Genomic DNA, 71,507 nt, shown 5'->3' with positions numbered 1-71,507 from the left:
GAACGTAACATTTTATATATTATATTAGTTTGGCAGGATATACATCAATAATATAATATCATCCTTCTAAATATAGTAACTGTACAATAAAAATTTTAATATTATCAGCAACATAAAATTTGATCGGAATGGAAATGATTTAAGTAGGTGTGGTGATTAGGTATAATCCTAAAATATAGTGTTGAAGACGATGCCATGATACCGTTTTCAATCATTCATAAACTTTATAAACGCCATTCTAAATTCATTCTAAGCCAAACGAGAGACCCAGAAAACATGCCAACAACGGGAGAGCTTTAGGCGTATTTACATATTTACTATATTATATACAATATACATGCTGTCCAGTATATTATTAAGATCGTGAAAGGCGAAAGGCTTTCTACCTAATTTCAAATTTGCTAGTAATTTAATGTTTTCATTCTGTGCAAATGTATTTATCACATTTTAAACCATAAGCCTACTCTTAATAGCTAAGTACTTAATGCGTCAAAATATTATGTCAGCTTACTTTTACTCAGTCTGAGTTCGATGACCTCCACTATTCGATCATAGCCTGAACTTATCGCAATTTACTTTAACAGCCTAGGCTTAAGGCCCATTTTATTGCTCCAGCCATCTGTTCCATACGAGTATAACTTCCAATATTCGTCTTCGATGTTTCTAGTTATATTGTTTATTCTTTGTAATATTTTAAGTTCGGGCAGACAGAATGTCGGGGACGATGCCAAATTAAATGGCAATATATCGAGAAGAACAAATCGTATATTTGTAGGCTAATAAAGAATCTTTAACGTGGGAGAGCCATGTTTCGGCACGAATGGGCCGGCTCGATCGGAGAAATACCACGTTCTCACAGAAAACCAGCGTGAAGCAGCACTTGCGCTGTGTTTCGCCGAGTGAGTGAGCTTACCGGAGGCCCAATCCCCTACCCTATTCCCTTCCCTACCCTCCCCTATTCCCTTCCCTTCCCTTCCAATCCCTACCCTCCCCTATTACCCTATTCCCTCTTAAAAGGCCGGCAACGCACCTGCAGCTCTTCTGATGCTGCGAGTGTCCATGGGCGACGGAAGTTGCTTTCCATCAGGTGACCCGCTTGCTCGTTTGCCCCCTTACTTCAAAAAAAAAAAAGATTAGACGGGGTTTTTTAAAGCTAGTTTTGTGGCTATTTTCGAGCGTGCCCTGGCTTTCTCGTGATAAAAAGTGATAACTATTCAAATACACTGTTACTATACAACTATAACCCTATAAAATCGTAATCATTGCATGGAATAACGGTTATAGCAGTTAAGATGAACATATATCACGCTAAACTCTATTATTTTTGATAAAAATATGTGTTATTTAAATTTATATTTGGGAACAAACGACTCGATGTAAATAAAGTGGGCGTAGCAAAAGATATTTAATGAGGATCATAGATCACTACAACACAGTACCTGGGTGGGATGTATCATGTAACTGAGTCCGTAGGTAATCGCTGTTCACCTGGCTATCTACCATGAAAACTTAAACCCTACGGAGATGCTGTAATTTACCGTTTTTTAGAGTCTTATAAGTTACAAGTCATAATTTGAAAGCTACAAAAGTATAATAAAAATACAGCAATAATCTTCAGTAAGTATAAAAATAAAAAATGTTTTATTTCTGAGTAGTATCAAATTTTTTCAGAATGTCTAGTGTCTACCTACCACCGGTTCGGGAACTACCCCGGCGAGAAGAACCGGCGTAAGAAACTCGCGCAGAGCCCACTTTTTACCATTACAATATGAACATTCCTTTCCACGTTATTAATTTCCTATTTTTGTTTATTATACTTATGATATTATCAGCTTCCAAAGTAATATCAATTTATTAAAATTCAAGCATCTCCCTAGTATTTACAAATTACTTTTATTTGAAACACCTAAAAGTTAAGTACAGAAAATTGATTTACTTGCCTATATAAATAAGAATAGGGGAATACAAAATTTACTACGTTTCTCTTACAAAAAAGCAAAGTAATAATTCCTATTATTGATATAGTTGCCTCCTTGTAACCTAATAGATATTTCTATTCTTTATAAATAAACATGGTTAACCGGTTTGCCATAATGTATTGTATTATAATTTAATACAACACCCGTTACACATAGGTTTTTCCATCTAGATTCTAGAATTGACACATAATCAACACAAAAGGAACTAAAGGAACCGATATTATAACAAGTAAATAAAATGATTTATTTGGTCATACTCAAGTTAATAAAACATTTACAATATTTGTGATTACTTATAGCCATAAATATAATTTATAATTAATATTAGATTATTATCTTTTATCCTAATTTACATTATGTCAAGTTAAATTAGAATAAAAGTGGATGAAATATTTGTTTACTTTATTGTAAATATTTTATTAATATTTTTGCCATATAAACTACATATTTTCTTTATGTTATGAATTATGATCTTAATATTTGAATAATTTAATTATCATTAAGGAATGCAAATTTGCGTGTGTGTTAATTTGTTGATTCTTATGTTCTCGTAAATGAAATTCGTAATATTATTTAGTATACTCGTTTTATATAATTGCTTAAAAATCTGGGGCGAGATCTTCAATAACTATTTTATAACCAGAAAATAACTTGCGCTAATCCAAAATTGAAATCAAATTACTGATCAATTGATTAAATTAATATAATAATCATTAATACTTAATTGAGGTAACTGACGAGACAATAGCAAACATATTTTCTTATATTTTCTATTTAATAATTCGTGAAAATTGTCCTCCTGTATGACTACTTACGCTTTAGTTTTGTTTAGTAATTTTATTTTAAGTCCTTTCCTTTATGTCTGATTATTCAACTGAAGTCATACTTTATGCAAAATAGTAGCAAAGTTCAATGGTTTCTGTTTCTGAAGACTCACTATTCGAGTACTATTTGTGTTTATAGTACGAGGTTGTAGAGTCAATAAAACATTCAATCCATTTGTACCATGAAAGTTTCTTAGATTCTGGAAGAAACTTTTCATTCTCTGCGACGGAGAGACCGCGAGCGGAAAGCAATTTATTTTTAGATGGCGACTGTAACTCTGTTGCGCCAAAAATCGTTTATGGCGCGGGATCCGTAGATTTTCCCAGGTTAAAAAAGTATCATTTTCCGGGACTCAAAGTCAAAATCGGTTCAGCGGCGTGAAGTGGTAACAGACAGACAGAGCGACAGACAGACACACTTTCGTATTTTAAATATTATTTTAGACTATGTAATGATAATACTAATTGTTCGTGTACTCGTACAAAATGAACTATTATTTTCATACAGGTGGAACCGGAAACACACACCCTTAATGCAAAGTGCACAGCCTTCCATTTAATTAATAGACAATGCATTCCGTATTTGCAATGTTAATACATTGCAAAGTAAATTGGCAAACGATTTGCACGTACTTCTTTGTATTGATAATAAACCAATAAAAAAACAAGTAACACTTAAATATACCAACTGTATAATCAAATATTAAATGCTTATATACACTAATAACGATGCGCTAAAAAGCAGCAAAGTTTAATCAAAAAGTCGATCCGAAATAGTTCTGGGCGGGCGGGGTAAAGGAAAAGCTTAATATAAGGAGCACAGAGCGGGCTCCCGGGGTGCCGGGGTACCGGGTGCCGGGGCACCGTGGGGAGGTCGGAGCTCCCCGCCGCGTCCCTAATCGCATTATCCACACGCGGCGCTCACTCCGACCTCACTCCGCATCCTGGGAGCCCGTCCTCGCCGCGCGGCCTATATACGTACTCACCGTTATATCACAACAAGGACGACACTTCACACAAACATTTTTCGTTTACGATCGCGACTTTTTTATTTACGAGCGAGCGGCGAGATCGGCGTGCGGCGGTCGGGTGCGTCGCGACGTCGGCGGCGCTGAGCGGCGTGTGCGCGGCGGTGGGGCCGACCGGTCGCATTCGGGCCGCGCTCTCACCGCAACTCGCAGCGATCGCAGCCACACTTGACACCGCACCGTGTTCGATTTCGAAGAAAGTTTCGAGTTTCTATGTCATTAACGATTTGAATTGAAATGGAATTCGGCAGTTTGCGTTGCGTTCGATGTGCGATGATCGCACTAAATAACACGCCTGCGCGTGCTAATGAATGAGCGAAATTTCGGTGCTAATCTGCACACTTTATCAAACTAACACTTCCAAAGTTCGAAACGCATTATTCATGGCAGCACACTTTTAAAAGTAGTTTGCACGTCGACACATTTTCTAACACACTATTGAGGAGAAGAACAACAAACACATTCACTTCCCCGCCGGCCGCCGCTATTGACGAATCCACCATTGTGGAGACATAACTGTAATGTATTTTTAAAGCGCTCAAACGAAGCCCGACTCACGTTTGGTGTAATTGAATTAGATAAACCTATCTTACGTATTTGGCTTCGGTGTTCGGAAAAGGCTTACGACTATTACTTAACTCACGAGATTGGATAAACGAATGAGGAAGCTAACGACTCTATATTTAGTTTCGAAGCTCAAAGAGAGTACTCTACATAATTTGATGGATTATGTGGGCAGTATGGGAAAACCGTTACCCGAATTCTACTATTTTAGTGCAATATTAATGTGGCATCGTTCCTCTTTCGATCCACTTTATTTCCTATCAAACTGCTATAGAATTTACATGAACATCAAACGAATCTTTTTGTAGGTTTTGTCATGAGATTAGTATTTTGTACTTTGATATTTCAAACTTTTTCGAAAAAGGACTTAGCTGCATTTATGTAGCATTAAAAGCAGAATTAGGATACTGTTTTAGTCTGAAAATGTCGATAATATGTGTTTGGGTCCAAGAGCCAATAGTAATTTTTATAGAGATGAAGTAACAACCGTGTTAGTTGTTTTGTTTTGATGCTTGTGCTTGTATAATGTACCGTAACTTTCTACAATCACCATACTTGAAGCTGTTGGCCATGCTCTTTGGCAGAAACCATCCATACTAATATTATAAATGCGAGAGTGTGTTTGTCTGTCTTTCTGTCTGTCTGTCTGCTACCTCTTCACGCCCAAACTGATGTACCGATTTTGCTGAAGTTTAGAATGGAGATACTTTCTCCCGGGGAAGGACATACGATACTTTTTATCCTGGAAAAATGTATGGTTCTTGCGCGATAAACGAATTTTGACGCAACGGAGTTGCGGGCGCCAACTAGTAAACAATTTAACTTTTTTTTGGGTATTATTTTTAATTTTAGCATGCACCATTATAACGAAACCTAGTTTCTATCTACGAATTTGTCGTAACATTCAGACTGTTGCCAATTAATTACTAATTGCCACTCAGGGACTCGAAATTGAGACATTTACCTTAGTCTACAAATATCTTACCTCCTAGGAGGAAAAATCTCTAGGAAATGAAATAGCAGCAATTCAACGGCACGCTGTATAGAGTCAACGACCAATTTGGTCGTTACACCATACCAGGTGCTAACTTGTGGTTTCCGCAACGGTAACAGACAACTTCAGTCACATTCTCTCTTGTCAAGAGAATTATAGGCTTATAAAAAGTGATTATTTTCAGTTCAATAGCATAGCGCATGGAAAATCAGCAATTGCTTTCTGATTTTAGCATGAATGTACGTCGTGGTTTTTGCAAAATTGAATTTCATGCAAAATAAAATTTCCCTTTAGAACTATCGTAATTATTGACAACCTTATTTGAAAATTTTTAACGTGGGAGAGTCATGCTTCGGCATGAATGGGCCGGCTCGACCGGAGAAATACCACGTTCTCACAGAAAACCGGCGTGAAACAGCGCTTGCGAAACACAGCGTTTCGCCGAATGAGTGAGTTTACCGAAGGCCCAATCCCCTACCCTATTCCCTTCCCTTCCCATCCCTACCCTATTACCCTATTCCCTGTTAAAAAGCAGGCAACGCACCTGCAGCTCTTCTGATGCTGCGAGTGCGGAAGTTGTTTTCCATCAGGTGACCCGTTTGCTCGTTTGCCCACTTATTTCATTAAAAAAAATAGAATGATCGATTTAAATGTGAGCCGGTTATCTGCTTATCAGTTAAACTCAAAATTAACATCGTTTTAAACCTCTCCTAAACAACATTCCAGCATTTGAGGTTAATGATGAAAGTACTGACACTAGTCACTACATGGCAACAAAAAGTTTGCATGCACCGAATTAGGTTTCGTACGGTATTTAAAAGGAAATTCTAGATGTCTAGGCCCATATACAGATTTTAACTAATGCTGCATATCTCGACAGTTAAGATAAACGTATTTGAAAGGTCCATGTTTAACATCGAGCTCAAGATCCGTCAATGTTCGTATAAGGGACACACAAGAGATTTATTTGATACTGCCAGGCTCGAGTCGGGCCACGTACTGTTACAGACTGTTCACGCTTGGTATATGACCATATCAGTATTGAAATCTCTTTGTTCCGAAGAAAATGCAGACTGTAAATCTACTGTTATAGCGAAATATTCCATGGCGAAAATCATTGAAGCCTGTTTAAATGTACTTGCACAGAAGAAAATGTGTACAATCGACGTATGATGTAAATTTCTGTGTGTTATGATATGAATCATAAAATGTGTAACTTAAACTAACTTTATACACTAAAATTTTTAATCTGTGACCACAAAATGTTTTGTTGAACTACGGGGAAAAAACATCACTACTTTGTCTCGGTAATTTTTCTAATACATAAAATATGAACCACTAGGGCAGTGCTGTGTTGTTACAGTTTTCATGGTTGGTTAAGCTGTGAAGTAATCTGTGGGAATGCATTAATGATCGGTTGCAATGAAACACTATGTAATGTGCAATTTGTAGCCAACCATCGGTCCGTCACGCGACCACCGCTAGGGTTATCACAACTCTTATATCGATACCCCGATTCTGCTATAAATCCACTAGCTTTAATGCAGTCCTGAGTCTTAAACTGCTTGAAATTTTGACTATTCTTACTGAACGCATCTGACGTGTTGACTTTTTAATATTAAAATACCAATTAGTGATTTTATAATACGGATATTTTATTGGAAGCATATCGAAGCTGTATTATAACATTGAAATATTAGAATCATCAATAAATGGAGAATAGAGTTCGCACTCAATTCTTCCGGAATAACGGAACTCTCTGCACCAGTACTGGTGTTGGTATAGAGTAGTCTTTCCCAAAGTGGGCGATAAACCCCCCCCCCCCCCTGTGGGCGCTGAAGGTCTAAAGGAGACGGTGTAGGACGCAGAAAAAAAATGGGGGCGTTGTGTAGAGGCTTAGGGATGATGTATTTCATCTGGATGCATTTTAAATTAAAACAAAGGGGGCGCTAAAGCATAATTTGCTCTCAAAGTGGGTAGTAGACAAAATAAGTTTGGGAACCCCTGGTATAGAGAGTTTTGCTGTAATATTAGTTAAGGCCTTTCCAGATCTAACAATTTTTTAACGAAATCGGACCACCTTTTGCAACATAAAAGCATGTCAACATACCTATTCACATAAATTAAAGAAAAAAACTGTTTGGTGATGTCTTGTATCCAGAAAAACGATTTCCGTAGGAACTTGATTTATTTTGCACAAAGGAAGATCTACTAGACACGAAGTAAAAAGGAAAATATAAAGCTTCCAGGTCGCTGCTTAAACACCAAAACATCTTCATTTATAGATAAAGTTGCCTTTATTTCTTGGTTTAGCTTTCATGCTTCGACTGTGTCGTGTAGAGCGATATATCTATCCCACGAGAACTGAGGACGCGGACGGCAACTGCATTGCATAGAAATCGGGTAAAGTAAGAGAAGGAAGTTTCATCCCCTATTTGAACCCCTGGGGGTTGGAATTTATAAAAACCCTTTCTTAGCGGATGCCTACGTCATAACATCTACCTGCATGCCAAATTTCAGCCCGATCCGTCCAGTGGTTTGGGCTGTGCGTTGATAGTTCACTATGTCAATCAGTCAGTCAGTCACCTTTGAGTTTTATATATATATATATATATATATATATATATATATATATATATATATATATATATATATATATATATATATATATTGTAACTTTACTATAAAAGCTTCTAATAAAGACATGAGTGGAAAAGTGGGTAAGTAACATTTTATAACATGAGGACAATTACTCATTTTTTCCCTTATAAGTTATAACTTGAACAAACCTTTTAACTTCCCTTTTTCATCATCTAGCTAATATATCTAGATATACATCTAAATGTTTTGATATCAAATTATTTTCCCGTCTTAAAGCCTTCAAGTCAAAAAAATTCTTAGATGATTATAAGCGGTTGAAAGAAAAAAGTAACCCCAGTAACAGGGCACAGATTTAATGAAAAGCAAAGATTGAAGATTGTAAAATAATAGGAAAAGATAATTAACCTAACAAACAGCAGCTGAAGAGATTAAAAGATAGGATTAATTTAATTTTGATACAGACAGTGTTTTGTTTTTCCACCATTATCGTTAATAACATCGAGCTGTAACGTCGTAGTCGATTAAAATAAATCCTGCTTTAACGAGGAGACGTATTAAGATAATGTAAAATTTAGCCTCTACAAAGAGGTGTCTTAAAAGCCCCATAAACAGGGAGACTGATCAATCGGTTCGACTGATCGCAGATCGACCTGACCTATGTTATTTTTTAAAATAGATTAGAATAGAAATAATATTTGTTGTCAATATTTTGTTTTTATTGCGTATTACTTTTAGGATATGTTTATTTTAGGAATTAAGAACCTACTTTGGTTCTAATGAACTGCACACACACGGGGGTGTAGAGAGGAGGTCGGCCTGCTATCACGGCATCGGTCGGCCTTCCCACAAATATGGACCTTAAATGATATAAGGTATTTCATTGAAAATTTTATAGGCGATAAACAATAGTTTTGTTTATGTTGTTTTTCCTTTTTAATTGACACTAATTGATGTACGTATGTAAAGGTTGCGTGCAATTTTGAGCGTTTGTATAGAGCGCAGGAAATATTTATCCATATCGGTAGACGTTTATTATTATTTACACACTTTACATATTGTATCAATAATGTTCATTGTAAGTCACGAGAAGTACAAAAATATTTCAAGGAAATTAATGACAAAAAGATTGACTTCAAGTATTGTAGATTCCTCAGTCTTCACCACTCTCACTTTGACTTCTGATAGAAACAAAATGGTATTATTATATTCAAATTACCTAAATAATAAAAATACTTACACAATGTATACCTATGCTACACAATGTTTTGTGCTATTAGCCGTCTTTTTCACGGTAAACTTACCGCTTTAAAATTAAGACAAAACATTTAATTAACTAGTAAAGGCTAAATAGACTCGTGAATACACTTTTTGAACATCCAAACTACGATGCCTACCACAAGTTTAAAACTTATCCATTCAGAAACCTGAAGGTACATTTTTTTTCGATTATCCGGCCCACCTGGTCATTAGTTTTGGGCTTTGGTCAGCATCACCTAATCGGCCTAATTCAGTTTCGCTTCCACTCAACCAAGTACACAGGGGTACGTTCCGGAACAACGTTTTCGGTACTCAGCTTATTTCGCCCCGCTTAGATAGAACATTTTTAATGAGGTAACGCAGTATGTACTCTTTTTTTCGTAATATTTCTACTTGTTAAGAGATATGGATTTAAATAAATGTTAAATCTTACATCTTTAAACGAGCAATTCTTTTAAATATATATAATTGGAATCTCAAAATCGGCTCCAACGATTTTCATGAAATTTAGTATATAGGGGGTTTCGGGGGCGATAAATCGATCTAGCTAGGAATCGTTTTTAGAAAATGTCATTTTATTCGTGTTTTATCGAATACCGAGCAAAGCTCGGTCAAATAGCTAGTGTTGATCTAACTGTAGGCGATCATTTACCAACTTAGTACCAGTCACGTAATGCTTTTTACCTTTTTATCTTAATACTTGGAAGACCAACCAAGAGAGGAACTTCTCAGGTACCGAAAAATAAAATTGTTACCTCTTCCAAAACCACCTACTCATGGAAACACTTGTAGTTGGCACTCGACTAAAAGCCAATTAAGTATAACTAATTGTACAAGATTTCTAATTTTCATCTTCATAACAAAGGACAAGAATGCGTCGTAAACAAAATCAATAAAAAGGCGACCAAGTATAAAACCGACGCTTTTTTCCACCCATAAGAAGTTACTTCATCGGAGCGCTAATTGTTGGTCGTCTTGTAACATTATTATTCTGCTCAGACACATATAATTACATATTTATGACGTGATCTACATAATATGACGAGGATTGCGAACTCGCCAATAGGAATTTTATTACAAATATTTAAGTAAGTCACGATCGACGCTGAATAACTTTAACTAAGGCCATTAGCACACATTATAATATATTCGTCATATTATCATCCCAAATCGGATACAAATGTTTAAGATTTTGATACGTGTAAAACTATTTTTTTTAACCCTATGTTAGACAATTAATCTGGAAAAATAGCTTTCTCTTTAATATTATGTGAAGCATGATAATTAATGAAATATTGAATTGTGTTAGTTATCGAACTAAAAGAAGGTTTTATAGTTCTATTTTTTTATACGATTAAGATTATAATATTCGAAGTCGAATCTGCAAGAAAACATCCACTGCAGTATATTATATTACAGTACTACTCCAACCTCCTTCCCCATGGACTAATAAATATAAAACTTAAAAGTGTGGATGTACCCTTATATCGAAAACCACATCCCGTTATGCTTTAAAAATGCATCACATGCATTCTCCATACCAGCCTTAACTTCTGACATTTGATTTATAGAAGGCTCCTCATTTATTTCCGAGCAAATGAACCGCCTTTGTTCTTCGAGCTATTCAGTCCTTGGAGGCTTACGTCGAGTTTCGCAAACTTCACATCGCCGGCACTTTACTATTTATCAAATATATTCAAGGCGAATAATGTCAGAGTTGTTCACTGTTTGAAATTTGTACTTCGTCGCCATATTTGTTTAGAATTTATAGCTGCTCCTGTTACGAAAAGGTTATTTAGAAAGTTTGTCTCTATTTATCAGATAAATGATAAATAATAATAATAATTTATTGAAATCAACAATACATCTCATACAAAATATTTTTACAGGTAGGTACATTTAATTATTTTAAGATTACAGACGTTTTAGTGCCGAGTTTCTTTGATGTCTGCACTAGGCTGAGCCTGTCCTGCAGATCACCAAAATAGTATATTTAATTAAAAACAATTAATTCTGTAAATAAAAACAAAGTTACTAAAATTTATAAAATTTTAAATAGATCATTACCGCGTTGTGTTCTGTGTGTGTTTGTGTATGTATGTGTGTGGGTGTGTGTGTTTATGTATGTGATTATTTCTATCTATATAATTATCTCTCTTAGTATTAGAGAGATATATAGATAGATTTCTATCTATATACCTATCTCTCTTAGTATTAAATAGAGATAAACTTTATACAAATAATAGACAGACGAACAGACACAGTAATTATTAGTTGTTTAAAAAAGCTCGAAGGTTTGTATTCATCGATGGACCCTCAATCTCAAACAATGCTTCATTTTGAATCACTCTAAGATCAAAGACCTAAAATGAATCACTCCTTAATTACAATATCAGCTGTAATATTAAACATCATATTCACGACCCAACGCCGACTTACATTAAATTATAAACGAGGCAGATCAAAATATAAATTACGTTGTATACCGATCTAAGCCCGTGGTGTTATTCCTCAACATGAGTCAGCTGAAATACGAGATGTCCACAGTCCACACTCCTCTATATAAAATTAGCCTGCACAATACAGGGTGCGGCTTGAATGATGTCATAATGCGAATATCTTGACATCTCAAGAAGTGTTCTTGTTATTGTTAGTTGATGAGTTTGTAACTTTTGACTTTTAAGGATAAGTATAATATATTACAAGGCTTAAGGACCTACATTGTAGACACAAAAAAGTAAATTCTAGTGTTAAGCGGCAGAAGCTTTTTCATCGCAGTGGAATATAGAGGTAGACTATGTTTCGATCTTAAGCATTAAGTGTGTCTAACCCATTCTAGTATACTTCATATCAAAAAAAAAGTGTAACCAACGAAAACCTTGATCTAAAAACGACTAAACTTTAAACTACTAAAAATAGTAAAGTGTTTAAAAACACCTTCAAAGAATTTTCCTCTTAAACTCTTACTTAACCATCTTGCACTCTATATGGAAATCGACATACAAAAATAGGCCGCGCTGCCCGTGGCTATATGCTCATTAAACGGTGCTGTATTCTCTGTAAAGTGTTAATACGAGTGGGCTGTGTTTAAGCAAACACTATAATTATGACGACAGCCATTCACTTGTTGACGTTAGAATTTTGACATGAGCCACAAAAATTACACCGACGGACACGAATTTCTAATGAAAATATGTAGTGACTAGAGAATTAATACGCTTGTATCCGGTATTTATAAATTGGATTTTTTTTTCTTTTGATTCTTAAATATAGATCATACTGTTTACACGAAAAGGTTCTTTAGTTATTGTAGAGTCTCCAAGTAGAGTAAAAAACTTAAATAACGTACTAACTTACCATTTGCCAAGCTATTCCATCAATAAAAAAAGGTATTCAAACAACATTGCACATCATCCTGTAGGAGATCCGCAGTGTGCCGCACACCGCTACAGAATTTGGGTGGCGGTTCCGGGCGCGGGCGGGCGGTTCGCTCGTTGTTTTTGATACGCTGCGGCTGACAGGACCTCCTAGCGGAATGTGTTCTTTCCTCAGCCACGGAATATGCAATAAAAGTGGCTGTTTCCTTAGTATATTTTATAAAATGTTTAAACCTTTCTTTAATGAAATATCTATAATTGTTTTCTAATGTATTTCTTATATATTATTTAATATGAAAAAAAAAACTTATTCAGTTCAAAACAACGGTAGCTAGGAGTTCTCAAAAACATATGTAGCGTGCCACACACGTTTCACTTCCATCCCTTAATAATATTGCATTTTGAGTTATTACAAAGTACAACTTACAAGCATAGTAGTCTTCTAGGGAGTCATTCATTATTTCCATAACTTTATGTAGTATTCAAAGTATCAATTTACCGTAGATGAGTCAATGAAACTGAATGCTATGCGTTTAATTGGGGCTATGTAACTGACATGAGTGATACGGGTGCAAATTGCAAAGATCAATCACAGCGACCCAAAAGCCGCGCCGGGAGCCCCGGCTTACGTCATTATACCGAAGCTTGCAAAAAGATACAAGGACAATATGGGATTTCTAAATGATATGGTGGTTTTGTGAAATGTGAAGATGTTTTGGTAGCAGTTCCTGGTAGAGCGAGCTTCATTTTGAGTTCCAAGAAAGAAATAGGTACATAATTAATAAGACAAATAGTAAAGTTTTCCGTGGATTAGACCTGATCAGATTGTGTTCTTCTCTAATAAACACTCTACATAGGTACGCACAAAAATACAAATAGCCTTCGCTAGAAAATTGAATAGCATATAGACTGTCTGGTTTAAAGTTTATGACTAAAAATAACGAATAAACCGCCTCAGTGAAAACGAATAAATAAATTATTTCACTGTAATTAAGAAATATTTTGTTACTTTGAAAATGAAGTCATGCAGTTTTAAAACCTCGCCTTTGTGTCGTTAAGCTACAATATTCATGAAATTAAAAATTCAGTCCGGCCCGAGCGCTAATGGTATTGGCAATCTTACGGCCATTATAAATCAATGCGCAAATCAAACAGAAAGTTAACAATTTGTGATGATGCTGGGTTGCAGTAAGGGGTGCGGAGGGGCGCGGGGGCGCAGGGCGGCGCGGGGCGCGGGGGCGGCGTCCCTCATTGATCGCGCAGCGTCCCGCGCAGCCCGCATGCTCCACTCGACACCACTAAATTCCACGCTCAAAATTGCAATCGCTGGAATTCGAAGCTCATCTGATTCTTGACCCCATTACTAACGTCGGTCAAAGCGTTTTAGGATTCTTACGAGAACAAAGCTGGGCCGCTACGAATCCGCGGCTTCGAATGCCGCCCGCTACTATGAAATCAATTAGTGTGCCCGCTGCAGCCGCATTAGGGCCCATTAATAAATAAATGTATTTGCAGTATAATGGAAACCCTGCTATTACCTGAGCTGCAATTATGTTATTGCAGGAGAGCTAGCTCTATCCACAATTAAAATAAGATTACGTCCAATTTTTACATCTGTACTTATGTCTTATGATAGTACTTTAATAATTAAAGTAATTATACAGACGTCTAAGAGCAGGGGACGATCTTTTCTTCTTTACCCTGGTTTACTTTCCGTATGTAGAGAAGTGAGACTGATGTGACGACACGTCGCGTCGTAACAATGGCATAGAATCGCGAGCACAACGCCGCACGCACTACTAACATTACAAGTATGAAAGGAAGAATGAATTAACATAATTACGTGGGTGAGTGGGATTACTGGAGCGGGCGCAGGCGGCCGGGGCGGGCGGCTGGGCGGGCGGCGCGGCGCTAGCTGCACGTGCCGACTAAATATAATTTTTATTCGGATACCATAGAATAAAAAACAAATTGGTTAATGTAAATATTTCTTTATTTGTACTAAAAGCGAGAGTATGTAATTTATAATAAGCATAAACGTTATGTTTTAAACTTTCTTTGGCAATTAACAATCGGAAACTTCAAAGATGGCGCTGGGAACTCCATCCGTCGCGCTAGGGATCTGCGATCCAGTTATAATTCAAATCAATGGCTTGAATGGGCGGCGGCGCGGCGGCGGCTCGCGGCGCGGCTGCGCGCGTACGGCGCCTCCGCCAGTCCGCACACCGGCGGCTCCGCTGCCCCACGGTCGGCCGCACTCCGCTGAACAACAATGCTCAAAAACAAAACATAACTCGACAGACCAAGCGGCGGCGCAGTCGGCGATGCTCGAGGCTAGGACGGCTCGCGTGGCCGTCGGCGAGCGGTCGTGAGAACAGTTTTGATATATGAAAACCATAAAAGAATTAATTTTTAAGCTGATCGTATTCGAGGGATTATAGAGGGGGCGGGAGTGCGGCGAAGGGAGGCGGGGGCCGGTGCGAGGGATGGTGCGGCGCGGCGGCGCGGCGGCGCGCGGCGCGGCCGAGCGGCGCTGACATGGGCGGCCGGGGCTCGCTGCTGGCGGCGCCCGCCCGCCTGCTGCTGCTGCTGGCCCTGCTCTGGCCGAGGGGTAAGGCCACCATACACCGAACACCACCACCACCGCCTAGCGCCCCATCTTCCCCGTGCATCTCATTTACATAACCTCAAACTGTATGACTGGACCCGAAATCCGTATCTAAGTATGAAATGCCCCCAAATACGGAGCCGCTAGCAAAAACGTTTGTCCATCTTTTTGCCACGTGGTGCTCGATAAAATAAGCAAGAAATATCAATCATGTAACGTGCGATGGCTTGACGAAAATCATTCTCTCGCATGGCGGACGAGTCTGTCAGACAAAACGTAATCTTCGCTTGCGATAATGTAAAATTGCACGAAGCTCATATTTTTAATTAAAATACCAATATTTTAAGTAATAATACTATAAATTTTCACGTCAGTCTTTCTTGATCGAAGTAAGAACCTTATTCATTTCGTAAGTCATGAAAAATATGTCGAGAGTTCTTAGACAAAGGTTGTAAGATAAAAGATGTGTATAATAAAACGTCGATCAATAAAATAAGTAAACGATATCGTGAAATTCATTAGACACAAAATGATTGAAAATCCTTTTATGTAGAAAAATATTATGAAAATGTACGTTATAGGTACTTTTTATGTCATTTAGATAACTTGATGTAAAAACTGTATGTAACCCAGGCGATTGTTACAAATCTATTCGCATCCCATTATTTTGTTCAAATTATAATCGGATCAGTACCGAATTTAGACGTAGCCGTACAAATTTTTAAATACAAACTTGCACGTACTGCCATAATCACAGTTTCTTTTTGCATCGCCGTAGTCATATAAAGATAATAATGATACTCAATATTAATGAGTGTTTAGTCATTTGTTAACATTAAGGAAATAATTTAATGTGTGTATTATAAACGTGCATTTCTATATCCAGTAGAAATAAAAAAGACCTATCTAGCTTACTTTTACCACTATAACTAATGTTACAGCCTGAAAATATCGTGAAGTAAGAAGTAGGAACTGAGTTGTATGGTAATTTTAGAGTGCATACCTCTTGTAACTAGGTATTAAAAATGCAAATTATTCTATAATAAGTACTTATTTATTTAATTTGTTTACATTATCATTATTTAATAAGCCTAGTAGTTATTTTGTCCATTTGACAATGCTATTTAAAAATCAATTGAAATTTAAAATCGCTTAAACTTAAAATTAAAAGATAGGCTAGTTTTGGTCTTAAAATAATCTTATTCTTATACCGTTCACGAAAAATTTAAACGTTATAAATTCGAGTGAAAAGTCATAATGGAAATAATTATACATCTGCTGGTAAATAATTCGTATATTTTTTTATTCAGAATGAATTTTAAGCAAAATATTTTCTTAACGTCTATGTGACTCTACGACACCATTCATACTGGTTACCACCAGGTATCCAGTATTAATTTAATGAATTCTTCTAAATAACCATACTTGCCTTTATTACCAGAAAATCTAAAATATAAATTGGACGTTATCGAACCTTTAATATATCTATTAAAACACATGACTGAGCATACCACCATATTTATTACATTAAACACCAATAGATTCATATTAGCGGTATTTACCTACAGCATTATACCACAAAACCCGCAGTAAATGCGTTATGTATTGTACCCAATATATAAAAGATGGAAAATGAATAATCGTTCGTATGCATGTCCTATTTTCGTAGCGTTCCTTTTACACCCACGCTTTTAGACGTAAAGCATAAATTGTACACAAAAGAATGAGCTTTCAAGTTGCTTTCTACTAAAAGCAGCCCCGAGTGATCATTGACAAATTAACTAATGAGTTATATTATAGTCAGGGAGCCCTAGATCATTTTTTTTTATTACTAGTTCTGTTTTAGGGTTGTAATCAACAAAACTTGGTTGACTACTGAACCCTAAAACGGAACCGTAACCAGCAGATGTTTTGTATATTGGTAGGTTAATAGTTATATAATTTAAGAGTAACATTGTCCTACAATTAGAACAATCCATATATTTTTAGGACCATCAAGTCAAAGTCCTCCTATTCCTATAATCCTTTCTATTTCTGTTAGCTACCTCTTTCAAGATTTTTCGCAGATAAAAATGTTGTTTGTTTTATCAAAATGAAGCTACTCACAAAAAATTAGCTTGATAGTAATAAAAAAAATAGTTCTAGGGCTCCCGTACTATTATTGTTTATAATACAAAGTTTTGAGCTTTTTTTATTGGGTATCTACTATCTTATAATGTACATAATCTGCCAATTATAATAATTTAGAAAATCCATGAACCATAAGATGTTAAATCATAAATCAGAGGAATTTATTCAATGTAGTTGCAAGTATGTGCGGTTTCCCACGTTATGTTTTTTTTTTCAACGTTATTTAACAAAATGTGTCTTTATCTAGAAGTCCGGTGTGGTTACCATGAGAAGCGACTGCTGCACCATCTGCTGGACCACTACAACGTGCTGGAGCGGCCGGTGGTCAACGAGAGTGACCCCCTGCAGCTCTCCTTCGGCCTCACGCTAATGCAGATAATTGATGTGGTGAGTAAAGACCAGCCCCAGATTTATGTACAGGCAGTATAGGCCAATATGGCATATGGGCGGCAGCGTCCTATGGCGTCCTAGGGGGGCAGCAGCATCCTAGGGTGGCGGCAGATGACGTACACGGGGCAAATATAAATCCGGCCCTGGTATTAACGCCTATAGTCTCTTGTCTCACGTAGCAACGTTTCATTTGGTCGGGTTATGTCAATTCAATGTTAATCGCGGTCTGTCGGCTGGGTTCGATAAAACGCGACCAAATTACGTAGGTCTGTCACCTGCCTATGAATCAACTTATCTGATGGAACATGACCATATATTTTGCCGCCGGTAGCCAGTAGTCTCGTAACCGGAAGGTGTGTAAAGGCCATAACTTCATTAAAATCAATATATTTTGATCTGATTGTAAACAACAAATTGACTAGTCACTAGAGCATTTTGATGTATAATTGCATTTCTTGATAGTGCCCGGTTAATAATCGTTTTACTGATGGCTTTATTGCCGTACTACTGCGATTTTTTAGCTATTGCATAGCTTTAATCGCGGGCTATGTGCGCGACGACCGAATCGAGAAATTCCGCAACGAAAATAAACCTAACACCCCTAGACGTATGGGAATTACAATTACATAAGTATAAAAAAAAGTCTATGCAATAACTTCGCGTCCCCGTCCCCGAGTGCCACACGTATTTTTTTTAATTGAAATAAAAATGAATTGAAACGAATTTTATAACGAAGCTTACCAAGTTGGAATTTCTGTTTACATCGAAGTTCGAAAACGTATATAATGTAATTATTATTGACAATGAACATATTATTAAATTATTTTGAAATCACAATAGAATCGCCGTGTCACTAATGGATGTCTATTGTTATGAGTTATACTAAACAATACATAATATATACGTACAATATTCCTATATTTTTATTAATATAGGTTTTATTCCTATTTTTTAATTTCGTCCTCTCAGTTAAAATGAATATAGGTTTTGTTTAGTTACGCTAACTCTGCCACTGCACTGTTAGGACTTCAGTTTATGAATAATTAATTATTGCCTATTGGAATTGCTAGAAATAAACTATCAATAGATATTGTACGCTGTTTAGTTGAGCAAACTAATGCATTTCCAGTAATTCAAGAGTAATAATAGTGGAAACCATTCGTCGTCTAATAAGCTTTTATAAAGTTACGACATTGGTTTTAAAGCACTTTTATGAGTATGAGACTAAATAATTTCATTATAACGATAATAATAATTTCTACTTAGAATGTTATTCTGATAATTGTTAATTGAAGACGTAAGTGTATGAAGTGGCTATCAATTTTCATTTATTGGCATAAATGGAGACTTAAGGACCGAAAATCATAAAAAAATGAGGCTTTTATGCATACAGTATAGCCAGATATAAGCCATGATGTAGTAGAAAAGTTACAAGGGCTGTTTTTATTACAAATAAAAAATGAGTAATTGCCCCAGGTATGTTATAAAATCTTAGTTATCCATTTATATGTGCTACCTACTGGTAGTTAAGGCTGAGCAAACGACCTTGACCATACATTTGCCGCGTTGCCGAGATCACGCCAAAACCCTATTTTTTTACTTATCTTATAGTTCAAAATTGACCTAAAAAAATTCAAACGGCAAACAAGTAGTTAATGAAATTGTCGAGCTATTGGCGTGTGTTTCAAATAAACCTAATTTGTAAATACTGGGGAGATGCTGAATGTATGCTTGAATCTATATATCTATATCTATATCTATACGTGAGCCAAAAACTTTGTATCCCTTTTGACGAAAAATGGGGAAACGTAGGGGAATGGAATTTTGCACAGTTATAGTTTATATGGTGAAGGAGTGCATCGAGATAATATTATTTTGAAATTATGCTTTTATCATACATTTTTTTTACAAATAAAACATTACACACACTACAACTCACACACTAGGAAAAATGACAGATTTTTGAGTGACAAGCCTATACATACGAATAGTCTTTTATTTATCGTTGAAGTCTGTTGACAACAAGGTGACAAATTGAAAATGGATTATAGTTTTTTATTGAATTTTAGGTACTATTAGACAATGCTTACACGACCAGTCTGAGATCAGCTGAGCCTCAGAGACAAGAGTTGAAAAAAATATGATAAAGTCAATATTTTTTTACAAAACATGTAGTCCTAATGTCGTTGAAACTAAGGTCGAATTTCGACCACTGGGCGATCTCTAGTTTAAATAAATTGGTATTACTTTGGAAGCTGATAATATCATGAGTATAATAAACAAAAATAGGAAATTAATAACGGAGAAAGGAATGTACATATTCTGAAGATTATTGCTGTATTTTTATTATAAATTTGTAGCTTTCAAAGTATGAGTTAATAATACTTTAATAATAATCGGCCAAGTACAAGTCGGATTCGCGCACGAAGGGTTCCGTACCAGTATAGAGCAAAATTAGATCAAAAATTGTGTTTTTTGTATGGGAGTACTTTTTATTTTATTTTAATATTATTATTAAATATTAAAGTACACATAATTATAACTGAGGATTTTGTGGAAAATTCAAGTACCTACTTATTGCCATTATTAAAATAGAGCAAAAAGGCCAAAAAAAGGCCGTTTGTTACAAAAACGGCCCCCCGCCCCCCTTAAATATTTATTTTATTTTTAGTATTTGTTGTTATAGCGGCAATAGATATACATAATCTGTGGAAATTTCAACTCTTTAGCTATTACCGTTCTTGAGTTACAGCCTGGAGACATACAGACGGATAGACGGACAGACATCGAAGTCTTAGTAATGGGGTCCCGTTTTTACCCTTTGGGTACGGAACCCTAAAAACGGTAAATTACGGCATAATAAATTACAATCAAAGGCATTAGACTAATAAAGTTAGGAACTTCGTAGTAGAGATTCTCAAACGCTAGATATGTAGAGAACCCCTTTAGAAGTTACGTTAGTTTAGAAGAGTGTTGAGTGAAGCAGCGTAATAAATTAATATTTATTACGCTATACTAGTTGGAGTTAGAAGTGCAATAGTTGTTGATAGTACCTAAACTAATTTTTATCTGCAGTTGTTTCACCCTACTAATATCTATACTTCCATACTTATTTACTTATGTATATATTTTATATATTTATATTAATATTATAAATGCGAAAGTGTGTCTGTCTGTCTGTCTGTCTGTTACCACTTCACGTCCAAACCGCTGAACTGATTTTGCTGAAATTTGGTATGGAGATACTTTGAGTCCCGGGAAAGGACATAGGATACTTTTTATCCCGAAAAATGTAGGGTTCCCACGCGATAAACTAATTTTGGCGCAACATTCTTTACATTTTGTAGCCTCTATTATACTGTTCTTGGCGAAATATGGCGGTAGCGGCGATTGACAATGAAGTATCAAATGTTCCTAGTCCATTGTCAATCGCGGCTTATATAGAAAATGACAAGTTTTTTTAACAGGGAGTCAATGACCGCTACCGCCATGTTTCGCTGAGTACAGTATAATTACATTAACACCAAAAAATTTTTTTTTTAAATTTTAATTGAACATTATTGAAAAACAGCAAATATGACAAATTCGTAAAAAATATTTTACACGATTTTACATCCAAGATAGAGGTATCGTAGTAAGGTCGTATCGTATCGTAACATGACGTGACGTGACGTGTCGTGCCGTGCCGTGCCGTGCCGTGCCGTGCCGTGCCGTGCCGTGCCGTGCCGTGCCGTGCCGTGCCGTGCCGTGCCGTGCCGTGCCGTGCCGTGCCGTGCCGTGCCGTGCCGTGCCGTGCCGTGCCGTGCCGTGCCGTGCCGTGCCGTGCCGTGCCGTGCCGTGCCGTGCCGTGCAGTGTCGTGTCGTGTCCTGAATCCGGTCATTTTTGTTAGGTGATATTAAATTTTTTAGTCGTAAAATTAAGTACGATTCAAGAATTCAGTTAAGTTAATCAGATTTTAACAAATTCTTGAAACAAAACAAACTACTTACAATCAAGCAGACTCAATAAATCTAGTCAGTGATTTAACTAAAAAACAAAAAATAAATTATAAGCAAAAAACTTTTTGAAAAAAAGCTTCTATTTAAATACTTTAAAAAGAAGAAAATAAATTTCCCCTTAAAAATTCTAACTATTAAGTTATAACCTCAATACATTATACAATTTGCATTATAATAAAAGCTTGTCGCGAGACTTAACAATCTGTCAATATTTAATTATTTTAATAAAATAAAAAATATAATATCAGTTTACTGAGTTAAATTGGCATTTACTAGTTTATTATTAACAAAAAATCACGCGACAAGCTTTTATTATAATGCAAACTGTATAATATATTGAGGTTATAACTTAATAGTTAGAATTTTTAAGGGGAAATTTATTTTCTTCTTTTTAGAGTATTTAGCTAAAAGCTTTTTTTCAAAAAGTTTTTTGCTTATAATTTATATATTTCTTTTTCGCTTCTTTATATTTTGATCGCCAATAAAATTGTATGGAATTGAAATAAGCGTTCGATAATATGAAGTTAACATTGAAAAAAACGTCTTGCCTAGAGGCTCTGGCTTATAATAATAGTTGCGACTTGGGTCCGTTGAAAAAAATATAATATTAAAAGTATTTATTTGATATCTGTCTAGTTATAAGATATTTCAAGGCCCTCACATACCAATTACTAATTAGCAGCTATTTTAATATTTCAAAGTGGCATTGATCAGCTAGTAATAAAATGATATTGATGCAATTTGTTAAAGTAAATAACCTTATCTATCTATAGGTGTTAATTAAAAACAAGTTTTTATCTTTTATTTAGCTACCACTATATATCGTGTTTGTTTGACTTTGAAAAAAGAACCAACAATGCTATTTTCAAAGTCAAAGAAACAACCTTCAAATCCAAATAAGTATATTATGTATATTGGGCCTTTTTTTTTTTAATTGCCCCCTTTGCAAACGAGCAAACGGGTCACCAGATGGAAAGCAACTTCCGTCGCCCATGGACACTCGCAGCATCAGAAGAGCTGCAGGTGCACTGCCGGCCTTTTTAAGAGGAAATAGGGTAATAGGTGAAGGTAGGGAAGGGAATAGGGGAGGGTAGGGAAGGAAATATGGGACGGTAGGGAAGGTAAAAGGGTAGGGGATTGGGCCTCCGGTAAACTCACTCACTCGGCGAAACACAGCGCAAGCGCTGTTTCACGCCGGTTTTCTGCGAGCCCGTGTTATTTATCCGGTCGAGCCGGCCCATTCGTGCCGAAGCATGGCTCTCCCACGTCAAAATCGGGCCTCTTCTCAATTTAAATAAAATATTACGAAATTTAACTGAATAATGGATAGAAACAGTAATCGGTAACGAGTAATATAGGTAATTACTAATTACAGACGGACATTGCAACTATAGTAACCATCCTAGACGCGATGCTTCGTTGCATCTTCCTATTCAATGCCAATTAAATATGGTAATTATTTTTGCAACAGTAACAATACCAAGCGCAAATTACACAAAGAGAAATTTCAGTTTGTACCAACTTACTCTGTATCCTATAAGATTTGTATATGCCTGCTGAATAGTTAAATATTTATTGTTTTGTTAATAAAACTTTATAAATAATATTATATTCCTGACCCTGATAATCTTAAAAGGTCTAGCTGTTGTATTCAATATATTTTTCGACGGCGAAGCTATAGTTTTGAAATCAAAGATTTAAAGTAGATTCGACAGAACCAATTATTACTATTTTCGCTGTCGAAATAAATCGATGTCTAATGCATTATGCACCCCGGCCAAAGGTAAAATTGGAATCAATAATTTTGGATTAAGTGCCTAAAAATTTATATATTTAAAATTTTAAATAATTATTGCCATATTAATTCTATTTTATATATAACTAGCTATTTGACCGAGCTTTGCTCGGTATTCGATAAAACACGAATAAAATGACATTTTCTAAAAATGATTCCTAGCTAGATCGATTAATCGCCCCCGAAACCCCCTATATACTAAATTTCATGAAAATCGTTGGAGCCGATTCCGAGATTCCAATTATATATTATATATACAAGAATTGCTCGTTTAAAGATATACTGAGTTCATGGTGTTTTATGTTTTACAGGATGAGAAGAACCAGCTACTCATTACTAACATCTGGCTTAAACTGGTAAGTTTTAATGTGATCTTCAGCTACAAAATAAAAAAATTCCCTCCTAGAAGTTAAAAATAACCCTCTAAAGTATACATATAGAAATCTACCATAAACCTGGTTAATAACCTGGTAATTCTCTTTTGGGATTATAATTTTTGGTAATTTGGTACAAATCTCATATTACATTAGCTAGGCTAAGCGTAAGGTAGTAGGTACCGCTATGGGGCAAATACACTTTCTGCTAATGTAACTTTCTGGAAGTATAATGTAACATTTTTTACAGGAATGGAATGATATGAACTTGAGATGGAACACATCGGACTTTGGCGGCGTGAAAGATCTGAGAGTGCCGCCACACCGACTATGGAAACCAGATGTATTGATGTACAACAGGTAATTATATCGCATTGTGATTATAATGCATAATTAAACAGTATGGGAAATACACATACTATATGAACAGAAAGTTGTTTAACAACTTAACAGTTAAGTTTTTCAGATTATGTTGCAAAAACATAATAATGTTACTAAAATTATTCTAGTTGTATACCTGTCAGACAAAAAAAAATATTTATACAAAAGTCCTAAGTAAGAGCGATACAAGCCTCTTTTCTTGTAAACCTTAACAGCTAAAATCCGATACACATTGGTCCACAGCGCGGACGAGGGCTTCGACAGCACTTACCCCACGAACGTGGTGGTGCGCAACAACGGCTCGTGCCTGTACGTCCCGCCCGGCATCTTCAAGAGCACCTGCAAGATCGACATCACGTGGTTCCCCTTTGACGACCAACGCTGCGAGATGAAGTTCGGTAGCTGGACCTACGACGGTTATCAGGTGGGTTCCTCTGATTAGTGCGCAGCTTCAGAGGCATTTTAAGAGTAGTTTATCTTTTCAATAACATTCGTGATCGGCTAATATTTTGAAGGTAGCCAATCAAAAGTGTCGGTGAATAAACTTGTCGAAAAACCTTAGGAACCGGGCATAAAAGGGCTTCTTGTTTGCAGCTTGGAAGGGTTTCTACATGTACGATATGACGTGGTTCTTTTCTTGTCTCCTTGACCATAAAAGCACTGCTTAATTAAAAGTCTTTGGTGATATAGGCATAAAGAAATAACAATACACCAAATGTATGAAAAAGAACGAATTCTCTTGAGGATATTTTGATTTGAAAATTTAAAGTAACACAAAATTGCTTAGGTATATTCATTATCTATGGACGATTTACACCACGTCAGTCTGGCCCTGTGCTAAGTACCTAAAGGACTTGTGTTACAAGTACCAGACTACGGAAATATATTTAATACTTTTATACTATACATATATTTAAGATTTTTGACTTTTAATAGCTTCAGTAAAGTAATTCCTGCTAATTTGTACTCTATGTGTTATTCTAGTTGGATCTTCAGCTACAGGACGAGGCAGGAGGAGATATCAGCAGTTTTGTAACTAATGGAGAATGGGAACTAATAGGTAATTATTTTAAATAATAAGCTTCTCAAATAAATTTTTAGCAAAAATCAACTTTCACTTGTCTTCCAAATGTTAAAATTTGCCTGTAATAAACCAGTTCTAATTATTTCTCATTAATGTTAATTGATATTTGATAAGTATTAAAATTATATTGACGTTAACTTTCTGTAAACCGGCGTAATGACTAAGGACAAAGTGATTGACTACAGCTGAAGTCTGCAAAGATTTGCAGCTGTACATACATCTTCATTAGTTGGTGTCGATGATAATAACAATGACGAAAATGTTAATTAGTAACAGTAATGATGAAAATGTCGTCAATGTTAATTAGTAACAGTAATGATGAAAATGAAAAGGTTGTCGAAAATGACGACTATAATCATGATTTTTATTTTATTTAAGAAAGCGATTGATTGATTTCAAACAACGTTTTGACCACAATACACAAATAACAAGGTTGTATGATGACTGTAGATATTCATGATTTTCATTTTATTTAAAAAAGCGATTGAATGATTTTAAATAACGTTTTGACCACAACACACAAATAACAAGGTTGTATGACGACTGTATTCATGATTTTCATTTTATTTAAAAAAGCGATTGAATGATTTTAAATAACGTTTTTACCAGGTGTGCCGGGCAAGCGGAACGAGATCTATTACAACTGCTGCCCGGAGCCGTACATCGACATCACCTTCGCGGTGGTCATCCGCCGGAAAACACTCTACTACTTCTTCAACCTCATCGTGCCATGTGTACTCATAGCTTCTATGGCACTTCTCGGCTTTACTTTGCCACCAGATTCGGGCGAGAAACTATCGTTAGGTACGCTATAGAAAATAGTATCATATCCATTAATATAAAATCTTGGATGAATTGCAAATATAGCATGGCTATGTTACCGTCGACTAAAATATGTAGACGGTATGTCGTATAGTTATTCTGTCCTTTCAGTTCATTATTATTTAGTCGTCACCATCAAACAATCACTTAGGTTAGGTTACTCGTATCAAGCGTATGGTTCCAACTTCTAACGTTGTGTTAAATTCTACCTTGGATATTTTAATTAATCCAGAAAGTAACTTAATCATTAAGTCATCCTGTAATCACTGTAACTGGTATTGATGTATCTAATTTGAGGCGCCTCGATTCAGACACTGCTACTCCACCTGAATTTACTGTAACTGTTGATGTCACAAATCACAGGAGATCCTAAAGGGTGGCAGTAATTACCTCTAATGACTAGCCTTCGAAGGAAAATAAACTATTGATAGACTACTCGATCCAATCAATTGCCTCACAGTATTCTCCCCCAATTTAATAATCATGTATCTGTTCCCAGGTGTCACAATCCTGCTGTCGCTGACGGTGTTCCTCAACATGGTGGCGGAGACGATGCCGGCGACGTCGGACGCGGTGCCGCTGCTGGGCACGTACTTCAACTGCATCATGTTCATGGTGGCGTCCTCGGTCGTGTCCACGATCCTCATCCTGAACTACCACCACCGGCACGCGGACACACACGAAATGAGCGATTGGGTTTGTATACGTGATTCTTAATGTGAGAGCTATCGGCAATTATAGACTTCTACTCTTTCATTTGTCGGAATTTTTAAAAATATTTGCGCAAGCGAGACTTTCGATCTAATTGCCAATTATAGTACTCTCCCTTTGTTGGGGTATGTTCCAAGGTAAGTAGGTAAAATTAATGCTTAATGTGCTTGTAGATCCGCTGCGTGTTCTTGTACTGGCTACCGTGGATCCTGCGCATGTCGCGACCGGGCTCGGCGGCCACGCCCCCGCCCGCGCGCGCGCCTCCCCCGCCCGACCTCGAGCTGCGGGAGCGCTCCTCTAAGTCGCTGCTGGCCAACGTCCTCGACATCGACGACGACTTTCGACATGCGCACGCGCAGCAGCCCCCCTGCTGCCGATACTACAGGTCCCTCGATGATCTACACGAACACTACTCGCCGTAAATAGAACGGATATTAACCTCTCGCCTCGAACGATCCGCAGTTACCTGGACCAAAAGCTTTGATCATACCATTCATCATTTCGATGTATCATGGGTCTAGTGTCTTCATGTCGGCATATCGGCCTAACTCCCGTAGCACCCCACGTTCCTCGGCCCACCCGTAGAGTAGTTCGCCCCGCTCGACGTAGCACTACATGAGCGCCGTTTGTTATAGGGGTGGAGAAGAGAATGGCGCGGGTCTGGCGGCTCACAGCTGCTTCGGTGTAGACTACGAGCTCTCGCTAATATTGAAAGAGCTACGAGTCATCACAGATCAGGTCAGCATCATAATAATATAATGTATAAATCGTTATAGACATGTTAATAATTATTGCTCGTTTTCGATGGAAAATTAAGATATGAGTTTTTCTCATAGTGTGATTAAACCATGAAATTATAATGAGAGGAATTTGTTGCAGATGCGCAAAGATGACGAGGATGCGGACATTTCACGCGACTGGAAGTTCGCCGCCATGGTCGTGGACAGACTGTGCCTTATTATCTTTACCCTGTTCACAATCATCGCCACGCTAGCCGTGCTGCTGTCCGCGCCGCACATCATGGTGTCGTAGCGCCTCGCCCGCCTGCGGCTGCGCTTGTGTAACGTTCTGTGATACCGCGAATATAAATTAAGTTGTGATGTGTGAAGGTGCGAGCGCCTTGGCCGCGGCGCCGGAGTTGCCGCCGCCCGCCTCGCCGCCCGCGCCTCCCTATAGACATAAGTTACCGCTGACTGCCATCCCTACGCATTAACGAGTACTGCCTCCCCAGTATCCTGTCCTTTTACCTCTGACGCCTCTCTTTCAGCGGCCGATTCTTCGCTCCCCCACAAATCGAACCGAGCGATCTTCTATCCCGATTCTCGAGCGAGATTTGACGCTTGCTAATCACGCTTCTCACAGACAGACGAGAGTATCACTCTTCCGATCTCATTCGACAGACTGATAAATGGCAACGTGGCAGGTATCGACATATCTGGCAGAGTGCTCCGACGCCAGGCTTTTAGTGATCCACGCTAGAATAGTCGCCAGGACGGATCACAATCTGTGACTGTGGTCTGTACAAAGATATAGCACAAAAATGTCTTCCTTCTTACCGTAAACGACCTGTCGCATTAAAATTTAAACTTTGTTAGAACTTTCTCAATTCTTAAAGTCTATATGTACAGTTTAGGGTTCGGGCGCCGCGTCGCCCCTCGTTTTCTTCTCGTTCGATTCCGTGAATCGTGGTTATCCCTTATTTTGTTTCGGATATATTACGTCAGTAGCTAGTATAGACTTTACAAACGATGTTGATTCAATTGGTACAGGTTGTGATATGCCTCGTTGTGAACGGGTCGATATTGTTATAAATGGTAAAATATCCAAGCTATAGCTTAAATAAAACGTTCGTTAAAAGTTGTAGTTAATTAAACAATTATTTTATTAAAGTCATACTCGTGTCTTTCGGAACGACTTATACAAACAATCACGGTTATATCACGCTCGTACCGTCCTCGCGTCAAAGTGAGGGCATAATGTTAACTTTTTTATCGTTCCCCATTTATAAAATATCAGTCTGAGAGAACATACGTTTAAATTATACAATCGACATAGTTATTTATAATCATCGCGTACGGTTTTTATATGGTTTTTGATAGTTATACATCGCATCACATTTACAAGAATCAGGAGGGTGATGTCCCTAAAGCATACGATAGACTGTTTAATGTCGTTAAGCACCGGCGATTCATAGACTCCATAGGAATTACTCGCCCATTATCCTTCAGGTTAATAAAAACTAAAAGACGTTCGGTCATTTTTTCATTACCATTCCGGCGAAAGTTCACGTAACGAAGATTGTTTTAGGAAACATTGTGAACCTCCCACAAAGAAAACGTCCCCGAAGGAGATGCGCGGATACATGTAGGTTCTATTGTACCCTCGCAGAGCTCCGATGCCATGTTTTCTTCGTTCGAGGTGATTCTACGCTATGCTACGATAAGCGTGTTCGTTTCTTTGGAAGTTGCGAAACGGGCACGGTTAGGAGGCAATGTTTCTGCTCTTTTAACTTATTTATTGTTATACGGGCGCTCCCGAACGCGTTTTGGGAGGGCTCCGAGGAACGCCGCACGTTATTGATAACGTTACGATTGATAATAACATGTCGCGTTCGCGGCGGCGTTGGGACGATTCGTCCCCGTAATTTGTTCAATTGTTAGGGTTAAAACTCTGAATTGCACTTTGTTTATTAAATATAAACGAATGAAACAAAACTCGGTCTTTCATTTGTCGTCCTTTGTTATGTCTGTCGCTGCGAAGTTTGCATGGAGTTGGCTATATACCCGTGACCTACATTTCCCGAATATGGTTCGGGAGAAGGCTGAGTGGCTGAAGACAATCGATGGGAGCCCGAGGGATAACTGCACATGCGCAGAGCCGCCGGCCTGACTGACACGGTAATTTATACTGTAACGTTATAAAGCAATATGCGCTTATGAAATTATTGCGAACCAGCTGACACTTACGGCATTGCTACTTAATGCTCTCTATTATGTTACATACATTTGTGACATAATAGTTAATGCTTACACAAGAAATTAATATATTATAGATATTTTCCATCAAAATCCTTAAAATGGACGTAAAGTAAAAATAAAGTACAGTAAAGGTCAAAATAAGCAAAAAATTTTAAGTGTACACAAATACTGAGAGATTGAATGTTAAATTATGAGTCTATCCGTTGATTTAGAAATATTTTATACCCGTTACCAATTATACTTATTAGGTATACATACTTAGGGCCTGTTTCAACACTTCCTGATAATGTGCCGGATAGGCTATCCACAACTTATTTTACAGATTCCCCATATTTTATCTGTCAAGTCAAGTTGTGGATAGACTATCCGGCACTTATCAGGAAGTGGTGAAACAGCACTTTAATATAGTATAATGGATACCTAGTTTAGGCTGAATAGTCTCTGTAATCAAAACAAAAACCACTATACCTAGTATTTACGTTATATGTATAATACGAAAAACCTAAAATGAGGTAACAGCTGGAATGATGAATGATCTCACATTACATAACGAAATTAAGGCTATACGTTCTCATTACAAAAGTATTACACCTAAATTATTATGATAAAAGGAGATGACAAGAATATACGGTCTAGTATTACCCTTCAAAATGAAAACAAAAAAAAAACTCTTAACATCATATAATCAGCTGGTATGCTATACCTCATCTACTTTATAGGAGAGGCATTTCAATAAAATAATTTGAATAATTGCTATTTTTGATATAAAATGGAAAATTATTTTATGTACTTACTAATTATTTTTCATCGCTAAATTTATCCCGCCATAATATCATGTGCAAAAGAAAAATCCGATGAATGTGCGTTTTTGCACTTTAAAAACAGCCAATTTCCTATTCGATCCTAAAACTGTAAAAATTTTATAAAAATGTAGTTTAGAGCAAAAACTTTCTCCTTATATTTTCAGTTTTGATTTTATAGACGAAGCATTTTTATTTCGCATGCTATGTACAGAACGAGAAATGTAATACTTACAAATTATACATACGAAAATGTATAATATATACAATTCCTCATACAAGTATTTCTGAGAAGTACTCAACGACCATTCGACGGGTGCAAAGTAAAAAGAGTCATCTACAAAACAGCTACTTTTCAGGAGAGCGCATAATAGGAAAAAATGCTCCCATTTTGTCAATTTCCAATCAAATTTATTGAAATTTTCATCGTTGTTTCATTATTTATAAATTAATCTACATGTATATTTAATTTCTTCTATTTATGTTTAATTTACGAGATATTGTAGTTGTCTGCATCTACATTGCGCTTGAAAATATGACAACTGAGTTAACTACCACTTGGTCGTTTCTACGTGGGAATTAAAAATTATATTTATTAAAGTATTTTTACCGATTACTAGTGCGATTATCAGTACCTACGTAAAGTGTAACACTTTATATTATTAAAATATGTAGTTAATGCCCGTTTTACACCTTAAAAACACCAAGTTCAGAACATAATTGCGTAGATATATTTTTCTACGTTGTCGATTCGGTGCAAGGTGCACGATTTAGAAGGAAGTTAAAATATGAAATACTAGCTTTTGCTCGCGGCTTCGCTCGCGTGGAATTTGAAAATCGCGTAAAATGCAAATATTCCTGTAAGCTCCCTTAGAAACATGATGTTATTCCAAGACCAAAAGTAGTCTAGTAACATAAGCGGTTTTATCTTTTCAAATAAGTTTATGCCAAAAAAACAATACGATTAGTTTCTTAGTTAGAGCGTGAAGGAAGGACAAATAAATAAATAAATAAACAAACATACTTTCCCATTTTAATATTAGTTTGGATATACTTAGGAATCATTCATTTACTTTCGTACAAATCGTAATTTCTCACAACAAAAATGAAATTCTGTGTCAATACTTTAATTACTTTAAAACTAATTTAAAAAGTATTCAGTATCATTATCAGTACAGGAACTATGTTGTAAATTATTATAATTTAGGCAGAGGCTTATTACGAGTAAGTCTTTGTACTTGGCACTTGTGAATTGTGATCATGATGTGTTCATTATAACATCATAAGCATCGCCGGACGTTTTACACCATCGGAGGGATGTATACGATTCTTTAGAACACAAAATGAAATTTTATTTCAACGATTTCTCAATTGCTTTTCATGATCACAGAGATCCTAAAACCGGTCAAAGATAAGTTAAAAGGAAAACTTCGCGAGATATTTTTGCGCTACAGTTAAACTTGTAAATGCCGGAATATGATGTTTTGCATATTTTGTTTACCTAAATTTTGTCGTAATTTACGTCACGTATCAATACACGTGTCTTTATTTCTCAATCGCCTTTTCTTTAGATCAATACTGAACTGACGTCTTTTTCTACCGTTTAACGAGGTAGGCGTAGAACATTTACTTGATGCCTCCACTGCCGAAGAAGTATCAATGGTGTTGTCTTTAGAAGATTCACAGTTTGAGAGGGATAATATACTCGATGGCTCGATATATGAGTTAATAAACTCAAGCAGGTCATAGATTATATGAGATCAAACTATCTGTTTAATAAAAAAGACATAATATTTTGATCTAATACTGATAATGGACGCGGCGGACTTGAAGTGATGAATTGTATTCTGAGGGCGTTGGCGTATTTAATAATTTGCTTAGATCGACATCCAAATTTTCAAAATCATTTTATATTTTAGACTGAGAGTGAACTGGTGTGACTGGCCCAGAGTATTCAGATCATGGGGACTTATCTTACGAAGTTAACTTATATTTACTTGTATTCATCGCTGATACATCAAGGTTTTCTATAGAAGTTCAATAATTCTTCATCGGGCAACACAGTATTTTGCTCGATAAATCTATCGTTTATGTTCTGGAAACTTTCAACTTCTTTAAAAAGTTGTTTTGGACTTTCTGAACATGAAACAACAGTAAAAAATAACAGAAAGAAATTAGAAGTCAATTAATATAATAACAATAAGAATTAACATAGAAAGGTACTCATAAACATAACAAACAATACTAATTTACAAAAGTAAATTGAGACATCTAAATCACAATCGCAACGTAGAAAAAGCTATATGGCAGATAGCCGCTTATGTCGCATAACATTAACCCCGCGCGTCCCGCGTATAGACGACCAGCGGTAGTTATCCGCATCTACGTCGTGCAATTTCACAAAACAGGAGTAGATGTCTTCTTTTACGTGACAAAAGTACCAGAAATAAGGTGATATTTGAATTTTTGTTTTTGTTATGTTGTAGAACATGATATTTTAAGCTAGTTTCTACAAAAAAACGAAAAACTCAAAATTGCAGATGACTTTTTTTACTTTGCACCCGTCGGTATCTGAACTCTTGATCACACCTTTCTTTTTGTGGACGACCTCTCAACACCCTCTTGAGCTGTGCTTAAAAATGATACGTGCCTGAACACGCAATTAAAATATTAATATTATCACTGTCTAAGATGACTAGTAGCATAAAATGCTAAAACCCATGAATAAATTTAACGTTTTTTTTTTTTTTTTTTGATTTAGTATAAAGTAATGCATACTTAGTACTATGTTCGGAGTCAAAAAATAGTTTTTTTATAAAAAAATATACGAATAACATTAAATACTCCCGAAAAATTATACTGTTTTGTATTTCAATGGAGATCATTTATCTTGTTTGCAGTTTAATTTAATCAAAAAGTATACAATAATAATTAAAAATACAGTAATTTTCGGCGGCTCGATAGTAAAGAGGCTGTATACTGTATAGGGCGGGCGGCGGGCGCGTGGGGCGGGCGGTGCGCGACGCACGGCAGTACCCGAGGTCATGAAGCCTCGCTCGCGCGCTCCTCTACTCGCTGTAGCGCTACTTGCACTTACATACTCAGGTATTTATGTATAATAATATACAAATATAATTTCCCTATACGCATAAATATAATTTAATACATATTCCATAAAATTATTAGTAAAAAAATGATTTAAAGTTTATTGTGAATGCTAATAGTATGAAATTAGCACTATATTTTTATAGGTTGGTGTACTTATATCGAGTGCGATAGAGTTTATCTCGTGTATTGGTACTTAATATCGATCGGCTGCAGCATCAGAGCGGAGCGCGCCTAGTGATCCGAAGCTTGGAAAGGCGGATAGCGCTTGTCGTATAAAACCTGTACTGAAATTGTAAAGGAAGCTTTTAAAATTAACCATGATAGATATTAGTGTACTGTCTATAATTTACTGTCTATAATTTAACATCTACTGTACATGCAGTATATTATGTTATACTTTGTACTTCAACAATAATTATTTTGATCTGTTCTTTCATTCTAACATTTTACTAAGTTTCGTGAGATAAACTGGCATATTATTATACAATACAAACTATACAACCTTAATGTCAATAAATCAACGTTTCTTATTTTGTTTTTAGCTAACGGTTTCAAAACCGCGGGAATAATGTTTAGATAAAAGTCATACGTCGAGTATGACTTTTATCTAAACATTATTCGACAGTAACAGGAATACACTTCATAAAGGTCACGCCCTAGAGTTTTTAGACTACGTAACCTAAAATATTTACCCTCGTTACACAGCGTGGATAGAGAGTGCATACGATTTTTTATACTAATAATCATTTTTATTGTTCCATTGTCAACAATTTTCTAAAAATATTATGAGTAAAATTCAAAGATCATTTTCCGATTTAGGGATCCGTTTGTGAAATATTAAGTTTTAAAGTGGAAAAAATCGTTATAGTCTTATAGTGCCAGCTTTCCCTTCTGCCAGCTAAACGGTTTCTTTTGGAAATGTGAAAAAATTCACGAAAGTAGGAAATATGCTGAAATTAAAAAGAAAACTATGACGGCTAAAAAGTCTTCATAAGTTATTGAATAATAGTCGATAAACTAAAAAAAATGTATTCGGCGAAGTATAAAGGAACTATTCGTTCAAATTCCTTTGAAAGTAACTGAGATGATGTTGCTAACAACATTTATAACATGTTTTACACTACTAATAGTGTATAGTATGAATAACACTATTTACACTACTAATAGTGTAAAACACGTTATAAATGTACATTTATTGACCATACAATCATTTTAAAAAAGTAGCGGTACTACGGAACCCTATATTGCGCGTGGCCCGACACGCACTTGGCCGGTTTTTTGACATAGGGCCTGTACAACGATGCTGTCATTTCCATACTAACTCTGTGTCTAGACTCTGTGTAACTTAAAAACTCCTGTTTAACTATAATAAGGGGGTTATTATAGAGGTATTTACTTTTACTCTTATTGAAGCTGCTTCAGCCAAGTGAGCATTAATCAAAAATTTACATACTTTTATAAATATTATGCTTTGAAGAATAGTTAGGGTCGGCTCACACTGAAATTGCAACGTGACACGCGCGACTCGCATGGCTGCGTAGCGCGTCTACGCCGTACGTACGTACGCGTAGCCGAGCTACGCCAACCGATCAAATATTTTTAACTCTGGCAATTAATGCACTGTTTGATACTATCTGATAAGAAACATTAAACAAATATTCTTATTCGGTACTTTGTAGTATGAATTACACTATCGAATGTAAGCAACTTTTCTTCTTTATTAAAATCTGCTGATTCGTACAAAAAATCTAAGACACCTCACACTTTTGTATTAAATAGCTGTTGATTGCTGCCATACCTGATAAAGTTGCTTATATTAATTTAAAAAAAAAAAACTTTCTTAGCTGACGCATATAATATAGTAGAGGTAGATTACTCGCTACTCACGAGATGCAAAGTTTTCTAAAGACGTCAATTAAAATTAGGCATTTAAAATTAGCCACAATATTTGTAGTTAGAACTGCTATTTTATAATACCTACTTGAACGTCGAGTCTACAATTTGTGTGTAACACATGGTTTGGCCCTTGACATTAATAACTGGCGTGATACTCCAGGATGGTGCTCGGAGGACGAGGAGCGGCTGGTCCGCGACCTGTTCCGCGGATACAACAAGCTCATTCGCCCCGTGCAGAACATGACGCAGAAGGTCGACGTGCGCTTCGGACTCGCCTTCGTGCAGCTCATTAACGTTGTAAGTATCTGAATGTTACTTCTTATTGTAACCCGCGCCTAGATTTTCATGTATGTAGATTAAAGACCGAGGTGGAGTGTAAGAAAAAATGAACCCATACGACTTCTGGCAAGTGGCAACATTCAGAATCATAATCTGCATGCTTTTTTGACCCCATACACCGAATGATATCCACACATTTTGCTATTTGCATACTCAACTCTAGCGCCTGCACCAGGGTAATTTTACTTTAACAAGATCATGAGGCGTTGCGATGCATTTTTAAATGAGCCATTGAAATGGAAACAGGTAGACCGATATGGACCGTAAGCTTTATAAATGTAAAGTATTTGTACAACTTACTTTCCACTTCTATTGCAATTTGCAATTGCTTACAGAACGAGAAAAACCAGATAATGAAGTCGAACGTGTGGCTGCGGCTGGTGTGGATGGACTACCAGCTGATGTGGGACGAGGCGGACTACGGCGGCATCGGCGTGCTGCGCCTGCCACCCGACAAGGTCTGGAAGCCCGACATCGTGCTCTTCAATAAGTAAGTATAGAAAGTGAATAGGTCCATTTGGAGGCAGTGACGTCAGGACTGTATAGCTTTCGGGCGCAAAAAAAAATAACTTGGGTGATATATTATAATCCTCATTTATAAAGAACAATGGTCGTTAAACGGTGCAACAATTTTGTTATTTATAATTTACAAAATAGGTATTATAGACAATGTTTAGCGAACATCATTTTATATAATATACCTACACAACAAAAGGTCTACGATTTTTCCCGGAATTTGGGTTATTTAATTTCCAATTCCACGTAAGCAAAGTCGAGCAAAACTGATACGGAAAAGATAAACTATCATAGGACGGCAAGAAATAAACGAGCTTTGATAGCGGACGCATTTGCATGTGAATTTCATTTAGGAATTAACATTTGCAGCGCCGACGGTAACTACGAGGTGCGATACAAATCTAACGTCCTCATTTACCCCAACGGCGAGGTTCTGTGGGTGCCTCCAGCTATTTATCAGGTATCTTGTGTTTTCCTTCTAAATTACTGGCTTCCGAAATACTTAGCGTAAGCTCCAAGTTAGGCTTTTAGTGTTTACTAGCCTAAACTATTATAATGAACCTGCTTAGGTTTTATTTTTTTATTTTTAAACGTTAAAAAACATCTAAATTCTTTTCTAATGTATAATTAGGTGATATTTACCACGCAGTCGGAAATGTCTGCGGAGAAATTATAACTGACTCTATGTTTTATGAGAGCTATCACTAAGATTTATTTAAGCGATTCGCGGTCATGATGAGGGGTAATCTGAGATTTATTGGGACAATTAATATCATAAACGTGGGCATCTGGCGCGGGATGAGTCAGCACTATATTCGAATTATTTATTTCAGAGCTCCTGCACGATCGACGTAACCTATTTCCCTTTCGATCAACAAACGTGTATCATGAAATTCGGCTCCTGGACGTTCAACGGCGACCAAGTGTCACTCGCGCTTTACAATAACAAGAATTTCGTGGATCTCTCCGATTACTGGAAATCGGGAACCTGGGATATCATTGAGGTGCCGGCTTACTTGAACATCTACGAAGGCAACCACCCCACGGAGACCGATATCACGTTCTACATCATCATTCGCCGCAAGACCCTGTTCTACACTGTCAACTTGATCCTACCGACTGTGCTGATTTCATTCCTTTGCGTGCTGGTGTTTTACCTCCCTGCCGAAGCTGGTGAAAAGGTAAAATCATTGGGCTTCGGCAAAAGCGCCTTACCTAATTTTTGTAACGATTAATGTTAATATAATTTTATTTTTGTATGGACGCAGTTACTCTTAACTGACTTTAACTTATAAGATAGACCCTCTAAGCCCTCTAGTGACTAGGTATAGTCCTTACTAACATGTTTTGAGTACCGGAATGTTTTAGATATTATTTCCTAACCAAAACATTTTTCAGGTCACTCTCGGCATCAGCATTTTGCTGTCACTGGTTGTGTTCCTGCTACTGGTGTCGAAGATTCTCCCGCCGACTTCTCTGGTGTTGCCGCTCATTGCCAAGTACCTGCTGTTCACATTCATCATGAACACCGTCAGTATTTTGGTCACCGTCATCATAATCAATTGGAACTTCAGAGGCCCTCGCACTCATAGGTAATGTACTTTCAAAGCTAGGTAGAAACCACGTTTAAGTACACTTCAAATATACTATGACAACAAAATAATATACAATAATTACATACTAACATCAGGTATACTTACATACCTTCACCTGCATCTTTTGACACACGGTCAAAAGATGCAGGTTTTTATCACCTTTCGCTGAGAAGCTAAATACATTTCGTAAGATATCGAAACAACACCCCAGAACTAATTTACTCAAGAATTTTCGCCATTTTTCAGGATGCCGCTATGGATTCGAAGCGTATTCCTCCATTACTTACCAACGTTCCTGCTGATGCGTCGGCCGCGCAAGACCCGTCTGCGCTGGATGATGGAGATGCCGGGTATGGGAGCACCGCCGCACGCCGCAGCCGCGCACGACCTTCCCAAACACATCAGGTACCTATATTCCACAATAGTTTATAGTTTGATCTCCCTAGCACTAGCAACGTATTTCTATAGCAGGCTAAGAGCTGACTCGTACCTACTAATTTTATAGCAGTTTTATAATGAGAACTGTAGCTTATACCGACATCCGAAAATGAGGAGGTTCTTTTAAGGACTTTAAGTATTATTGAATCGAATTGGGGTCCTTGCACTTTAAACATGCAATACACTTCGCCTACGCAGATCCCACAATCGTTGCAGCCATTAAATGAGCGGAAATTAATTATTTTGTCCCTTTCCGTCTAGTGCGATCGGTGCGAAACAAAACAAGATGGAATCAATGGAACTGTCGGATCTTCATCATCCGAATTGTAAGATAAGCCGCGCGGCGGGCGGAGGAGAAGTGGGGGCCTTGGGTGGCCTTGGAGCTCTAGGTGGCCTGGGACTTGGAGAACGGAGGGAATCGGAGAGCTCGGATTCTCTCCTTCTATCACCCGAGGCGGCCAAAGCGACAGAAGCTGTCGAATTCATTGCTGAGCATCTGCGAAACGAAGATCTTTACATACAGGTAGGTACTTAAACGTTTCATGAACTCTATTGTTAAAAGAAGTATTTCGACTTTTTTTCTTTTATTTTAAGACCAAATTATTGTCAAATAGTTAGGTACCTACTTAGCTTCTTCCAAAACTTAAAAAACTTTTACCTTCTCTACGGTTACTGCACTTTGAAACTCTACCCTCCTATTTTTTGTTTTTCAGACGCGAGAAGATTGGAAGTACGTGGCCATGGTCATAGACAGACTGCAACTGTACATTTTCTTCCTGGTGACGACAGCTGGTACCGTCGGTATACTGATGGACGCCCCACATATATTCGAATATGTAGACCAAGATCGTATAATAGAGATCTATAGAGGAAAGTAGGAGCTTTCAGTAATAAAAATACATGTAGTAAAATAATATGCTTCCACATCCGATGGTGCGATGGTATTTTATTCCAACTGATAGTCTTTTTCTATCATGAAACTTATAAGTAATAAGTAATTTGTCGCACAGACTTACACAAAAAAAAAAATATTGCTACCAGCCATATAAGTTTTAAAAAGATTATCCGCCTTGTTTATTAACAGGTACCTATAGCTCGGTGATCGGTCACCGAACACGTATAAATTCTCCTTTGACTCTTATTCGCGCACGAATTTATCTCGTTTTCACAGATTTGCGATAAAGTGCGATAGTGAAAATAATTGTGAATGGATGAATCGCTGAATTTTACCTGTTCGATGCCCGGGCTATAGTTGCACACTTAAATAATAAAATGTTATACAGAATAATTAATTCGTGAATTACAATAATAATCCTTCGATCGTGGATTCTTGGAAATCTAAAAGTAAACAATATAAGACCCAAAATCTATTGTTATTCTATTGTGTCTCGCTCACGGGTGAGCTTATGGGGCTTGATGGGTTAATATTATGTGTGAATCGTTGGAAATGTTTGCAAAACCTTTGTTTAAACACAGACTCTGGTAGATACTTAAATAATTATTAAATTAATTATTATTTCTAGTTAAGTAAAAGATCGTACTTCATATCTCTTCCAAATTGGGAAAGAAAAAGTAGGAGAAGCGGTACATTAAACGGAAATGTACTGTAATCATGATGAAAACAATACAAAACTATTAACTAATCAAAAGAACTAAATATAACTTTATTTATAACTTGAAACTTATGTGACACCTATTAGTATTGCTCATTCACAGTATAGTTCTTGCAATCTACGAGTGCGCGGCGCCCTTAGTTGTGTGAGTGACCATATTCTATACTTACACGTGTACATAGCTCGCTCGCTACCGACTGCTCCGTCAGGTACGCACACTAACGAAAATGTCTATTCACAATTACAACTATAACATTGGCATAAGAGGTTTAAGAAGATTACCTCTTATGCCAATGTTATGAAGCTTGCTTTTAAGTATGTTGTGATCTATACGGTCAAAACATTAGTTTTGACCGTACCCTGACCCATTTTGGGTCATAATGTGATGACCCATGGCATAATTGTGATTTTGATGATGATGATCAAATAAATTGATGTGTTGGCTTATGCTTTCAGTTGTTAAAACAACGCCGAAATCCCCGAACCTGTATCTATAAGGATTCAAATGTTCTGTTGGGTACCTTCGGATCCAGGGTATAACTTGGTGCGAAATCTTACTTTTTGGTAGCATTTACCTCGAATGCTTCAGAAAAAATTGAAATCACTATATGTTTCCATACAAATTTCAAGGAGTCCCCTCGATTCCTCCAGGATACAATCATCAGATCACCACTTTTGTGAACATGGTACCAAATGGTACCAAAAAAAAAAGGCTACGCGCGCTCGTAGATTGCAAGAACTATAACTGACTAATTTGGCTTATGAAATTAGGATACTTAATTAATATTTTACCGCCGTTTTAAATAAAATCAGTAGAAACATACTCGTGAGTAAAATACAATTAGTTTTAAGAAACTGATAGAATTATATAAAATGGCTGTGTTCGAATTTAAAATGGCACAATAGTATTGGATTGTTAATTTTTATGTAATTTTGTATGAATATTACAAACTAATCAAAGTTAGACGTTAAGTATTAGGTCCTAATAGCATCTTATTATCATTAAGTAAATCAATTTTGTTAATGTTTTCATTACTATGCAACTAAATTAAAATATTTAAAAATTCAAGTGTTGTTTTAATCTGATGTGTTAATAATTGTATAACCTACAAATAAACTTAAACCTTTTTAGGGAGAAATTACTGTAAAATAAAATTCAGTTATGGCTTAAATACATATTTTATTTTAAAAAATCACACTTATTGACTAAATTTTCACAGTCATAACTAAATAGTGTGCTATAGTAAACTTACAGCTAAAGAAAACAATCATCGTCAACAAAATTATATCAGAGTCGACTGACCATGATATAAACAACGTTCCTTTTTAAACTTAAATACTTAATCATTTTTATATCACTTTTATTTTTATCGAAATTCGAAACTTTTCAATTATTATATTCTTATCAAATGCTTTAAAAGAATATGAATCACGAAAATTTAATTTTTACTTTTTGGTTGGTTCCAACTTCCTAAATCGTTTGAGATATTGGGTAAAAAGACTATATTATATAAGAAGTTATATTTTTATCGTGTCTTCTCCATAGAAAATGTATTTAACCTAAAAAATTAAATGCTATATAAAAATATTACAGTCACGTAAGTTAAATATTTTTTTCAAGATTTTTGGATAGCTTATAAATTTCTATTTTAAAGACGATAGTAATATAAATTAAAGATACTCGTTTAATCGTCCCCATCCTCGTACGTGGGTGAAGTGGGCGAATAGTTGGGTGAGGTCGGGGAATAGGGCGTCGGTCCGCCGGACGAGGGCGAGAAGGCCGGGGAAGTGGGAGAGTAGTTGGGGGAAGTGGGCGTGTACGTCGCCGGGGAGTACTGCGTCGACGACGGCGAGTAGCGAGGCGACGAGGGCGAGTAGTTGAGAGACGAGGGGGAATAGTTCGTCGACGGCGAGTAGCGATTGCTTCCTGGGTGCTGGGGTGAGGACGGCGAGTACGCCGTGCTCGAGGGCGAGTACTGCGGACTCGTCGGCGAGTACTGCGGATTTGTGGGCGACATCGGACTACCCGATAGAGACGGAGACGTCGGAGAGTAGTTGGGTGATGTCGGCGAATATTTAGGCGACGGCGAGTAGCTGGGGGACGTCGGCGAGTAAGCGGGGGAGGCCGGCGACGCGGGAGAGTATGACGGACTCGTCGGGGAGTACGCTCGAGCGGTCGGCGTGTAGTTGGGCGACGACGGGGAGTAGTTGTGGGAGGTCGGGCTGTAGCCGCCGGCGCCCGGCCCGGTCGGCGAGTAGCTGGGCGACGACGGCGAGTACGACAGCGAAGTCGGTGAGTAAGCCGAGCTTGTGGGCGAGTACGACGGACTCGTTGGGGAGTAAGTTGGACTCGTGGACGAATAGGTCGGGGACGCAGTCGGGTAGCTGGGCGACGTGGGCGAGTAGGCGGGACTCGTCGGCGAGTAGCTCGGCGACGTCGGGGAGTAGCTGGGCGAAGTGGGAGTGAACGTGGGCGACGTCGGGGAGTAACCCGGCGAGGTCGGCGAGTAGCTGGGGGATGACGGCGAGTATATGGGGGAAGTGGGCGAGTAGTTGGGTGAGTAGGACGGGCTCGTCGGCGAGTAGTGCGGCGACGTTGGCGTTATGCTCGGCGACGCCGCGGAGTACACGGGACTCGTTGGCGAGTAGGACGGGGAAGCTCCGGCGTGGGGAGACGCGTAAGGAGACAGGGGGGCGCCAGGGGAGCCGGGGGAACCGGGCTGGGGTGACCAGGCGCTACTGTAGGCTGGAGACATTCCCGACGCGTCTGAGGCACCGGACGGCGAGAACGATGGTCCCGGAGTCATACTGCTTCCAACTGGAAAATAATATAATATTTTTCAGTTTGATTTTTAAATTAAGCACAATGTAAAAATGCCGTAAATTCAGCTTTAAATATTTACATACACGAAATTATGTAATAACAATGAAGTAAAGTGACAAAAGTAATTACCTTGACCAGGTGACCAGACACTGCTTCCATATCCAGGAGTGTTTTGAATAGACCATGGTGTCATCTGTGGTGTCATAGATGGGGTGCCAACTCCGAAGTACATTCCACCGGCGACGCCCATTCCAACGCCGAGGCCGCCCATTTCCATACCGTGTTTACATTTCTCAGCATCCAACAACAAATCGAAGCAACCTGTAATTTGTTATTAATTTCTATAAAAATATAATACTTGCATGGGTATGAAGAATATTTCAGTACGAAAGTACTAATTACCTGTTCCCATTCTTGGTAGTTGGCCCATAATAATATTTTCCGACACTCCCCTCATCGGATCCACCTCTGCGTGACTCGCAGCATCGAGCAACACATCCACGGTTTCCTCGAAGGAGCATCTCATGAGGGCTCCGGTGTCCTGTCTGTTGATGCCGTGACGAGTGATAGCCATGAGATGGCCTTTGGCAGTCATGACGTCACAAAGCAACGCAAGATGGCGATAGTTCACGTACAGACCGTAGAACTGCAACACGGCATTCATTTCCTTCTCCACTGATTTACGTACAGCTTCTATACCGAGTACTTGGAATATCTCACAGATATCGTTACTGAATGTTCGCACTGGATCTACGTCACGCTCCGAGAGGACTTTCATGAGAGAGGTACCGTCTGTTTCGAGCAGCCATTCAGCAATAGCCTTGAATTCTCCTTGCTCTGTTATGGTGATACGTTTCTTGGCTTCCGTTTGTGGCAAGTGCATGTACACTTTGGCGATAGCTTCGATACCTTGTAGTGTCATGTCCGAGAGCATATTCGCCTCGATACATCTGAGGAACATGTCGTCCTCCATTTTGTCTACAGTTTCCTCGTCGTTGTCTTGGAATTTGCTCTCCTCGTTGTTCATTATCCTAATACGTAGGACCAGTTTTTCAGCATTGTCGTCGTTGAAAATACAATTCAAATCGTCTCCGAAACCGGCGTTTATCTTTTCGGCGATCTGCTCCATAGTTAATTTTTTGTCCGTCATTCTCTTACGATCTAATTCGATACGCAGAAGCCAAGGCGAAATCTTGGTAGGATCGAAGTCGGGCATTTCGTAGTAAACGTTGACGAATTCCTGATCTTCGGCGATGACAGTATTTTGCGGGTCGGGATCGTAGTAAATGGCCGTGTTGGCGGTTACTTTACGTAATGTTGTGTGTTCCAGTCTACAGAGAACGTTCTTAGCCTTTTCCGCGTCTCTCGCAGCACCGCCCGTAAGGAAAACGGTTAGAGACGGAGCTTTAGGTTTCTTTGAGATGTTAATAATTTCCTTAAGTCTGGGCACACCGAGGGTTACGTTCTTGGATGATACACCGGCAAAGTGGAAAGTGTTCAGTGTCATCTGAGTGGCGGGTTCGCCGAGAGACTGCGCGGCCAAAGCGCCGACCATCTCGCCAGGATTTACTTGAGCCTGTTGGAAACGAGTTTCGATTTCTCCAATCAACCACTCGAACGCCTCAGTCGATAGTCTATAGTCCTCCGACACGAACTTTGTGCAGAGAGTCGATCTCACCAGGCATTGGAAAAGCAGTGTGGCGTTTTCGTTGGCCTGTTTGGACAAACGATCTTCGCCCGCTACAATAACGCACTTCTTGAGAAGGTCTTTTACGCCTTGAATTACTTTAATTGGACTCAAATCAGTGGGTAACCTCTTGTTGATATGGAAAATCTTCTGCACATTCCATATCATTCTCTTGAAGTTGCATGGCAATACAACTTTAGACTCTCCACTCGGGAAGATCTGCCGAAGAATTTCTCGGTCTTTAGAAAGCTGCTCCCACTCGCTTTCCAGATCGGCAATGACGTAGCCGGATTCTGTGAGTTCTTTAATAATATCCTCATTGAATATCCTCTTGAGATATCTTTCGTTTGTAGGGTCGAACTTGAATTTCTTTTCGAATGCTTTGTTAGACAGTTTAACTGTCGGTAAGTTCTGGAATTCTACTGTTTCGCCAGCCAGACCATCCTCTCCATATCTCAGCTGAATGAGCTGACCTACTGAATTCCTCACTGTACCGTCGTAGTGAACCATGACAGACTCCATAGCCTTTATGAGACGACGCTGAATATAACCAGTCTCGGCAGTTTTGACGGCGGTATCGATGAGACCTTCTCTTCCTCCCATAGCGTGGAAATAGAACTCGGAGGGTGTCAGACCGGCGAGATACGAATTTTCTACGAATCCTCTCGACTCAGGACCGTAATCGTCTTTAATGAAATGCGGCAGTGTTCTTTTACGGAATCCGAATGGAATACGTTTACCTTCGACGTTCTGTTGACCCACACAAGCAATAACCTGAGAGATGTTAATGTTGGAACCTTTCGATCCGGCGACCACCATAGCCTTTAAGTTGTTGTATTCAGTTAGAGATTTCTTAGCAGAACCACCGGTTTTGTCACGGGCGTCGTTCAAAATACGATTCACTTGATTTTCGAAGGTCTGCCTGAGAGTGTTACCGGGTGTAGGCTCCAGTTCCATGTTGTGGGCTTTCTGAATAACCTCTATTACATCATCTTTGGCTTTAACAATGGCTCTCTGAATTTCTTGATAAGTCTGAGGATCGGCAATGGTATCACCAATACCAATAGAGTGACCCTCCAACAGAAGCCAGTTATTGATTACTGTCTGAATGTTACCATAAAATCTTCCAGCGGTTTCATGACCCAGCTCCAACATGCAAATATGCAGCAGGGAACCAGCAGATGCACCAAGAGATTTTTTACATAGAATACCCATAAGGAGTTCACCATGCTCTACCACTACTTTGGTGTCTCCCGGTGATATCCATCGGTATGGACCATCATCCTCCTCATCAGGATGAGTAGAATGTGTTCGGACCATGTTCACATTGCCAGGAATGATCAAAGTAAATATCTGTTTTCCTGTCCACAAGGGTTGAGGTTTTAGAATACATGGTTGAGGGATCTTTCCATCCCATGTTGGTAAGAACATGAGAAGGTTCATGACTTGCTCTTTGGTCAGAAAAACATCTCTTTTTGTCATCTTTCTCACGGCTGTAAGTGTATCTTGCACAATACCCATAACAGGTTTGTTCGCTTGTGGTGTAATAATTTGTCGGGGTGTAATATGTATATTTTCTACTTCTGCACGAGTTTCCATAGATTGTGGAACATGCAAATTCATTTCATCTCCATCAAAATCAGCATTGTAAGGTGATGTGCAACTCAAGTTCATACGGAATGTGGACCACGGAAGAACTTTAACTCTGTGGCCCATCATACTCATTTTATGTAGTGTGGGCTGTCTGTTAAATATAACTAAGTCATCATCTCTTAAATGCCTTTCCACCTTATATCCAAATTGTAAATGTAAATCAGATGGTTTCGGGTGAAATCTCAAGTCAATTCTTTCTCCATTGTCACGAACAATATATTTGGCACCAGGGTACTGGGCATTACCACGCCTGACTAGTTCTTGCATTCTGTCAATATTAAATGGAGTAACAAGTTCAGGGAATGTTAAATTTTGAGCAATTGATCGAGGTACGCCTACTTGATCAATCCTCAAATTTGGATCAGGAGTAATGACGGTCCTAGCAGAAAAGTCAACACGTTTTCCCATAAGATTTCCTCTAATCCTACCTTCTTTGCCTTTTAATCGAGCTTTGATAGCTTTGAGAGGCTTACCAGACTTCTGCATAGCCCTGTGAACAGAATAAGAGATATTTTGTAAAAATGTTGTCATACACTTACACTTTAAAAAAATTAAGTACATTAATTAATAAAATTCAATATTTGTACTGAGGGCATTTTCAAAAAAACGTGTACCCTTGCAAAAATATGTCTATATTTTTTAAGGTCATTTATTTACCTTTATTTGAATGTCATATACAAGGAAAAATATTGAACTAATGGAATAAGTTAAAAAGAACGCTGAAAACGTTATATTATTCTGATATTATTGAAACAAAATCGAATTTTCGACGAAACAGATTCCGTTGTGCGACTAAATGTAAAATATAATTTAATATAAAAAATACAGCAATAAATGGATTTCTTCGTTTATTAAATCTAGTGAAATGCATATTTAATTGTTTATTAAAAAAAAATTTGATAATTTTAAGGATCAACAAGAATAGCAATTATTTTTAATCCATAGTGTGACTATGTGACCTACCCACTAGGTTATTTTTCATTTTTTTACATGAGTAAGTAATATTTAACATATTTAAAGAAGTTTTTATAACACAAAAACCTTTTATTTAAACATTTTTATTGTTGCACTACTTATAAAAGTAAAAAATTCTTTGATTTCATAGATTTAACTTCATTAATTAGAGGGACGAACATCTCATAATCATAAAGATGTGTTCACATGTCTACGAATTCCTAAGTTATTAATGACATCGGATTATATGCACGATCAAAGTGCCGAAATATCCATGCAAATATGCACGAAAAATGGTCGAAATATGCACAAAATATGCACAATCAAAAGTCACTTAATATTAAAATTTATTATTTTTTTGAAGACTTTTCCGGTAGTGACATTAATAAAAGCGCCAATTTTCATAATTTCATAAAATCAAGGATTTTTAATTTCTTGAAATAAAGACTTTTTATTTATTTATTATACGCCAATAATAATTTTCTACCAACATTTTCCGATTGCAATCTTAATGCCCATGGAAGTTAAACTACCGAAATATGCAAAATTGCCAAAATATGCACTATCGCCTAAAAAGTGACATTATAATATGCATTTGCATATGCAAGTATGCAAATGCATATAATCCGATGTCTAGTTATTATAAATCTAAAAATATCAATGACACAAAATGATTTTCAACTTTACTGATAGAAAAGTAGTGGAAATAAAATCAAAATTACTTAAAAAATAAAACTTTTAGGTACTTAAATTTTAAATATTTGTTATTGTTAAGTAAAGGCGACGCCTTAATAATTTGGCTGTAGCGATATCGATTTTTCAATGTCTTTGTCTTTGATTTACCCATAGCATAACACGATTGGTCAACTTTTATAACACAGAATAATCAATCAAATAGACCTGTGTAAAAAAAAGCATTCCTATTTTTCCAACAGAGGAGAGTGAGTGAAAGCTTCCAAAAATGTACATGGATTGGTTCAAGCATACACTTTAATTTGCCCATAGCTTATATGAAATGTATTTATGGTTTTTAAATTACGCGACAAAACTATTTTGTCGCTTACGCCCTTTCCATTTTTTGCTGTTCCATTGCTTGTTTTCTGTGAGAGGCCGGGCCGGCCTTTCATAGAAAACTAGCAATCTAAAACATATCCAAAACGGTTTTTTTACTTTAACGCGGCGTCACCTTAACACATAAGTAATAAAAAATATATTTGTACGTTAATCCTACCAGTTTAAAAATCTCCAATTTTCTTAATAAAATCTGTGAATAAAAAAAATAATTTATTTAAAATGTGAACTAAGCCTTATGCTTTCCGCCTGTTGTGACTTGTCCGTTCCATTATATGTGACCATACGAAAAGTCACAAGTCGGAAGTCACGTAATATTACTTTCTTTTACTTTTAAAGTGTTTGTAAATAACCGATAATAGTTATCACAATTTCATTTTGTATACTAAATACTAAGCTAATTTTGCAACGTGTCAACAGTAAAAACAGTTGCAGAAAGTATAATAATGCTTACAAAATATGGTCACTTATCTGAACAAATAAACCGTTCCTGAAGAACCATCCAACCTGCGTCCGCGTCTTGTAGCAGATTTTTAACTACTAAATTCAAATTGAAGTGTCTCGATGTACAATGAAATATAGTGCTATCATTTAGTGCCGAAAATATTTTTGTAGTATGTTTATAAAACTAAAAAAAACGGTCACTAAACCGAACATTCCGGTCGGGTTGTTTTTTCATGATTATAATTTTAATTAATTTGTAGTTAAATTATGTTAGATTTTTCAATAACAAGACATTCAATTGATACATTAAGTATTTAGGAATCTAACATATGTTTTTTAAGTAACTTACTTTAAGAAAAAAAAATAGTTATTAAAGATTTTGTTACAACTTCTGGGAAGGGAACAGGTGAATTTAATAGGTTTTGGTACTTAAAAACCCTTATAAATCTCATACTAAATAAAATTTTATACAAACGTGAATGTATTTTAATAAAAGAAAACTTGTTTTTGCTCCTACATTAAAATTACAAAATGTTAGTATGTAATTTTTTACAAATAATCTGTAGCGAAGTCAAGGGACAAGGTAAAAACCAGGGGTACACATTTTTTTGAAAATGCCCCTGAAACGAAACTATGAACAAGAAAATTCTATGAAAATATTATATTAAACATATTAGTAAATAAAGGGAACTAATGTAATAGATACTTATTAAAACATTATAAAACAGTTTAAAATATTTAACAGAAAAATAATTGACTTACTTGGGCATACCAGGCATGTCATTGTCCACAAATGTGGCGACGTGGAACTGTAGCATTCTTATGTTTTCTGTAAGTACATGTGCTGCAGCTCCAGACTGCTCATTCCTCATCAGGTCATTATTAGCTTTGATGATATCAGCTAGCTTATGTGTTAAATCGTCTTGATTCTTTGCCGACCCAAACATGACTACCGCTGGCCTAACAGCCAGTGGTGGCACAGGAAGTACAGTAACAATCATCCAGTCAGGTCTTGCAAACTTTGGATCCATTCCCAAGATGAACGATTCTTCATCTACAGAAGTACAATATATTAGACATCACAAACATTACAAAAAAACATTGGGTCATTGCTCCCAAGATGACTCATTTTATTATACAAGATAACATAAGCCTACCTGTGATATGTTTTAATATTTCCCAAACTCTTTCTGCTGTTATAATAATTTTCTTATCCTGTGTGTCTTCATTTGGATGCTTCCATTCTGCAGTCAAGTCCAGGCCCTGACGTCTGATAGATGGCTGATAGTGACCACAACCACCATGGCCTGATCCCCTTTTACCCTCTTCACCTTCTTTACCTATATCCATATCTTCTCCACCCTCGCATATGTTTTTCCCTTTACATAAATCATACACAAAGGTCAACCTTTTACGAGGCTGACCTTTTGATTTCATGATTACTTCTTTTATTTTTGGATTTGTCTACAAGTTACAAAAACATTAGAAACTTATGATCAATATAATAGGAGTAAAAAGATCTCTATTGATGTTACATTACCGGGCTAACAAGTAGCTTGGAACAATAGAAGCAAACGCATCTCAAAATCTTGATTGTCTTTGTGATAAATCCTATGTGAAACACTGGTTTGGCCAGGTCAATGTGGCCGAAGTGACCTGGGCATTCAGTCATGTTTCCTGCACATGTCTGGCATCTGGATGTTCTGTCTATCACCCCTTGTCGAGGATCCATAAGACCCCCAAGTTTAGGTCTGCCTCCTTCCATAGTTTCCGGGAAGCGTATGCCCCCTTCCGTGACTGACATTCGACGCTAAAAACAAAATCATTTTAGCACCATGCAATGACATCTAGGTATTTCCCCTTTACAATTCTGGAGCAGACGTAGTCATAATATCAACAGTTATTGATATTAAATGTGTAGCTTTTAAACAATATTGACGAATCACGACTACCACAACAAAGTTTTGGTAAAATCAAAGACATATTTTGATGTAAAACACGACGCACTAGGTGACAGGATAATGTTGAACAGTATTACACCATTTTTCATTTCTAAGCTCAAATAGTAATACATATTTATATGCATAATCGGTTTATTATCAAGTAAATAACTTACAATTTCATCTGGAGATAATATTCCAAACTGTACTCTTTTAACTTGGCGCAAGGGCGCCTTCGAATCACTCGTGGTCGCCATTTTGGACGACCAATGTTGCGTTTGAAAGCTCGCATTTCTACTCAAAGAGAATCTAATCACTAGCTACGTTCTACTGAGGAAAAAACCAAAAAGCATAGACCACAATCATAGACAGCTGTCAAAAAGTTACAGATTAGTCTGGCATAAAAGTGAAGAAATTTAAGAATGGCAACATCGTAGTGTTGGTAAATTTCCACTTCAAATCAATCTAGATTTTTTTTTTATTTATTCCTTTATTTTCATAAATCATACAAGTGATACAAGACGTTTGAGATATACTCTCCATAAACCACGAAGGTTTGTCCGGAGTGTATTACAATAATAATAAGAATTAAGTACATTGTCATGACAATTATTTTATACTCATTAAAAAAATAATATTTTTTATCAAACTTAACAAAACAACTTAATAAACTTATTAATTATACTTACTTAAATATTCAACAAAAAATTGGTAGAATTGCAATTACTTACTTATTAACAAGAAAATAAATCTTGATGTCAGTCCTATTCATTTAGGAATTTGTATAAATATAATGTTTTTAGCTTGTATTTAATATTTTTTTCTGTGATTTTGCTTACAATTATTGGGTCCAGATTGTTAATTAGGCGCGGTACTATATATTCGATTGTTCTCTCTCCATAAACATTATTTGCTCTTGATATGTTCAGTTGGTTTTTAGTTTTTTGTCTTGTCTGGAAATTGTGTGTAATGTTATGTTTCTGGAGGTCGTCATCAAAGAAGTGTTCTTTTAAGATAGAATATTTGACTTTGATTGTGATCGGAAGAACTTTACAAAATTTATACAATTCTTTTTCATTTTTGTTATATTTTTCTTTGATATCAGTTGGCACAATATTTTTCAGAATTCGAGTTTGGAGATTTTGAATTTTATTAAGGTAAGTTTTGTAGGTTCTACCGTAGCTGGATAAACCGTAACTAATAATGGAGTCAGCGAGAGCATTGTACAACATCAGCCTGATTTTAAATGGTATTTTGTTTTTAATTATGTAAATATTAGATAGAAACGCTTTAAGCCGGTCGCATATTCGTATTGTTTGAGGCAGCCAAGAGAATTTATTATCTATGATGAGGCCTAAAAAGGAAAAATGAGAAAAAAAGGATAACGATGTTGCCACTTTTTAATTTCTTTTTAAATGAGGTCGATTACGGATTATCTAACGCGTTTCAACACTTTCAACTTTCAAGTGCCTTTTAGGCGTTAGCAATCCAAGCCCTCTAATAAATTTAATATTTTAGGAACGGTATTTTAGGCTCCGTTAACATTTAACAATATTATACTCGTGAGGTTCTGAATATATTGTTTGGATATTGTCCACTACCCAGTAGGCAGTAACCCACGTATTTTTTTTTCTATGGACGCTTCACACCACGTCAGTCTGGGCCCGTGTTATGTTCCTGAAGGACTTGTGTTATGGCGGCTCTCGACATAGGCGAACGCGTTGGCCCAATGTGTAGAACGGGCGTTCGCGCGTTGGCCAACGTCTAAATACCTACGGCCAACGCGCGAACGCCCGTTCTACACATTGGGCCAACGCGTCTGCAGACGCGTTGGCCAACGCGTTCGCCTATGTCGAGAGCCGCCATTACAGGTACCAGACAAGGGAAATATATTTAATACTTTTATACTAAACAATATTATATTTAAGATTTTTATTATATGATACACATATTTAATACACATCCATGGACCATGACCCAGGAACTTTGAAAACTTTTTGTTCCGTCGGCGGGATTCGAACCCGCGACCCCCGGCTTGAGCTACCAACAGCCCACCAAGTACAAACTGAGTCACAGAGGTCGTCAAATTCAAAACTTCCTAGGTTTATTCAAATATCTCTAATGCCTGGGCCCCACCTGCGTAGTGCTTCTTTCTACCTGTGTAGATCTGCGTGTATTGACCAATGGTATCGTCACTATCGTCATATAGCACGAAGCTTTGTACGATAGACGCATGTGCGACCGCGGCATTAACCTATACGTCATTGTGTTTATATTATGTAGGTACTCTATAGTCTAAAGGTTTAATTAGGCACATTAATTATCAGCAACCTCGCACTTTCGTCCGTACACGTACAGTACGAACGCAGTGCGTTTGACGCGTACGGTGCTGACCAAAGACCTTTAAAACCTAGTGCTGACAAATGTCCAATCAGCTTACATTCACATTAATCTAATCAATAAAATTCTTCTGTGTTAATGTCACTACTCACTACAAGCCTTAAAGGTATTCTTATTATTAGTTTTTTCTCGTATTCTAGTCTGCAGATAAAAAAGATAAGGACAGGTTATATAAATGAAATAAAACACAACAGCCATTATTATCTATTTTATTGCAAAGTTATGTTAATAAATATACTTTGGCAAAAGAAAAATCTAACTTATCTAATACTCAATCTTAACCGAGCTCATTGTTGTAATTAATACATAATAATATAATATAATTTTAAGGTAATTGCATGTTACTTATTTATACTTTGCTACTTGAAGCATTGCTTATATGAAACTCCAAAAAATCTTTGAGCAATGTAGTGCGGCGCTTTTCTGCTATATCCATTTGGTTTTCTAAATCTCCTCTATCAGTAGTTTCTGCTCTTTCAACTTTCCAAGACAAATTTTCTATCTCAGCTTCCAACTGGGCCTTAAAAGTATGACACATTAGTCATTACATACATGAAATAACTGTCGATCCTGGCGACACAGGAGATACAGTGGTGGAAATGTGTGGTGGGCCAAAGCCCGTTTAAATAAAATAATACATAAAATAATTACAGGTATTGGTCAAAAGGCAACTATCACACACATGGGCTTTTTCATTAACATTAGTTAACAATATTATACTTAGATACAAATTATTTAATAATATATTTTAAACATTTACCTGTTGATATTCAAATAACTCTTTACGAGGACCAACTTCCATGTAATAGGCAAAGGGGTAGGTGTACTGTAATGTATATCTGCATCTTTTGAGAAGCTTTGCTGCATCCCAGAGATATTGCCAATCGATCCAAGTGCCTTCTCCAGCCATAACCTACAAAATAAAATGTAATAATCAAAACTTGCAACTGTTCTACCCAAATAAAAAAAAGTTTGTTTAATAAATAACAAATAATATACCTTCTGATTGATGCGGCTTTTGAGACTTGCTAGTGTTTGCTCTTCCAATTTTAAGGACCTTGCATGATTCTCCCACCGTTCATAGTAATGCAAATATTTCTTAAGAGCTTCTCGTGCCTGAAAAATAAAAAAAATCCTGACTCTTTTTCATAGATCCTTACAATATTGCATAGTAATTTATTTATCTTTTTAAAAGATATGAGCATACCTGAGCATGTTGACTATCATTAGCTAAATTAGGATCCTCCTTGTATCTGCTACACTCATAATATTCAGAGCCATGACACTTCCAATCTCCAAGACACACCCAACAAAAATCATGTCTACATGCCCCACATTGCATATGGTTACAACCTCCATTCTTTTCAATACATATCTGACATTTAGGGCAGTCCTGTAAAAAATGAAATTGTAAAAAATTGTAAGTTATTGATGTGGTTTGGGATTTACAAATGGTTTACGGATGGTTTAGTGTTTAGACTTTAGATACATGCCCCACATTGCATATGGTTACAACCTCCATTCTTTTCAATACATATCTGACATTTAGGGCAGTCCTGTAAAAAATGAAATTGTAAAAAATTGTAAGTTATTGAAGCGGTTTGGGATTTACAAATGGTTTATGGTTTAGAGTTTAGACTTTAGATCATGTCTTAAATATTACATTAATAATTAGATTCTTAATGATATAAAATGAATTTATAAAGAAATGTATTTTCTTGTTTGTGCTTTTTCATATTAATTTAAATATGTACTCATTAACATTATTTAAATATCTTAATACAATTAAAATCCAAGGGGCAGGAAGTTAATATTGTGTCAGGTTGTCTGGTCAATGACCTCAATATGACACTTTCTGTGGTAATTATGAATAAACAAAATATGAAATATGAGGCACGGATGGGCCAGCTCGACCGGAGAAATACCACGTTCTCACAGAAAACCGGCGTGAAACAGTGCTAGCGCTGTGTTTCGCCGAGTGAGTGAGTTTACCGGAGGCCCAATCCCCTACCCTATTCCCTTCCCATCCCTACCCTCCCCTATTACCCTATTCACTCTTAAAAGGCCAGCAACGCACCTGCAGCTCTTCTGATGCTGCAAGTGTCCATGGGCGACGGAAATTGCATTCATCAGGTGCCCGTTTGCTCGTTTGCCCCCTTATTTCATTAAAAAAAAAGTGCATTATGCAATGTGTACTGCAAATGTGTAAGGGTAAAATACAATATTCAATATGTTTTTTCCACTATTTCATGGCAAGTCTAGAAGCGAAATAAAAACACCAACCTTAGTATGTGCGCTTATATAGTTTGCAGTTTCTGAATCATCAGCACATTTAGTTAGCCAGCGTCTTATTGTGGTACAGTCAGTTGGAGCGTGGTGCGGGGCACCACAAGAGAAGCAAGTCAGTAATTCACAGCCTCGGCATTCCACACGACGTGCCCCCTCTCTCGCATTAGCTTGATAAATCCACTAAAAATATTATGCAATATCATTAGAAAATAGTATAGTGGAAGATTAGAAACTGCAACCAGACCTTGTAAACTTTTCAACAAAAATTATATATTTTTTTACATTGTAAAGTTCAATTACATCATTAGAAGGTTCAATTATATCCATAGACTCCCAAAAAACTTATTTTTTACTTTTGCAGCAGGATTTATCTTTGGTTTTACCATAGTTAGTCAAAAGAAAACGCTGTATTGCTGGCACACTAAAATATTACCTGACAATTGCGACCGGGACAAAATCTAAGTTGAGGATGGGACTTCACATGATCCTTGAACATAAACTGTTGGTAGCGCTCCCTGAGTGACAGCTTAGCAACATGGGACAGGACAAAGTCTTCAGGAGCAATCACCTCACATTCTTGTGCCATACATTGAATTGTATTCGAAACACCTGGAAAATGTATTATAATTAAAAACTTTTTTATAAATGAACAGGTGCATGTTAATATCAGGCTTTATATTATGTTTTAAATAACTATTAATCTCATACCTTGCATTATTTGTACTTCAAAGTGCATTGCCCAACATTCATTACAGAAATAATGTCCACAAGCCAAAGCACTATATTTTTGTAATGGTGGAGTACTGGCACATACTGCACAGACTAAGCGACTAGTACTGTTCTGAGTTCCTGGTAATTTAGGCTTTACATGGCTGTAGACTAAGACTTCGTTGGAGTTTTCTTTGTATTTCTTAATAATCTCTTGGGCATTCCATTTATAAGCGTGTAGCAAAACCTTAAATGTGACAAACAAATGGGTGATTATAAAACCTAAGGTTTTCTATAATAAAATTATGTCCAAATGCAGCTAATAGTTATACAAACCTTAGCGAGCGAGGGCGTAATCTGGAGGCTATCACTTAGGAGCTCGATCGATTCGTTTAACAATTTTTCTACTTCTTCTACCTTCAGACAGGTGAACTGAAAATATTCAGGATCATCTTTGCTCCGATCATCCGTTTCCATGTCGCAGTCATCCTGTTCACCGTAGTAATCGTATTCGTCTGCATCATTATCAGAGTACTCCATATCCGAATCCGCAGACATTTTGAGAGCGACGGTCTAGCAAGTTATGCTTAGAAAATCCTAAATTTTGAATTGTAAATCATGCAAATATCCAACAAAAAGAAAAACCATTTGTTATCTAATATTTTGTACACATTATTCTAAATTACAAATATAAAATAAATGTTCCAATAAATGCTACACAAGTATTTTACAAAATACAACACAAAAATAAAGCTTGAAATGAAATGTCAGCCAGCAAAAGTGACCTGTCAGTTTGACATTCCAATTTCCAACTACCATAGACAATTTTTTTTTTAATTTTTAGTTTGTTTTTATAAAAGCCATGGCATGGCATGGTAGCACCTGGAGTCTGGACTCTGGTCTGGACTCTGGAGAGTGGAGTCTGGACCCGACCGGACTTTTGGCCAAGTATTTCATTGGCTAGATATTTTTTGTGACAATGATTATCTGATAAAAAATTGTATAAGATTATAATTCTGTAAAATACGTCAAATGGGAGTTTTGCTGGGAATACGTCATACAAAGGAGTGACGTTGTGAAATTGGTATTATTTTCCTAAAATTGTGATATTTCGGTTTTTAATGTGTAACGTTGGTAAGCCGGCGCCAGACATGGGCTTCAAAGTTTGAGCAAACTTTGCACAAATAGGAAAATGCCAGCAATTAACTTTGCACAAATAGGCAAATGTCAGTGCCACACTTGGCGAATTGCGTATTTGATCACATGTCTGGCGCCCGCCTACGAATTATTAACATTTAAATATTCGATGTCGTGCACAAGTGTGGGCATTGGGCAAGTAATACAACTTTAAGAAATGTGCCAATTTGTGTTCCCTCCAAAACTCTATCGAATGTAAAGTTTAGTAAAGGGTCTACCACTTTACTAAAACAACTGACTTGACTCGTTAACTTTACCTTACTTTTTTAGACTTTCGAATTTTTTTTTCCCGCCATACTTGACACTGGCCATGGTTAAAAAGCCGAGCGCCATATTATGAAAAAAACATTTTTTTTTTCATAATATGGCGCTCAATTGACATTTTAACATAATTTGTCAAAAAAAAAAAAAAAAAAAGACATCTGACGTTAAAGGTCACCTTGAAGTTCACCTTCTGCGGCATTCAAATAATGTTTTTTCGCGATATTTATAAATAATTCCATAATATTTACATTTACTCAATAAAAAACACTATTTAAACTGGTGCTGCAGGTAAGTATTGTAATAGAAATAATTATTTAGCCATCTTTCTCATATGAAACACCACTAATCGTTAAATTTTTCAGTTGCATCAGATCGACGTATATATAAATTTAATTTAAAAGTAGAAACAACCCCAAAATGGAATTAGCAACAACGCAAAAATTCATTGAAAGAGGATGCCATAAAGGCAAAGGCCTAGCTGTATTCACCAGCGGAGGAGATTCCCAAGGAATGAATGCGGCCGTTCGCTCTGTGGTCCGGATGGGAATATACTTGGGTTGTAAGGTCTACTTCATCAGAGAGGGGTATCAGGGTATGGTAGATGGAGGAGACAATATCGAAGAAGCCAACTGGTCTTCTGTCAGCTCCATCATCCATAAAGGCGGCACTGTTATTGGATCTGCAAGATGCATGGATTTTATGTAAGTTTTGACTGGCACTATAAACCTTAATCTATAATTTCTATAATTCTATTATAAAAACGACAGCATTGTGTAACCTAATAAACTTTAACCTTTATGGTATTAAAATGAGGAATAAGTTTTAATACCGTAAAATGGGGGGAATGGGGTCACTTTCCAAGTTCAACGTTGATTTTTATTGACTTTATCTTAAGATTAATAAGAAAAATTTTTATCAATAGAGTTCCGGTGGTTACTAGTTTTGTTTGCAATACATTACAATTTTAGTTTATTAAATAAAATATACAAAAAGGTCCAAAAACTTACTAGACCCAATTCACCCACAGTCTGGGGTGAAAAGGGACGCATATGGGGTTAATAGACATTTTTGCTAGGGCTGCCACTTTCCTGATGTTTCCAAATAGGTACTACCTACTCAGGTAGGTACTTATATGAAATAATGTTTTTGGCATAGCTGTATAGGTATGAGGTATATATTATACAAGAATTAAAAATCAAACAACAGATCCAATCAAGCATTATCACATTATTATTATATTTTTATATAAATATTGAGTCACTCTTCTTCGTCGTCCTGTAACTCGTCTGGTTTTGCGACTTGCGTTCCTGATCTTTAGAATTCCCAATCCCTCACGCACTCAGCAAAACACAATGCATGCGTTGTTTCACGCTAGTTTTCTATGAGGTGATGGTATGTATCCGGTCGAGCCGGTCCATTCGTGCCGAAGCATGGTTTTTCTTCCCTTTAAACAACAAACACCGGTACGAACAATGATGATAAAATAATAATACTAGAATATATCCATCGTGACAACCCTATCCATAAAGACCCAATTCACCCATAGGCGTCCCAATTCATCCAAATTAGGTCCCTATTAAACCCATATTCGGCCCAATTTCCCCCACATACGACCCTTTACGGGGTGTAAAGATTTTTTCTTAAAACTACCTTAGTGATAAAAAATTTAAATACTATTTAAAAAAATACTTAAATCCACTTACTTATTCAATGCCTGAATATCCGCTACAACGGATGCGATGTTCACTTTCACACAATTATTCCAAATAAGTAAAGAAAATTAAAATGTTTTTCGGAGCAAATTTCAGACGATTTTGACTCAACTCTTTGAAGACCGTTATTTTCATCAAATTCAATGACAGGACGAGCAAATGTTGCCAGAATATATAAAAAATGTTGTAAGCTTTAAATAAAAAAGCTTACCATAGAGTGTAAAATTAAAATACTATGGGAAATTAGGTTTTCTAAAAAGGTCACACTTTTGACCCAATTCTCCCTGCAGACCCTAGTACCCCCAATTTACGGTACAATAAAAAGTTTGAAAAAATATAATATCCTATCACAAAATGTTTATTGTTTACATTTACTTATTTATAAAAAACAGTAACATTGGTCAAACAATGAAAGTAGTCTAATGTACTTTGACCTCATTAATCAGACTAACTGGACTGATTAGAATCCATATTTTTATACACCTTATATTATAGTGTAATTAACAAACAAGATAATGTTCTTGAATTGTGTATATTTATTTTTTTCTCTTTTTAGCCAGCGAGAAGGCCGTCTTAAAGCAGCTTACAACTTAGTTTCAAGAGGCATAACCAACCTTGTGGTGATTGGCGGTGATGGATCATTGACGGGAGCCAACCTCTTTCGTCAAGAATGGTCAAGCTTGCTGGATGAGCTGTTAAAAGACAATAAAATCACTAAAGACCAAAGAGAGAAGTTCAAGTATTTGCACATTGCTGGCATGGTAACTCCATTATATATTTTTTACACTTTTACAAAATAAAATTAACCAGAGGTACTATCAGAAAAGTTATTCCTAGCCAGCTAACAGTCCCATATAATTTGGACAGGATTTGTCAAGTCAAGATAGATCATGACTAACCTATGAATAACAAAAACTAAGAAAGAGTACTGTGTCAACAATTTGTTCCGCGAGTCTACAAAATGAGACCTGAATACATGCATACTTTATGCATGTATTTAGTACACAATTTTTATTATTCATAGTAACTAACATTGACTTGACATATAACCCAATTAACTGATGTAGGTACACCATCTGGCTCTGCCTACGAATATATGAAATAATTGTACATTAAAATGTAAATTGTGCTGCTTTCCAGGTTGGATCTATTGACAATGACTTCTGTGGTACTGATATGACCATAGGTACTGATTCGGCCCTGCACCGTATCATTGAGGCTATAGATGCAATTGTCAGCACTGCATATTCTCATCAGAGGACTTTTATTATGGAAGTCATGGGCAGACATTGTGGGTATGGTCACTTTTATTTTATGATTATATGCTTCCATTGTATTTTGAGACTTATATTTATACTAGTTTATATTCAACTCCAAAAATAGCGGACTAGTTTAATTGGCACATTATGTATGTAATTTGGGGCCATCTATGGGCTATTTGCCCATATCCTTTTTTTGCTATATATAGGTTTTTCGCACCAAGGATAATTGAAATTTATTGGCACATTAGGCTACTTTTATAGCCTACAAATATATGGTTCCTGCTGAATTTGCATTTTATTTTACGCATACAAAGTTATTGAAATCATTAAGTATTGGATTTAATTAAAGTTTATAGGGATGAAACTGCAGAATACTAATTAACATTTTTTTTAACACAACATGATGTGTTCTAATATTTTGTAATCATGGCTTATAAATATTTTACATAATTTTCTCTAGCACACAATGTAATAATTTTAATATTATGTTATAAGAATAATGTTATAGAGTTTCTTGGTGGTAGATATCTTGCCCTGGTCACGGCCTTGGCATCCGAAGCCGACTATGTTTTTATCCCCGAGGCACCACCTTCAGTGGACTGGAGAGACAAACTGTGTCATAAGTTGGAACAGGCAAGCAGTTATACTTATTGAGATTGTTTGTTCCCTTGTGTGATACTCCTTGTTCTTGCTGCATTTTAGTTTTAAACATCTTGCCAGTGGCGTAGATAGAAAACACTTTGAGCTTATTTATCAGATAAAAACTAATAAATTATGCACTTTAATTCAAATGCTAATCTTAGTAGGTAGTTTAGAAACTACATACATTATTATAACTCTGCTAGACAAAACAAGTCTGAAGCATGGGCGTACCGAGGGGGGGGGGCAAGGGGGAGTGCAGCTGCCCCCCCCCCTGGATCATGTTGACGTCCCTACTAAGTATATTACCTAGTACTTTTATCTAAATATAAAAATTAAGATATCGAACTTTTGCCATTTGTTTGCAATACAATATTTTTACAACTAAAAATTATTAATTTTTTATTCTTTAAATATAAACACCTAGCTTATGAAAATTCTGATTTGCCCCCCCCCCCTGGCCTGGGTAATTTGCCCCCCCCCCCCCCCCCCTGGCCCTGGATCATGTTGACGTCCCTACTAAGTATATTACCTAGTACATTTATCTAAGTATAAAAATTAAGATATCGAACTTTTGCCATTTGTTTGCAATACAATATTTTTACAACTAAAAATTATTAATTTTTTATTCTTTAAATATAAACACCTAGCTTATGAAAAATCTGATTTGCCCCAAGGCCTGGGTAATTTGCCCCCCCCCTGGCCCAGAACGTGGGTACGCCCATGGTCTGAAGTCTTTATGGCTACCCCTGTCGGTCTGCGCGGCGCGCTTATCTACGCCACTGCCTATTACTTAAAAATTCCTTTAGTTTTCTTGCAGTGTACACAGCACTCTGTACGGACGCTACATATTGTTTTATTTGCGAGGACCCAGCGCCCATCAATTGGGAAAAAAAATTGTGCCATAAAATTACGGAGGCAAGATCATATTTTTTGGGACTAGATCATGCGTTTGATACGGGAGGAGAATTGTGTACTGTATAAAAAATTGTCACTGTCGCTTCCGAGCCGGTCGTTCATTTGGGTATCACATGCATGATCCATTATGCTGGGGCACTGCTTGTTGCAGTTATCTGGCTCTAGTCGCCGCTCTGGCGTCCGAAGCCGACCAAGTGTTCATTCCCGAGGACCCGGTCCCCAATAATTGGGTCGAAAAACTTTGCAAACGATTGCAGCAGGTACGCTGGCTTAATTGAGTTGCTCCGGTTACACCAAACACACGAACACATTGCCTCCTGCATATTGTGATTGTCTAACATTCCAATGACTTTACTAATGGCGCTGAATGATTGATGAATGAAAATGCTTTTATTATTGTGTTGCTCTTTTAATTTTTAGATGTAATTTTGCATGGCATTTTAGTAAATTTTTTTGGGTTTACAGGTAAGACCAACATTAAAAAAAACAAATTGAAAAACAATTTTTTTATGTCGTTATCATGAGGTGGAAGCTACAAACTTTGTTTATGGCGTTATTATATTAATTTCTTTCTCCTTTCTTTAAAGTTATAGGAAAAATCTGTTACTTTTGAATAATTTTCTCATTCCATTCCAAAGCACATACAATTTTATATACCCACCTGAAAAGCCATTAATACGCATGATTTGTTTAGAGAGGTAGTTTAGGAAATTAAAACCCTGGGCTTGTAGTCTTTTGCTAGAAAGTACGTACAGTTCTTAGCAGGATAATTAATTTTTTATATTTTCTATCAGGAACGTAAGGCTGGGCAGCGTTTGAACATTATTATCGTGGCCGAGGGTGCCATAGATCGCGAGGGCAAGCCTATAACCGCTGAGCTGGTGAAGAAAGTAGTTGTAGACAATCTGCAGCAGGACACTCGCATCACTGTGCTCGGTCACGTGCAGAGAGGAGGCTCACCATCCGCCTTCGATAGGTTATTGGTAAAATATCAAATTAATTCCTCAAGCCCCATAAGAGCACCGGCACAGATTATATACTAATATATAATCTGTGCCGGTGATCGCGACAACAATAGAATACAATAGCATTTCCTGGCATCCGCGATCAAAGTATTAAGTGAAATTATCATCATTTTTATTATAGTTTATTATCATAGTCATCGTTAACTCATTAATTGATGTGATGCGTAGCGACATCGACAGATCTCTAGAGTCTAGATCTTGAATTAATGATTAACTTACGACAATATTTAGGCAACAATAAACTTGTTGACTGTAGTCTCTCAATGCTTTTTAATAAAGTAGACCTTAAAATTCCTTGAAGATATACCTAACTATTGCTTTAAAAAAGTTTATTACCTCTTTCATTTCAATCTCGTCAAAAACAAAGCTACTATCAACATTGTTTGACAAAGTTGTATAATATTTCTCGAGAACATTTAGTGTTAATTTTAACCAATGTCACCTTGGGGATTATTGCTAAAAATGTGGCACTGTGCTGGTGTCGAACTACGCTGCCAGCTCATATTATTATGAGCTGTGACGTGAAATCCATACTAATACACTTAGGGCCTGTTTCACTACTTTCTGATAAAGTGCCGAATAGGCTATTCATAGCTTTTTTGACAGATTCTCCATACTTCATATGTCGAGATAAGTGGTGGATAGCCTATTCGGCACCTATCAGAAAGTGGTGAAACATGCCCTTAGAAACAGTAAAAAAAAGTTTTTATCTTCTTGGTAATCGGCTTATGAAAAACAAATATAAGAGTCAATGTCCGAACTTCAAACATAATAATTCCAGTTGCTGGTGTTTTATGACTCACTAACATTCCTTATTTTATTGTGCAAATTGTTCCAATCAAATGATGAAACTAGTTAGCAACTGTGAAGTATCAAAACGATTTATAGATTGCGTCATCTATATTGAGGGAGTTTGACCAATTGAACATTTCATTTATGATAACTATCTGCTCTCTTTCTATCGAAATGGATGATTCCTAATCGAATTATAATACTCAACATGAGAATGAGATTAAGAACCATTTTTAACACTTGTCATGTTTAGCTATGCGTTGCAAACGTATCGTATAACAGTATTCAGATAACAGGGCTGCCGCATGGGTGCCGAAGCGGTGATGGCGCTGATGGAGGCGACGCCGGAGACGGAGTCGTGCGTCGTGTCGCTGGACGGCAATCAGGCCGTGCGCCTGCCGCTCATGGAGTGCGTGCGCCGGACCAAGGCCGTGGCACAGGTGCGTTAGTAGAGGAACTGATATAAACTCAAACTCAAAAAAAATCTGAATAATTTTTTTCAAATGTTTCCTGAACGTCGGTACTACTGGTGTTCACCACCGACGAATGGACGGACAGGACGAACAATATCGTTTTGCGTTTTAAGTTTCAAATTAGGATTTTCTGTAGTTAAGAACTTTGAATGTTCCAATAATTGGGTGTCTTAGTTCTTACTTTAGTACAGATTTAGTAGATGATAACTGATAAGGCACGATGAGGGACCTGTAGGTTTAGAGCTCGTGGCAAAAGCTATTATGCTTTGAACCCTAGGTTCCTCTGCCGCACCTACATATTCTGTATAAAACATAGATCCAGAAGACATCTTTCCCACTACGCAAGCAAGCGATTAAACTTGTGCAATTAAAAGACATTTAAAACAATCGTACCAAAAATAGGTGCTATTATTGCTGCTTTAGCATAACACTTTTGTTTCATTAAATACAAGTCAAATATGAGCAGAATATCTGAACTTCATGTTGGTGTATATTCAGGCCATGGCTGACAAAAATTGGGACTTAGCGGTGCAGCTGCGTGGACGCAGCTTCGCCCGCAACTTGGAAACGTACAAGATGTTGACCCGGCTGAAGCCACCCAAAGAAGCCTTCGATGAATCCGGAAAACCGGCTGTAAGTTATTTTATTGTTAGGTTTACAATGTAGGCAAAGTTTAATTAATTAGACTAAGGGAGATCGCAGACGACAGACTTTTTGTGCGATCGAGTCTGCGCCACCCATACAGTCTAGTCGGCGCGGCCCGGCCATGCCGACTGTATGGGCGCCGCAGACTCGATCGCACAAAAAGTCTGTCGTCTGCGATCTCCCTAAAATATATTTTCTTATGAAATGCACTATAAGATTTTGTAATCAGATAAAAAATGAAAGATGATTAACAATAAAAACTTAAAAAATAATCTATTAAAACTGTTTAAAAATAGGGATTGGTTTATATACTTTTGGCAATCTTTTTTTATTCAAACATTATGAACCAGATTATCTCGTATTACTCGACAGGAGGGTCTAACGCTCGCGGTGATGCACGTGGGCGCGCCGGCGTGCGGCATGAACGCGGCGGTGCGGTCGTTCGTCCGCAACTGCATCTACCGCGGCGACACCGTGCTCGGCGTGCACGACGGCGTGGAAGGGTTCATCAACGGCAACATCGTTAAGATGGACTGGTATGGCGTAGAAATAATGGTAAAGTGACTTTCCGATCTTTTACGCGGCCAGCTGCGACCGACAATAAATAAAATAAAATGCCACTTTATGACGTAGTCTTACAGGTAACATTTTCTACTGACATGTGTGTGGCGACCCATCTGCCGCCGCTGACCACTACCTATAAACTATGTCATACTTTATGACATAGGTTATAAGTTTAATTTTACTGAAATGTCGCTATTTTATTAAAAAAATTGTCTGTCGCGGTCGCTCGCGGCAAAGATCGGAAAGTCACCTTTAGGCTCGATCTATATGCGTCCGCCTGAATGCGCGGTTTGGTCGCTACACCTCGAGATCACAAGCAATTATTGTATGTAAATGTCAGCGCGATCGTGCCGGTATCTATATATTAATTCGTGAGTGAAAAACTTCGGAACCCTTTTTTACAAAAAATGCGAAAACGTAGGAGCATGAAATTTCGCACAGTTGTAGTTTATATGGAGAAGGAGTGCATCGAGCTAATATTGTTTTAAAATTATGCTTATATGATACATTATTTTATTAAATAAAACATTGCACACACTACAACGCGCAGACTACCATGTTTTGACTGACAAGCCTATACACACGAATTATCCTCCTTTATGGTTGAAGTCTGTTGTCCAATTAAAAATGGATTGTTGTTTTTTTATTAAATCTGAAATATTCAATACTTTAAACGGGGAGCCAAAAGAAGAAGATAATTTTTAAGGTCGAATTTCGACCATTGGGCGATCTCTAGTTTAAATAAATCGCTACCTACGTACTATTGCTTGTGAGCTCGCAGTGTAGTTGCCTAATCGGTCATTCGCCTGAGCGGCTTGATCGTTCACGCGGACGCATAATATACACTATACATTCAGCCTTACAAGTTTGATATATTAAATTCTTGCTTGTATGTTCGTACACAACACGGAGAGAGTCGTGACCATGTGCAGAATGTGTGTAAGCTATAAAAGCTTTATACATTAACTAGTGTAGTGTCTTTAACCTAACCCAACATTAATAATGAACTAGATAAGATTACCATTTTGTAGTGTTTCTATGGTCTATATTCAACTGTAATATTTTAAGATGATTTGGACCGACTGATTGTGTAGAGTTAGGTAGATTATAATAATATGCAACGTCATTAAAGTTACCTTTCGTTTCAGGTCCGACGTAACAGGTTGGGTCGCCCAGGGCGGCGCGTTCCTGGGCACCAAGCGCACGCTACCCGGCGACAAGAAGAAGGAGATCGCCGCGCGCATCAAACAGTTCAACATACAGGGACTGCTCATTATTGGCGGGTTTGAGGTACACTTTCCATTTTCGGGTCATTGTAGGCAGATCGCATTTTCATTTTATCCACCTTTGTAACCTCGTCAAAAACTGACGCGATGTCAGTGACGCTTGTCCGAAAACGTCATAAAGGTGTAATTAAACCGGCCCACCTAAATTTTAACACACAATTTAACATGCAACTTAGATGACGACTAATAAATAAACTTAGATAAAATCTAAAATCTCACAAAACACCATAAGCTGAAACTTAACTTTAGAGTACAAGAAAAATAATGTCTGTGCATCTTCACTTGTTACTTAGGTTGTTCCGGACTCCAATAATTAGTTTAGAACACATTCATAAAAATACATATAAATTACGTGTCGCACTGCAATTTCATGTAGCCGTCTTCCAGCTTGTACCTTTATCATACTTGCAATAATCGTTGCAGGCGTACCAAGCGGGTCTCGAATTCTACGAGTCCCGACATCAGTTCCCCGAGTTCTGTATCCCGCTGGTGGTGATCCCCGCGACGATCAGCAACAACGTCCCCGGCACGGACTTCTCGCTCGGCTCAGACACCGCGCTCAACGAGATCACAGAGATATGCGACCGCATAAGGCAGTCCGCGCAGGTGGGAGATAATTTGTTTTGGACCTAGGGGCTGATTCACAATGTGTAATTCGACTCGGATTCGGAAACTTCACCGCGCGAAATCCAATAAACGCTTGCCGCGCTAGGCATTTATCAATGACCGCACGGTAAAGTTTCCGAATCCGTGTCGAACGAGAATCGTGAATCGCCCTTCTTAAGGGTAAACTACTATTTTTTGAGGTTTGACAGTTGCGTAATCGAAGCGTGTGATAACGAATAACGATTAATTATCAAATGTCAAATATATGGGAGCTGTTACTAACATTTTAAATACAAATCAATTCCTATAAAGTTATGGTTACGCACCTATCGAATGTTACTGCTTACCTCACAGGAGTCGTAAGCTGATTTAAAAAAATATTACGATGACGAAATATGTTTCTAATAGCTTTTTTTTGTTTGTTGTATACAAAACAAGTTCTGTTAAAACCAGCCAAGTTTCCAGATTCGACTACTAAGTGTTCTGTATTACGAGCCAATACACAATTGTTGCTTAATTAATTTTATTTATCGTGTTTGTATAGGGTACCAAGCGCCGTGTGTTCGTCGTTGAGACTATGGGCGGCTATTGCGGTTACCTTGCAACATTAGCTGGTATGTAGATTCCATTTACATATAATTGATTTTTTGTGCTTCGTTTCACAGTTTTACTAATTATAATAATCTGCCATAAGATGCCCGCAACTCCGTTGCACCAAAATTCGTTTGTCGCGCGGGAACTGCACGTTTTTCTAGGATAAAAAGTATCCTGAGATATAGAATGGACACTTTTTATCCTAGTTCCTACTAATTAACTGCATACCAAACAGCAAAATCGGTTCAGCAGTTTGGACCTGAAGAGATAACAGACAGATAGACTAATATCAGTTCACATTACTACTTGTAGGTGTAGCAGGCGGCGCGGACGCTGCCTACATCTACGAAGAGAAGTTCTCTATCAAGGACTTACAACAAGACGTGTACCACATGGCGTCCAAAATGACGGGCGGCATTCAGAGAGGTCTCATACTCAGGAACGAAAAAGCCAACGAGAACTACAACACTGACTTCATATACCGTCTGTACTCGGAAGAAGGCAAGGGCCTGTTTACTGCCAGAATGAATGTCCTGGGTATGTATTGTAATTGTAATGATTACAGGGTGTTATGAAGTTGTATGAAATAGTAAATTTTCCGTATGCATACATTTAAACCAACTTTTAGGTACGTAATATGTTACGGACCATTATGTTTGCCAGTAATAGAAAACACACAATTATAGATAACATCATTCAATATGAACTCTAGTGTTTGTAAATTATATTCTTAGTCAAAAATATGTTCATTGTATGTATCATTACATTGTCGATTGTCCCTGATATTTTAGGTCACATGCAACAAGGTGGCTCGCCAACACCTTTCGACCGGAACATGGGCACCAAGATGGCGGCGAAGTGCCTGCAGTGGCTCATTGACTCCATCCACAAGGGCCAGTCCACCGGCCCCGACTCCGCCTGCCTGCTCGGCATCGTGAAGAGACAGTACCGCTTCACGCCCCTAGAGGAGTTGAAGGGACAGACTAACTTTGCGTAAGTTGTTGTTTTTTTGTAAACATGCTTTACATTGTGAATATCAAAATTATGAGACATATCAATATAATGAAACTAAATGTGCCGTTTTACGTTGTTGGTGTCTTTGTCTAGATTCTAGAACATTAAATAATTACTTGACATCCTTCTCGAAGCATTTATAGTCGTAGTGTCATCCCTTTCAAATCAATCTAAGAAAAAAGGGATGACAATATGATGTTGCCACTTTTTAATTTCTTCACTTTCTTGACAGACTATAACTTTACTTTCTAGCATAAAGTTAATATACCTAACGGAATAGAGAAACAAAGGCCTGAGCAAGAGAGATGTCACTACCAGTAATACGGCGTGGTAAAAAAAGACATGTGATACATGACAGCAGCACTCTTTTTTTGACGTCCAGTCGGCACGTGCCGCACGTTGACAATTTAATCTCATAGAATTCATGTTCAATCATGCTTGTGAAAGTGTATACGTACACGTATTTTTCACACAGATGAAAACCAATTTTGGTTTCGTTTGACAGCTCGAGATTGTTGCTCTATTCCGCTAGGTATATTAACTTTATGGTTTCTAGTAACGAGGATTATTATGTAACTAAATGACGCCCGCAACTCCGTTGCCCTAACATTCGATAAATAAAATAAAAAAAAATAATTCGCGCGGTAACCGTATATTTTTCCGGGTAATAAAAATAAAAAGTGTCCTATGTCCTTTCCCGGGACTCACCAAATTTCAGCAAAATCGGTTAATCGGTTTGGGCGTGAGGGCGGACAGGTAACCGACAGACAGACACACTTTCGCATTTATAATATTAGTATGGATTTTGTTTAGATCTATCGTAGTTTCTTTTTTAATTTGGCACTAACTCAATTTTCAGGCAAAGAATACCGAAGCAGCAGTGGTGGATGAAGCTGCGGCCTCTGCTGCGTATTCTGGCGAAACACGACTCCACTTACGAGGAGGAGGGAATGTACATGACAGTGGAACAGGGAGAGATGGACTCGGAGAATGTTATATAAATAGTTGATCATAGTTAATACTAGACCTCGTCATTTGGGTACCATAGTAAGGCAGTAGATTGTTGTACTATCAGAAAAAAAATACGCAAGCGGCTAACGCCTATCTTACATAATTTGGTTGGGTTACGTCCACGTTAATTAGACAGATCACGGTTAACATTGATTAGACACAACTCGACTAAATAACGTAGATCTGCTATCTGCCTATGAATTAATTTATCTGATGGTATATTTGGGAATAAACAAGGGAAGTAAGAGTTCCATAAAACTAAAATCCTTACGGAACATTTTACTTTTATAGTTTACATATTGTGGGAGTACATAGCACCAGGGAGTTTGTGAAAAATTTACAAATTTTATAATGGTCTTTTTTCTTAAGCAGAATTGAAATATGTCCTTTTGAATAGATGCTTGTGATTTTGCGTCATCTTGTTTTAGGTGTTGATGTCTAGTCACAAACGTTATAAAATTTACGTTTTGCAGTGCTGTAATTTTGCTAAATAAAACGTTAATTAACATTTTTCCATTCTATGCCCACACAACAAGTTAAATTTTATATGTAAGATTATTAAAAGTAATAATAGATAAAATTATATTATCATAACAAATTAGGACAAGTTATTATACCCAACGCTTTAATACTCTGCTTCTGTAGGTTAGTTAGCTTAGTTGTTTGAATTTTTTTTGTTGTAAGCATTGTATTAGGTATATATTTTTACCTTAATACAAAAGCTTCAAATATTGAAAAAGACCTATCCTAGTATTTAGATAGTTTTTGAAATTAATAGGTGTTCCTTTGTCGAATTATAGACTGTTTTTTTTTTTTTATTTATTAGTATCATATTTGACGCTATAGAATGAGTATGAGGGACCTATCAGACAGAGAGCGGTCGCGGGTCGCGCGGTCAAGCGGTCAGTTTTGCGTTATATGTGTGTTGTAACTTGTATTACTTTTTGTAGCTATACTCACACATGGGGCGTTCTGGCCGCGTCAGAATTGCTCCTGTGTGACTTGCCGTTCAAACATAAAATGGAAACGCAGAATGCTTGAACGCGTGACCGCTCTCAATCTGATAGGTCCTTAAAAAGCATATTGTTATGATTAAATAAAATATGTCACTTGGTCACATAAAGATCAATAAAAGAATATGTATACAAGTAATATTTCTAAATAAGCATATTATTTTGCATAGTTGGTATGCAACTTTATTTTTAAAGATTTTTTTTATTGTGATTGATTTTTTTATTTGACTTTATTTTCTAAAATCTGAGATTAATTTTATATCGCGGTTAAAAATATTTTTTAATATTTTATAGTTTAAATACATTGATAAAAAACAGTAT

General features: G+C 37.1%; 6 protein-coding genes across 10 annotated transcripts in view; 3 read left to right on the top strand and 3 right to left on the bottom strand.

Moving 5' to 3' along the window:
* Positions 1–4,333, bottom strand: part of LOC121730194 — a 59,040-nt gene extending 54,707 nt beyond the window's left edge. Inside the window, exon 1 of the mRNA XM_042119136.1 lies at positions 3,790–4,333. The gene's annotated coding sequence lies outside the window, so the exon portion shown is untranslated. The remainder of the gene's footprint in view (positions 1–3,789) is intronic.
* A 10,829-nt stretch (positions 4,334–15,162) lies between these two features.
* LOC121730258 (neuronal acetylcholine receptor subunit alpha-7) lies at positions 15,163–29,632 on the top strand. Of its 2 annotated transcripts, none has more exons than XM_042119234.1 (11): positions 15,163–15,235; positions 17,610–17,749; positions 23,858–23,902; positions 24,171–24,280; positions 24,545–24,725; positions 25,286–25,361; positions 25,995–26,189; positions 26,707–26,903; positions 27,092–27,303; positions 27,554–27,656; positions 27,798–29,632. In XM_042119234.1, the coding sequence occupies exons 1-11, from the start codon at positions 15,163–15,165 to the stop codon at positions 27,948–27,950; spliced, it is 1,485 nt and encodes a 494-aa protein (XP_041975168.1). In that variant the 3' UTR covers positions 27,951–29,632. The 2 variants fall into 2 exon arrangements, with proteins under 2 accessions (XP_041975168.1, XP_041975167.1); XM_042119233.1 differs by having other exon boundaries at positions 27,092–27,336.
* A 4,107-nt stretch (positions 29,633–33,739) lies between these two features.
* LOC121730459 (acetylcholine receptor subunit beta-like 1) lies at positions 33,740–40,377 on the top strand. 2 transcript variants are annotated; one of them, XM_042119498.1, is made up of 9 exons: positions 33,741–33,801; positions 35,861–35,997; positions 36,375–36,529; positions 36,925–37,015; positions 37,389–37,736; positions 37,954–38,147; positions 38,397–38,555; positions 38,850–39,111; positions 39,302–40,377. In XM_042119498.1, the coding sequence occupies exons 1-9, from the start codon at positions 33,741–33,743 to the stop codon at positions 39,464–39,466; spliced, it is 1,572 nt and encodes a 523-aa protein (XP_041975432.1). In that variant the 3' UTR covers positions 39,467–40,377. The 2 variants fall into 2 exon arrangements, with proteins under 2 accessions (XP_041975433.1, XP_041975432.1); XM_042119499.1 differs by lacking the exon at positions 35,861–35,997 and having other exon boundaries at positions 33,740–33,801.
* A 1,216-nt stretch (positions 40,378–41,593) lies between these two features.
* Positions 41,594–51,072, bottom strand: LOC121730457 (DNA-directed RNA polymerase II subunit RPB1). The gene is made up of 7 exons (XM_042119495.1): positions 50,951–51,072; positions 50,375–50,644; positions 49,992–50,298; positions 49,597–49,888; positions 43,428–46,855; positions 43,155–43,346; positions 41,594–43,019 (listed from the first exon to the last, which is right to left on the bottom strand). Exons 1-7 carry the CDS (start codon positions 51,029–51,031, stop codon positions 41,887–41,889), a joined length of 5,703 nt encoding a protein of 1,900 aa, XP_041975429.1. The 5' UTR covers positions 51,032–51,072; the 3' UTR covers positions 41,594–41,886.
* A 2,286-nt stretch (positions 51,073–53,358) lies between these two features.
* Positions 53,359–56,921, bottom strand: LOC121730460 (potential E3 ubiquitin-protein ligase ariadne-2). Of its 2 annotated transcripts, XM_042119500.1 has the most exons (9): positions 56,508–56,920; positions 56,172–56,418; positions 55,897–56,072; positions 55,458–55,643; positions 54,673–54,730; positions 54,382–54,509; positions 54,174–54,290; positions 53,935–54,087; positions 53,359–53,694 (listed from the first exon to the last, which is right to left on the bottom strand). In XM_042119500.1, the coding sequence occupies exons 1-9, from the start codon at positions 56,727–56,729 to the stop codon at positions 53,524–53,526; spliced, it is 1,458 nt and encodes a 485-aa protein (XP_041975434.1). In that variant the 5' UTR covers positions 56,730–56,920; the 3' UTR covers positions 53,359–53,523. The 2 variants fall into 2 exon arrangements, with proteins under 2 accessions (XP_041975434.1, XP_041975435.1); XM_042119501.1 differs by lacking the exon at positions 54,673–54,730 and having other exon boundaries at positions 54,382–54,567; positions 56,508–56,921.
* An 876-nt stretch (positions 56,922–57,797) lies between these two features.
* Positions 57,798–71,156, top strand: LOC121730458 (ATP-dependent 6-phosphofructokinase). Of its 2 annotated transcripts, none has more exons than XM_042119497.1 (15): positions 57,798–57,920; positions 57,995–58,333; positions 59,901–60,105; positions 60,485–60,639; positions 62,315–62,423; positions 62,958–63,146; positions 64,277–64,420; positions 64,952–65,086; positions 65,471–65,634; positions 66,811–66,952; positions 67,372–67,554; positions 68,099–68,168; positions 68,461–68,685; positions 68,940–69,141; positions 70,022–71,156. In XM_042119497.1, the coding sequence occupies exons 2-15, from the start codon at positions 58,050–58,052 to the stop codon at positions 70,161–70,163; spliced, it is 2,349 nt and encodes a 782-aa protein (XP_041975431.1). In that variant the 5' UTR covers positions 57,798–57,920; positions 57,995–58,049; the 3' UTR covers positions 70,164–71,156. The 2 variants fall into 2 exon arrangements, with proteins under 2 accessions (XP_041975431.1, XP_041975430.1); XM_042119496.1 differs by lacking the exon at positions 62,315–62,423 and adding an exon at positions 61,131–61,239 and having other exon boundaries at positions 57,799–57,920.
* The last annotated feature ends 351 nt before the right edge of the window (positions 71,157–71,507 follow it).

The sequence above is a fragment of the Aricia agestis genome, chromosome 9 (assembly GCF_905147365.1).
Source record: "Aricia agestis chromosome 9, ilAriAges1.1, whole genome shotgun sequence".
Lineage (NCBI taxonomy): Eukaryota > Metazoa > Arthropoda > Insecta > Lepidoptera > Lycaenidae > Aricia > Aricia agestis.
Note: the sequence above shows the minus strand (reverse complement) of the source record. Positions and strands in the feature narration are given on the sequence as shown.

What these genes read in the sequence shown, in the direction of transcription:
- LOC121730258 (XM_042119233.1), top strand. Translation starts at nt 15,163, where the DNA reads ATGGGCGGCCGGGGCTCGCTGCTGGCGGCGCCCGCCCGCCTGCTGCTG. An exon ending in GATGTATTGATGTACAACAG is followed by an intron (nt 24,281 to 24,544) that starts GTAATTATATCG and finishes ATTGGTCCACAG; the next exon opens with CGCGGACGAGGGCTTCGACA. An exon ending in CACACGAAATGAGCGATTGG is followed by an intron (nt 26,904 to 27,091) that starts GTTTGTATACGT and finishes ATGTGCTTGTAG; the next exon opens with ATCCGCTGCGTGTTCTTGTA.
- LOC121730459 (XM_042119498.1), top strand. Translation starts at nt 33,741, where the DNA reads ATGAAGCCTCGCTCGCGCGCTCCTCTACTCGCTGTAGCGCTACTTGCA. An exon ending in CTGCCGAAGCTGGTGAAAAG is followed by an intron (nt 37,737 to 37,953) that starts GTAAAATCATTG and finishes AACATTTTTCAG; the next exon opens with GTCACTCTCGGCATCAGCAT. An exon ending in ACGAAGATCTTTACATACAG is followed by an intron (nt 39,112 to 39,301) that starts GTAGGTACTTAA and finishes TTTGTTTTTCAG; the next exon opens with ACGCGAGAAGATTGGAAGTA.
- LOC121730457 (XM_042119495.1), bottom strand. Translation starts at nt 51,031, where the DNA reads ATGGCGACCACGAGTGATTCGAAGGCGCCCTTGCGCCAAGTTAAAAGA. An exon ending in TATTATCTCCAGATGAAATT is followed by an intron (nt 50,645 to 50,950) that starts GTAAGTTATTTA and finishes TTTTGTTTTTAG; the next exon opens with CGTCGAATGTCAGTCACGGA. An exon ending in GACATGCCTGGTATGCCCAA is followed by an intron (nt 46,856 to 49,596) that starts GTAAGTCAATTA and finishes TTCTGTTCACAG; the next exon opens with GGCTATGCAGAAGTCTGGTA.
- LOC121730460 (XM_042119501.1), bottom strand. Translation starts at nt 56,729, where the DNA reads ATGTCTGCGGATTCGGATATGGAGTACTCTGATAATGATGCAGACGAA. An exon ending in TTACGCCCTCGCTCGCTAAG is followed by an intron (nt 56,419 to 56,507) that starts GTTTGTATAACT and finishes GTCACATTTAAG; the next exon opens with GTTTTGCTACACGCTTATAA. An exon ending in TGAAGTACAAATAATGCAAG is followed by an intron (nt 56,073 to 56,171) that starts GTATGAGATTAA and finishes TACATTTTCCAG; the next exon opens with GTGTTTCGAATACAATTCAA.
- LOC121730458 (XM_042119497.1), top strand. Translation starts at nt 58,050, where the DNA reads ATGGAATTAGCAACAACGCAAAAATTCATTGAAAGAGGATGCCATAAA. An exon ending in TCATTATTGGCGGGTTTGAG is followed by an intron (nt 66,953 to 67,371) that starts GTACACTTTCCA and finishes TAATCGTTGCAG; the next exon opens with GCGTACCAAGCGGGTCTCGA. An exon ending in AAGGGACAGACTAACTTTGC is followed by an intron (nt 69,142 to 70,021) that starts GTAAGTTGTTGT and finishes CTCAATTTTCAG; the next exon opens with GCAAAGAATACCGAAGCAGC.